Here is a 57,637-nt window from a genome sequence, read left to right on the forward strand (position 1 = left end):
GTAGATGTTAAGAAGATGTCTACAAGGGAAGCACAAGACTACAAAGGCTCTTGCTACTAAAACATAGACTCAAGGTTTACCATCTGTAATATTCTGCTGCCAAGTACATCTATGCCACTAGTACTGTCTAAAATGAGGATATATATTAAGAAATCACCAAAAAGGACTGCATAGCAGAAACTTTTCTGATATCAAGGGATCAACCTAACTACAATTATATACAGGTGCCAATTTCCTCTGGAGTAAACTAGCACACTGGGCCTCATGTACCAGTTAGATAATCCAAACCAGCCCTTATTGCATAACTTATCTAAAATATTGGACTCTACATTTTGGCTCTGCAGAACTGAGAGAAGAAATGTATAAATAGGATAGTGATATTGCCTTTGTCTATGGGAATTCTTGAGTCTAATAAAAAAAGTCTTGGAAAAATCTAACTCCATGATTACACTTGGGCACATAGGTGATTAATATGAATGAAGTAACAACCATAAATACAATCACAACCACAAGAACAACAGTAATTCAAATTTTTTCACTTCACAGATGTTCTTAGAATGCTTTATTGGTATCTTGCAAGTGCTGTCCCCAAGCCTCAGGTGTCATTGCATAATCTCAGTTGATGCAAAGGCAAACACCACACTCTCCTCTGTTCAATGTCTGCCATCCCTGTCTTTTTGGCCTCTGACTCTTCCCTATACTACTATCTGTGCACTTGAGATCTTCACTGACATAGCTGGGCTCTGTATTTATTGATAAGAATATCTCCTTTCTCTTAGACTAGGCATGACCAAAAGGTTAATCTGGGTTCAAAGATCAATGACAATGACCACTCAGTTTTCATTCAAGATCAATTTTATTTATTGTACAAACAAACATGGGTTACATTCCAGACAAACAGATATAAGTGAGTAGACTTATGCCCTGGTGCCTCCTTGGCTCTTCACAGGATGCAAAACAAATCCTGCCAGCAGGAAGTGGCAGTTTGCAGAGGTGGCAGGTGGCAGAGGTGGCTGGTTGTTCTTTGAGCTGGCTTGGACTTGTCTGGCATGCACAGGCCCTGGCACAGCAAAACATTCAGGGAATAAGAGTGTTGCACAAAAGATTTTACCAACTTTGTCACATTAAGCAGCATTCAAGGATTTGCTGACCACCACTTAAGCAAATTGTGTGTTATGCTATAGCAGTGAACTTACTTGTTCTATTTCTAAACAAAACATTGGGTTCACACACAGGCCTGGACAAAGCTTCCCACTTCTGGACTATTTACTGATCTTCTTATTCTCAAAGAAAGCAAGATGAATGATGCGTCATACCATGGCTATGGCGTGTGACTCTTCTAGACCTGGATAGTTAGTGTCCCAATATTTAACTGATTTTGAGGGGGACTGAAAATATGCCATCAGTTCTTCCTTCTATCATCCCCATCGCTACCATACATATAATGACATAATCATGTCACAGTATGTCCTCAGAATCACTATTTCTAGCTGAGTGTATACTAAGGCTTTATATCTAGGTCAGTCCATTGTACCTGTGTCTCCTCTACACCCTCCTTCACCATGCCTACCTTGAGGAATTCAGCAAGTGATCATTCACACAAGTTAAGGATTTTAGCTTTCTCTGCCATAAAGATTATTGCTAAAATACATACCATACAACAAACCAACCCATTTCCCACAAATCTTATTGTCTGACTTCTCGCAGAATACATAATGACTTTTATTGTGTCTCTTCCTTCCGTGTTTCTCTTTCCTAACTGAACTTTGTTCTTTATCCAGGCCTTCTTCCAATCCTGACACATTTTAAAACCTTTAGCATGTCTGCCTATAATATTCGGGTGTTCTTCTTTTCCTATCTTTACTTAATAAGTCCCACACAAATATTTTCCCCATAATCACAATGTTTTCTTTTCCCTTTGCTCAAGAACTGAGTTATGAGCTCCAAATGAGGTCTGAAAAAATTTGGATAAACTCTACATTGGCTAAGTTTTAGTCATTTGCACTGCTAATAAAGATGACAATTCAACATGCTGAAGACAACTTCCTCCCTCATAAAGGGGCTAACACAGAGGGCAATACTGTTCATGCTTCTGATTCTTGATCACAAGAATTGCTTTAGGCAATTACAATAATGTCTCCTCTGACACATATTATTATTCAAGTGAGACAGAGAAAGAATATGTCCTATGTCACAAAGCCAGGTGGTGACAGCTGACGTAGCATCAGCACACTGTGTTCCCTCTAATTTCTTCATTCATCTCTAGGTGGCAGTAAATCTGGTCCTGAATACTGACTTTGACACTCTGCTTTCTCCACATCCTTCCTGTCACTTCCTTTGAGACTACTTCAGATTCTTCCCTTAGCTTCTATTTCTCCATTTGTAAAATTGGGTTGATGAGGATATCTTCCTTCAGTAGCTTTGACAATAAAAATGGGATCATCACGCATCCTCCTTAGCCCCATGAGTAAGCTCCCAGTAAGTGAGGTTGCCATCATTATTGTATATTTAAGGTGATCTACCCATTTGAAAAACCCTAGTCACAGAGCCTCAGTTGCTTTTCTTTTTGGGTGAATGATCACTTGCTGAATTCATCAAGCAAGCTCTTTAACATTTACCTTCCTTTATTATGCTGGAGCATTTCTAATGTAGGAGGCTTTTGTAGCTTCTCACTATGACTGCTTTGTTTGTTCAAAACTTATACAGGCTGAGTATCCTTTATCTGAAATGCTTGGGTCAGAAGTGTTTTGAGTTTCAACTGTTTTCAGATTTTGAAATATTTGCTTATATGTAATGAGATATCTTGGGAATGGGACCCACGTCTAAACACAAAATTCATTTACGTTTCATACACACTTAGCCATATACATATAACCTGAAGGTAATCTTTAAACAATATTTTAAATACTTTTATGCATGAAACTAAGTTTTGAATGTGTTTTGACTGTGACCCATCACATGAGGTAAGATGTGTGGAATTTTCCACTTGTGGCATCATGTCAGCACTCAGAACATTTTGGATTTTGGAGAATTTCAGATTTTGGATTCTCAGAGTAGGTGTGTTCAATTTGTATATATGGGTCAGATTCAGTTGTCTCCTTTAATCCTTGGCTGAAGGAAGCACTAAAGACTTTGGGGACTCAATCTCCCATATGCAGTGACACTCTCAAAGCCATTGACTCAGCTTCTCACCTGAGTTTCCTTCCAGTAAGCCACAGATAGAAGTCATAGATGATGGCAGGGGCCTGGTGGCTGATGGCATTGCAGTACTGGGTTGTGAAGTTGCTGGTGGTGAAATCAGCATATGGCCTCCTAAAAGCTCCCTCAAATGGAATTGGAATTTCAAAGGTTGGCAAGACCTGGAATCCTGGGGAAAAAAAGAGAGAGAGTGCTAGAGGAGAATAGGAGGATATAAACCATCATAGTGGAAGGTATTTGTAATGGATCACAGCAATAAAGACAAAGGATTTGCTGTGTAGAGTCAAGAATCAATTTCTGAGAACAATATAAACATTTTTATGCTAAGCAAGTGGTTATCTGCAAAATGAAACAATGTGAATGGGTTAAGAATTGGATCCTCTATTTGAAACATCTACTCTAAAACAAATTCCTGGGGAAATGCACGTAGTCAATATAAGGGGGTACTGTTCAGAAAAAACATAAATCTGCATTTAATTCTAAGGTTATCTAGTCTATTCTGAAAGCCCCAAGGCAGAGGCTAGAAACTTTATTTCCCTGGCTGGACCATTACTTTCAGAACCATTTAGAAAGTTTCTTAACATTTTATTTCAATCTTTATTAAAAGTTTAACTAAAAAATTCTAAAGGCAATATTTTCTTGTGTTAGTTTACTTTCAATATTTCTCTGGGAATATGGCAGACTCAGTTGTCCACTCTGCTATCCAGGGTTTTATTCATAATAGTGTCTTTTTATAGAGTAAGCTTAATTAAGAACTTTTTACATACATTTGTGAATTCAGTAGTTCTTTCAAAAAGATACTCATTTGAATTCAATTTTATTTAAGGTATGTAGGTTTTTGCAAAGCATATGCCTAAGCTCATTATTCAATTATGATGTCAGTTATTACAGTAATATGATTATTGCCCTACTTTAAAAATGCCAGCTAAAAATCTATCTGAAAAATATAGCTCCTCTTCAGAGAAGATTCTCAAGAATCATCTGGTCCATAGGGATTTATACTTTAAAAAGATGGTGGTAAATTAAAAAGTTATGTACAGGTTGATAGCATAAGAGATTCTGATCTCCACACTGACATTCTGATCTATATATCCATATACTTGTTCAACGTTTCCAACTGGAGGTGTAATAGACATTCACATTTAACAGCTCTAAAGTGGGCCTCCTGATACACCCACTACTAATGACCCCCTTCCCAATGCGTACACAAACTTGCTGTTTCACCAATCTTCTACCTCTGACCAAATGGTAATTCAATTTGTTTAGTAGTTCAGCCAAAAACTTTGGGGTTATCCTTGATTCTTCTCTTTAACAACCCACACACAATTGAACAAAATCTATCAGCTCTCTGTTTGAAAAATACCCAGAATCATAATTTCCACCTGCTATCTCTCTGATCAAAACCACTACTGTAGCCTGGAATGTTGCAATACTGTCCGAAGTGGTCTCTGCCACTACCCCTGTATCCCCAGTCGGACCTCCATGTAGCCGCCAGAGTGATTCTTCTAAAATGTAACTCAGAGTATATTACAGGAACTTCTCCATTCAGAGCCCTTCAATGGAATCTCTTCTCATTTAGAGGCAAAGCCATGGTCTGCAAGGCCTTGCACTCTCTGCATCCTCTCTCTCTGCCCACCACTCTGACTTCATCTCTTACCGCTCTCCCTCTCAGTGCTTCTGCTGCGGCCATACTGGCCTCCTTGCTGTCCTTGAATATGATTAAAGAACTTTAGCACTTACTGTTTCTTCAACTTGGAATATTTCATCCACATGTCCTTCTGATTTGCCCTCTCATTTATTTCAGGTCTCTACTAAGAAGACACCTTATCGGAGAGACTTTCTTTGGCCATCACATATCAAATAGCAGCCTTCCCACAACACTATTTACTTCTTTAATCTCCTTTATTTTTCTGCACTCAACCATATCTGATGTATATTTCTCCTAAGATTTAAATACCAGAACGAAATTTTGTGTGCATTGTTTGAACTTATATGGTACCTTAAAGAGTGGCTGACTCAGTGACTAATAAACAGTTTTTGACTAAATGAACGAATAAATATCTCAGCAACATACAATTACTTTCCTTTTCCTAAATCTATGTCAATCCTTCCTTTAGTCATTTCAAATATATTTATTTAGCATTTAACACTTGCCAGGCACTGTGGTAGATGCTGAGGTAAAAAAAATTACATATGACATATTCCTTGTCTTTAAAGAATTGGCAATCTGGTGGGAGATGTGGACAATTCATGATTACAATACTTTGCCTGAGTATTCTGCTAGAGGCCAGGACAGTAAGCTCTGGAGGAATACAAAAGAAGCATCTAGCTCTGTCTGGGTGCCAGGAAGGGGAGGGGTGGGGCTGGGTTAGGAAGGCTTTCTGAGAAAGCTGTCCATATGGTGATCGCAGGCGTTTACTAAAATGTTCACTGTTCTAACCACTGTACGAAGCACTTTATCTCCCTACATTCTCCGAAGAGCTCCCTAGAATAGAATAATTATTATTCTCATTCACAGATAAAAAAATTGATATACAGGGAGAAACTGAGAGACTTTTTCAAACTGATACAACTAATAAGCAGTGGAGTCTACTGAATGGTGGGACGCATCCCAGCATATAACAGCTATGTGAGCACGGATTTCTGTTTAGTGATACATCCTCAGCACCAAGAATAATGCCTATTCAATGAATACAGGAGTGAGTGAATGAGCTAGGATTTGAATCCAAGTCTATCAGATCCCAAAGCCCAAGACTTTTAACCATGAAGCTACCGTCTTTCTGATGTGACGGACAAGTAGAAACTCATGCACATGTAGAAAATGTAATTTGGCAATTGAAAACTGCACTCTACATCCTCATAGGTCAAAGAAGAAATTCAAATGAAAACTGTTTAAGGATTAGAGAATAATGATAACATAAACATTATACAACAAAATGTGTGGGATACAGCCAAAGTGGCATTTGAGGGAAATACAAGCCATGAATGCATGTATTAGACAAGCCGAATATTTGTGGGCTATATTTCTAAGTTAAAGAGAAGAAAAACATAATCAAAGAAAACAGGAGGAAGGGGAAAAAAGAGATAAGGCAATACATCTATGCAACAGAAAACACAGCAGCGTAATAAAGAGTCAATAGGCTGGGCTCAGTGGCTCATGCCTGTAATCCCAGCACTTTTGGAGACCGAGGTGGGTGGATCACCTGAGGTCGGGAGTTCGAGACCAGCCTGACTAACATGGAGAAACCCCATCTCTACTAAAAACACAAAATTAGCCAGGCGTGGTGGCGCATGTCTGTAATCCCAGCTACTCTACTCAGGAGGTTGAGGCAGGCGAACTGCTTGAACCCAGGAGGCAAGGTTGCGGTGAGCCAAGATCATGCCATTGTACTCCAACCTGGGCAACAAGAGCGAGACTCCATCAAAAAAGAAAAGAAAGAGAAGAAAAGAGAAGAGAAGAGAAGAGAAGAGAAGAGAAGAGAAGAGAAGAGAAGAGAAGAGAAGAGAAGTCAATAAAGCCAGAAGAAGTTGGTCCTTTGAAAAAAAGAAATAAAGTAGACCCTTTAGAGACTAGCTAAGAAAAGATAAGATACACAAATATTATGAATTAAAACAGAAGCATAATTACAGATACAGTTTAGGACAAAAATATTAATATAATATGAAAACAATGTAAATACATTTTAAAACAGATAAAATCTTAGAAAAAGAGACAAATATAACTAAAACTGATTCCAGCAGAAAAGGAAGCCTGCAAAATTCTTTAACTATTAAAGACACTGAAGCAATAAAAAATGTTCTTACCAAAAATTATAAATCCAGATAATTTAAAGGTGCTTTTCCCAAGTTTTGGAGAAACAGATTACTCCACTATTACACTTTCACTCCACTAAGCATTTTCAGAGAATAGAAAAAACAAGGGAACTATATGATTAGCAAATTGAATTAAACAAAATATAAAAAAAGATAACACGGCATGACCAAGTTGGGTTTATCCTAAAAATGGCAGGAGAGTTTAATATTTGAAGTCTTCTGCTTAAAATTAGCAACAAGACAACAATATGCACTATTGCCATTTGTATTCACCATTATAGTAGAAGTTCAACAAGAAGGCTGGGCGTGGTGGCTCATGCCTGTAATCCCAGCACTTTGAGAGGCCAAGGCAGGCAGATCATGAGATCAGGAGATCAAGACCATCCTGGCTAACACGGTGAAACCCTGTCTCTACTAAAAATACAAAAAATTAGCCAGGTGTGGTGGCAGACGCCTGTAGTCCCAGCTACTCAGGAGGCTGAGGCAGGAGAATGGCGTGAATGAACCCAGGAGGCAGAGCTTGCATTGAGCTGAGATGGTGCCATCAACAAGAAAAATGAAGACCTAAGGCTTGAAAAAATTGGGATAATACTGGTATTTTTGCAGATTAAGTAACTGTCTACATAGGAAATCAAGAGGAAATTTTATACAATTTCTAGCAATAAGTTTAGCAAGATAGCTGAATATAAGGTCAATATACAAAAATCAATTGCATTTGACATCATCCACAAACAATTAAAAAATATATTTTTACAAAAGACATTTAAATTAGTAAAAAAAAAAAAAAAAAAAGCATCAATTACCTAGGCCCTAGGTATAAATCTGATAAAAGATGCTTAAGACCTATATGCAGGAGATTAAAAACTCTTCTTAAGGGACACTAAAGGAGACAATTCTATGGAGAGATAGCCCATGTTCACCCACACAGCTATCACTCCTTGTAATATCACCTGAGACTATATATGCTCAACCTCCTGTTAACATGGCTACTGCTCCTAGTAGGAAGCATTTTTATCCCTCCTAAGAGTCCCCGATAGGAAACACAAATGAGTTTAATTTGAATGCAACATCAAATTAATTAGTAATAGCTTCCAGAAATGCTGTGTTAGAAGGGAATCCAGAACAGAGCCTTGGCACAGGGATAACCAATGTCATATCAGCCTACAATGTTTGCTATAGGTGTGAGAAACTGTAGAGCCACAGTGTCCAGCTGTCCTGCAATAGAACTCTCAGTGTGGTACCATGGCTTCCCATTGGAATATGAAGAGCCAGTGTCATCTATGTAACAGGGACAGAAGGGATGTGTTTGCAGGTACTAAGAAATCCTACAGAATAGCAAAATTCCCTATTTTTATCTTCTACCATCATTAGATGTTTAAGTTGTACTCAAATTGATTTCCATGGTTTTTGTACATTGAACAGATTAAATCCCTTACCTTCAGACAAATTAATCATTTGTATAGTACAGGGTTTCTCAAAGAGCATTTCCCCAAGTATCAAGAATCATCTAGATGCTTATTAAAAATATAGTTTCCTCAGCATCACCCAAGACCTTGGTCCCAGGGTCTAAGGAATCTGGATGTTGTTTGATTCTCCCATAGTGATTCCTATTCACTTTTACAAATCACTAGTAGAGTAGTTAATGCACACCCAAGAGAGGCAAGTTGCATAAATTAATGGTCAGTATTACAGACGCAATCAGGAAGGAATAAGATCACTCGACTTTTCTAAATCCCATTGGTCACTGATCATGTCACATTCTCAGTGATGTATCAAGAAGGGAAGGGGTGTGTACAGGACCCACTGCCCCAGCAGGGAGGAGTATTTCAGCATTTTATCACTGAGATTCTTTATAACTGCCAACTTTTGCTTTATTTCATCACTGTTTTTTTAAAATCTTTATGACCAATGGACCCCCTACTGCTTACAATCATGTATGTGTTCCCAATGACTCCTTTCCTTGGTAACCACAGTACCTTCTAGTTAATTACCACAGATTCACAATTTCTCATTATTTTGTCTCTTTATTTACTTTCTGTCTTTCTCCCCATGTAGGCTCTAAGCTCCATGACACACTTTGTCTATTTTTTCTCTGTGTCAGACACTAGTAATTATGCAGATACATGGCTAAAGTACTTACCCATTTTGCCCCAATTGCAGGGATTGAGGTTACCAGATGTACAGTGGTAGACTAACATTGACTTAGGTCTGGAAAATGAAATAAAAATTAAATAAATACAACAGAATGGAAAACTAATGAAAGAAAAATAAGGGAGACAGAGTTGTTTCCATAATTCATCTGATTAAGGCAACCTATGCAAGAAGGCTTCTGTATTTTTTTCTTTCTTTGGGTTAATAAGCAAACTGGAAGAAGACTAGCAAAAGGCTGTGTGTGGGGGGGTGCGTGTGTGTGTGAAAGACGTGTTAAATAGGAGTGACATATTATGAAGCACATATGTGTGAGTTCACATAAGAAAAATTTAATTCTGTTTACCACTTACTAATGCAGCCAAATGTATGAACAACCTGTTTTTCTTTTTTTCCTTTGTACCAGGAAACTTCCCCACACATAGCGATTGAACACTTTTGGCATTAACCAGAGTTCAACTAAAAAAAAATATTCTCTCATTTCATCCAGTTCTATCTCCTTTGCCCTAAAAAAGAAAGCTGAATGTTAAACTACCAATAGAAAGAAAAGCCTTTTGGTTATCAAGAATTTTATGGTTAAGTGATTTAAATGTTTTATTACTTTGTGAGTAGCCAAGTACTAAACTGTATTTTGAAAACAACTCAACATATATATGATGGCATATTAGGAACTCTATAAAATATTGAAATGAACACCCTCTCACATTTGGGGTCTTATACAATGAAATGCCTATATTTGGAAAATGTGCCTAATAGATGAACCCTCCCTCTCATGAAATCTTTGAAAGCCCACTTGAGCATCCACACCTGTGAGCTGCAGCACACCATCCTCCAGCTAGCGGGAGATTGATGGCTGTATCAACCGGAATTGGAATTTAGTCTGCCACAGCCATTGGAGTAGTTTTTATGGCCAGAAGAAACCCTTTCCCAGCCTGCACAGGAAAAAGAACATAAAATTTGAAACCAGGTCTTAAGTAACAGCTGGGGCTAAAGTATGTATCATCAAACTGATTATACTAGTGCAATAAGTGAAGACAGCTAACATCGATCCATCGCTTACCAGGTTCCTACACTAAGTCTGACTTCGTCAGCCTATCCTAGCTTCTCAGCCAAGGTCACCTTCAGCATTTTCTTGAACTACTAGTGTTCCTCACGTTCCTTTAGGGAATAAAATTCCTCATATTTTGTGAGAGGTTAATAAACTTAGTTAATTACCAAACACCAAGAATACACCTTCACATTTTAAAAATTAATTAATAAGACACGTTAAGAATTAAGGTTACACAAATTTCCCATTAATGTTTACCATTTCCTTGATGATTTTGTTTTCTGCTAGGGTTTATTAACCCACAAGCAATAGTAGGCACTAAAAGTTTAAGAAATTTTATTTGAAAAAAAATTAATTGGTGAAATTCCACAATTAATAAGACAAAAACTTTTTTGGCTTAGAAAAATGGTCTTATCATTTACTTTTTATTCAGAATCTCAGTTCACCTCACAGATCACTAATGTTATATAGATACAGGAGTTGGGAATTATTTACATTAATAATTTGTTGAGTTTATGAAGTTGATTCTTTCTGCTTTGCATGTTTCCCACTTTGATTTGAAATGATTAACACTTTCTTACCTTACTCAATTCTCTTTTCTTATAACTAGCTCCCCTTCTTTTGGACGTAAGAAACCAATTTAGAACATTTTAAAAAACGTAAATAAATATGCATCTTTGCATATAATGAAAACCGCTTTGGGATCGTGTTAAAATAATGATGTTCTAAGTCACCAAACATTCACCCCAACTGAACTTTTTTAGGAGAAAGAGTTGAAGGCAGGTGGGAAACAGAAAGAAAGGGGCTGCTGGAAAAATCTGAAGTTCGAAGGAAGGTCTTTGTCACTATCATAATTCATTGTTTTATATTTGTATTTTAATTCATGTTGAATCTAGCTCTGGGAGGAAGAGAGACAGAGTCTGAAGCGCAGTTCGAATCCCTAATAAGATTTAAACTCATTTAGATCACTGATTTCCTACTCACTGTACAAAAAAGTAAAGTGGTGCTTAGGCCCTAAATGCCTCAGTGTGAGCTGTGAACCCCACAGCTCTACCGGATCCATCTGGACTTCAGGGAGATGCGCACTGAGGGCTGTTTACCTAGAGGAGCCACGTTTCTCCTTGTAAGACATTATTGAAAAGGCGTTGCTGGCACATGTGTACCCATGTAACAAACCTGCACGTTGTACACATGTACCCTAGAACTTATAGTAATAATAATAAAAGAAAAGGCCTTGCCTATATTCACTGGTGTTTGTATTTGAAAAATTTGCTCCAATATTGGTAGTTCTCTTTCTTGTATTCATTAAGAATTTTTGATGTATACCTGCTTTCCATACACACACGTAAACTCGTATGTGTTAATAACGAATTTAATAATCTTTGAAGATATTATTTTTACTGCATCCTCAATTCACTGCACTAATTCACGCAATTATAAACTGCAGAAAGGAGGAAATACCCCCATCTTGCGATAAACAAAGCAAAATCCTTGGCAGAACCATGCCCCCCTGCCCGCGCCCCGACCAGCCCACCCGGGCAGCCACTCACCGGTGTGCGTTGTCCTAGCTCCCGGCCATGTGGCCAAGTGAATCCATCCTGCCGTCCGTCTCCACTTTCGCCAGCCGTACCGTGAGCACCGCCTGCAGGAGGGCTGACCCCGCACAAGGGGCACCCACTACTACCTCAACACGTGGCGTGCGGGACTTCATTCGGTCCACAGGGCTGGACGGCCTGGGGCCGAGGACACCCCGAAACCCCCGCGACCCCGCCGTCTGCGTCCTGCTACCCAAATACTGCACGCAGCTGCCCTATGGCACCCCCGTGAATGGCCTGGTGTGGGTCCCAGCCGCTGCGACCGGAGCTGGACCGGCCGCGGATGGCCCCCGGTTTTTTTCTTTTCTTTTTTGATGGAACCTTGCTCTGTCGCCCAGGCTGGAGTGCAGTGGCGTGATCTCCGCTCACTGCAAGCTCCGCCTCCTGGGTTCACGCCTTTCGCCTGCCTCAGCCTCCCAAGTAGCTGGGACTACAGGCGCCCGCCACCTCGCCCGGCTAGTGTGTGTGTGTGTGTGTGTGTGTGTGTGTGTGTGTGTGTGTGTGTTTACGGTGTGTGTGTGTGTTTTTACGGTGTGTGTGCGTGTTTTTTTTTTTTTTTTTTTTAACGGTTTCACCGCGTTAGCCAGGATGGTCTCGATCTCCCGACCCCGTGATCCGCCCGCCTCGGCCTCCCAAAGTGCTAGGATTACAGGCCTGAGCCACCGCGCCCGGCCTGCTAAACCGCTTTCTACTGGCGCTGCCGAGCCGCGTGGTTAAGGCCCGGCCCCCTGAAGCGGACAGCGGCGGCCAGGGCGGCGCACCCGGGTTCACCCATGGACCTCGCGGCCTCAAACACGAGGGCGCCCAGGGCCGGCGGCTTCATGCATGCGAAGTCCCGGGTCCCCCCTGCCGCCCCCGACACCCGCCCCTCAGCCCCTACTGGCCCGCGCCCCTCCTGCCCGCTGCCCTTCCGTGGCGCTGGCTTAGGACACCCAACCCGGCCTTTATGAGGCGCCCCCCAGCTCCCAGCTCCCCAACCCCCACCCCTGTCCGTTTTCGGTAGCTTTGGCGCCGCCGCCACAGCCCTGGGCCTAGGCCTGGCACCCCCAGTCGCCCGCGGTCTCCTCGTGGTGGCGCCGGCGTCCCGGCTGGAGCTGCTGGAGGCCAAGCCCAGGAGTGGCGGCCGCTCCTGGCCTGGGAAAGGCACCACCATGTATGCCTGTGCGGCTAGGGCAAGCCCCACAGCAAGAGATCTCACCCCAAGGCACATCCGCGCAGCACACAAGTGACAAGCCGAACCACTGCCACTGGGATGGATGCAGCGGGAAGCTGCTCACTCAGACAAGCTATGGCTCTGCCACCCCAAGCACAGGGGCCACTGGCCATTTCAGGGCCACTGGTGCCACCGCGCCTTCTCGCGCTCAGCCCACCTTGCCCTGTACAGGAAGCGGCACATGCAGCCCAGACGCCCCCGCCCACCTGCGCAAGGCCCCCTCCCAAACTGTGACCGGTATTTATTGCACCCAGAGAAGCGGGCAGGGCACAGTGTGGCTACAGAGGGTCTGAAGACGACGCCACCGCCCCAGCCCCCATCTGTGACTGAAGGCCAGGTGGGAAAAGACCACTATTCGCCTTGACGAGTTCTGTTTCTCAAAATGGTGCAATAATTAAGTGGCATCTTCCCTCCCACCCCACCAGGTCATAAGGCTTGATGTCCTATGAGAAATAAGGGCCTTAATTGGTACTGTCTGCGACATTTTTTATAATATTGTACAAAACTGTGATAAATATTGCATTACTGTATATAGAGCGGCAGGTGGGCATTTTTTGGGCTACTTGCTTCATTTTTATAAGACTTTTGCTGGTTTTATTTTTAAGTTTAAAATAGTTTTTTTTTTTTTTTAAAAAAAAAAAAGAAAAAAGAAAAATCCTTAATTCTCAAAGACTTTTCAAAATAGAACTCTTAAATAGTAATTGATAGTGCTTTACCTGTTTTCCTGATAAAAAAATTCTAAAAGAATAAAAATAATTTCATCCTGCCTTCATATTATAACCAGAATAGTTGAAATAATATGCTTCAATTGATAGTAAAGTAGCATTTACGTTTTTGGATCAATGAAGCTAAGCCAGCACTAAGAATTCTGTTACTATTCCTCCACTACATTTCAGAGTTATTTCTTCATCCCTATACATACCGCAATAATGAGTCGGCTAGGTCCATTTAGATTATCAACCCAACCCTAAAAGAAAGAAAATTTCCATTGGTTACACATTTTAGAAAATTGTTGTTATCTTGGAACATCTGCAGTCTAATCTCAATAAATTTCAAACAAGGGCACTGAGACCCCAGCTAATAGAACTATCTAATTCAGTATTATTAAGATCCCAAAGATCAATGGCAAAGCATTGGCTATTTTGTGAACTTTGTCCAATAATTAAAATTTGGCCAGGATTGTTGTTCATAGCAGGAGCCATGAATGGTTTTGCAGCGTTTTGTGACATCTTAAGGGCTACGGTGGACCTTGTCCTTATATCATGATCTGCTAAGCAATTCACCAACCATACTTCTCCACCTCAGTCCTGATTTTAGCCTCCTTAGGAGAACATTGAAAACATGATTGGTAATAATGTGTGTTGACTTGCTTAAAGATGTTACAGGAAAGATTATGCTTAAGAGTAGTTAGAGGGAAATGTCTTTTTGAGTTTGTTTCCTAAGCTCCAAGCCATTCAGCTGACCTTATTATGTCTCTTTACCTTACAGTATAAAAGTTGAAATGTGTATAATGGGAGACAAGAGATATGGGAGGAGAAGATGAAGGGACTAATATTAATTGAGCCTTTTCAGTAGGGACCCGCCTTTTACTAGAGTCTGAGCACTCCTCTCCTCATACATTGTCTCATTAAACCAACTCTCCAAAGTAGTATCTGTCCTGTTTTATGGAAAGAACAACTCAAAAATGTCGCATTGCCAGTAAGTGGTGGAGCTGGAATTTATCTGCCCCCAAAGCTTCACAGACCTGCTTTGAAGAAGACAGTATAATTCAAAGTACTTTCAGAAGGACACAGCAGTATACTGAGGTTAAAAAAAAATTACTATTCCCAAACTGAGATCCTTCTGCGAGCTTTGTAACTCTTGTTTACCCTGGCAGTTAGTTGCAATACTATCAAGTTGGCCATCAAGAACATTCTGGTCTGTTTAAGCTATAGTGGGAAAGCCAAGATATAAAAACATCACCCATGGGAATTTTGAGACTAGAGTAGTTAGAAGCTAATTTAAGATCTCCATCCAACTCTAAGATAGTCAGGGTAACTGCCAGAAAGAGCCTCATGATCCCAAAGTGGGATTTTGCCCTAGTATAATGGGTTCATATTTGATTGGCTGCATTTAGCTATAAATCCTGAGGAGAAGAAGAAAGACATCAGAAAATAATTGGGCTAGAAAAACCTTAGTTTGAAAGCAAAACACAGAATCCAGGTAAGTGGGCTTACTGGGAAAGGCTTATGCCACGTTGCTCCCACAATGGAGGGCCGTATGATGGCGATGGTTAGGCTCCTGCTCTCCTGCTGCACCACCATTTCTCCCAAGGCCTTGGTGTAGGTGTAAGTATTGGGCCAATCTCCGATCCGCTTGGGTGTGATCTCGTCAATAACAGCGTTGTCTGTACATAAAAGGTAGTCAGAGTAAAATGAATTCTAGCAACATGTGTTAGACAATAGACCAAAAGGAAAATGTGAGACACAGTCAAACAAAACTTCCACCCTTTAGCCATGGTTCTGGAATTCAGAACAGTCACATGATACCAAGTTTGAGTGCATACCTGCTTAAAGCATACATGAGCTCTTTTCACTGCTAAGCCCAATCTTATCAGTCAAATCCTGTGCCCTCCCATCCAGACAGGTAGGTAGATAGATGGATAGAATCAATAGCAATGCCACTTTATTACTACTACTAGTGTAGGGCTATTAGTACTACTTTATTAGTACTACTTTAGTGCTACTTTTACTTTACCAGTAGTGATTATTCTGTAGTAGTACTAATTTGAGGTAATTACATACAACCTCTTTACTTCCTCTCCAACAAGCTCATAAGTACATTCATTGCACACATTTTTGAGTCCCAGTCATTCTCCCAGTAGTGTGCTGGATGCTGTGTTCAGGGAGTTTGAGGCTCTCATCCAAGGTGTTTCAGTGGCAGCCCTGTTCAGTATTGTCCCATAGAAACCCAGTGCAGTGATCCTGAAGACTTTAGCTTTACATTTTAAAAATTTCATTCAAGGCAAATCAAATCAAAGTGACTACTTTCGGCAGACTGACGATCTGTTTTACCAATACTATGTAATGCATTTTGAAGGTCTGTTTAGAGCCTGTGATAATAACTTGCTAATTATTTCCAGAGATTTTCAACGAATTCTGAAGTCTGTCAAGTGGGGTGATTATAGCACTCTGAAACAGCTTGAAAATCATGAATATTGAATACTCCTACTTACAAGATGACATGTATCATGAATAACTGAGTTACCATAGCATCAGCCTAATCTTTCTTAAAAATGTGTCAGAACCAGCCGGGCACAGTGGCTCACACCTGTAATCCCAGCACTTTGGGAGGCCACGGCGGGCAGATCATGAGGTCGGGAGATTGAGACCATTCTAGCCAACGTGGTGAAACCCCGTCTCTACTAAAAATACAAAAATTAGCTGGGCATGGTGGTGTGTGCCCATAATCCCAGCTATTCAGGAGGCTGAGGCAGGAGAATCACTTGAACCAGGGAGCAGAGGTTGCAGTGAGCTGAGATTGTGCCACTGCACTCCAGCCTGGTGACAGAGCAAGACTCCATCTCAAAAAAAAAAGTCAGAACCATTTGATTGATAACCCCAAAATCTATCTACAGCTCTCTAAGAGAGCAAAAAAATTATTGTCAATTAAATATGTAACATTTATTCTAGCTCAGGTCTATGTGGTTAAATTATTAATATAACATAGCTTTTTAAAAATTAAGCTGTTGGAATATGCTAGTGTGATTTTGCTGATCAATGTGGTACATTTATTTCTATTTTATACAACAGAACATAACTATACTATTTTGATTGTAGAAAATCTTCAGTGTTACCACCTTGCTGACATGACAAATTTTTGAACAACTAACATGTTCATGAGGTTAAGACTTATTCAGAATCACAACTCTCAGTATTAATCCTCATTTGATCCTGGGGGAGAACTTGGGCATTGACCATTATGTTTCCATTTTTCTTGCTTTGCTTCTGAGTGTTGAGTGTGTTCTGGATACTCAAATGCCTTTTCATTTAAATTGAATAGAGAAAGATTGAGAGGTTCTAGAATTAAAAACTACTTAAACTACACAGAAATATCAAGGATATTTTAATTATATGGTCACCTAGCGGCTGGAAAGAGTGTAGGATGCTGCAGACACCTCTCCATCTTCACAATAATCCTACCTCATTCCATTTCTGGGTCAACAGTGGATTGACTGACCTAAGACTATTTTCCCTCAACTGCAAAAATAGAGAGTTTATAAAAACCAGGTCTTGAGGGAATACAGCTTCATTTCAATACAGCTGTAAAGAAAAAATTCCTAGAAAACATCAGAGCCCAACAATGTGCTGGGATTGTATGTCACATGGCTAGTATCGGTTGCTGTCATTAATGTTGGGGTACATGGAAAGGATAATACTTGCAGGAATGGGAGCCTCATAAAGCTTAGTGAGTTTGCTTGTATTAGAAAATGTTGGGGTTTTTTTGTTGTTGTTCTTGTTGTTTGTTGTTTGTTGTTGTTGTTGTTGCTGTTTTGAAAAGAGGCCTCACTCTTGTCACCCAGGCTGGAGTGCAGTGGTGAAATCTCATCTCACTGCAATCTCCACTTCCCAGGTTCAAGCAATTCTCCTGCCTCAGCCTCCTGAGTAGCTGGGATTACAGGTGACCACCAGCACACCGGGCTAATTTTTGTACTTTTAGTAGAGACGGGGTTTCACCATGTTGGCCAGGCTAGTCTCGAACTCCTGACCTTAGGTAAGCTGCCCGCCTTGGCCTCCCAAAGTGCTGGGATTACAGGCATGAAAAAATTTTGGTTTTATAGATTTCTAACAATGCACATGGAAGAAATTTTAATATTCTATAGATGGCTTACCTCTGCTACTCTTAGCTACACCTGTATTCCACTGTTTTATCTTATTCTAATTCTACTTGTGAAAATGGCAATAATTATATTCATTGTAAATTTTCAGGCTATTATGAGGGTAAACAGAAATATTCACAACTGCATTTAAGCTCTTTGATAAAACAAAATGAGCCAATAAACCTAAGGCATTCCCATTTTTAAATAAAACAACCGGAAAGCATCATATGTCTGCATAGGTAATAGTTGGTTTTAAAATGTCATTTCTGGCCACATGTAGTAGCTCAAACCTGTAATCCCAGCAGTTTGAGAGGCCAAGGAAGGAGGATCGCTTGAGTCCAAGAGTTTGAGACCAGCCTGGGCAACATAATAAGACCCAGTCTCTACAAAAAAAGTTTTAAAGATTAGTTGGGCATGGTGGTGTGCACCTGTAGTCCCAGTTACTCAGGAGGCTGAGGCAGGAGGATTGCTTGAGCCTGGGAGTTGAAGGCTGCAGGGAGCTATAATTGCATCACCATACTCCAGCCTGGGTGACAGAGTGAGACCCTGTCTCAAAATGAATGAGTGAATGAATGAATGAATGAATGAATGAAACAAATAAAAATAAAGTATCATTTGTAATACAGCCAAAGAGATCATCTGCTAGCTCATTGAGCCACTTCCAAGGTTCAGACAGGAGATTAGTGTAAACATGCACATGCACTGGTTGGGCAATGCCCTTCTCAGGACTTTCACTCAACTCAGGGTTGCTGCTGTTATTCTCAATTTATTTTAAACACAGTAAATAAGTTAGTATGGATAAAAAACACTATGTAAACCAAAAAACATGTCTGAAATTAATCTAAATGTTCTTCAGTACACTCAGGAAGATATTTTGACCCATGGATCTCAAATTCTAAACCTGAATTGCTTCAGAAGAAGCACAAAGTCATTGAAAATTTCAGAAAGCAATATGTGTTTATCTACATGTGTACACACATAGACACATACACAGTTTCTTCTAAAGATGACTCTCAATTTTGGTTTCAAACTTATTGAATCAACATGATGATATCATTAATAGTTACATTATTTATGCATTTATGGATTGAAATACCAAGAAGCATACGTACTTCCCCTCCCCCATGTTCCAATTTTCTTATGCAACAAGTTGGCAAGCCTAGACGTTCATCAGGAAATCTGTTAGAGAGTAAGTACTGGACACACTGTCTTATGATAACATTTGCTCTTTCTCCAGTCGGGATTATATAATTCACTTGACTGTTGTAGTTATCAAGTTGCATTTGCTTATGTGTCTGTCTCCCCATTGGACAGTGAATCCAGGAGAGTAGGGATTATGATTTTTATCTCTGTGTCTAATCATTTTTCTGCCCCCAGAAGCCAGCTGCCTTATTCAGTAAACGGATGCTCTTCGACACTGTAATCTTGATTGGTCAATTTCTGTACTATATAAGGTTTTGGGAAGCAGAGATGGACAATGATGAGACAGAGTGGATGAACTCAAAAGAAGATGAGGTTGTAGGGAGAATGCAGGAAAGGAAGGAAGGGGATATCTTTGTAGAGCAGGTAGCAAAATTGGAAGTCAAAGTGTCCAGTGGCAGTGGTGATAAGTGTTGACCAACCTCAGTTTGATGAAGGTGGCGGGAAAGTCAATTTAAACTTTTCACTGGGAAGCAAGGTATTTCTGAGTCTAATGCTTATGGAGAATTGGCCTCTGTATTTCCCTCCAGACTTTTATGAAGCACCCAGCCTGGCCCAAACATAAGCCAGATGCTGAATGGCCTGCCAATGGCCTGCCTATGTGAAAATTATTCAGTTTGATTAAGAAAAATTTCATCATATTCTGGTTTGTATATTAAGCCTGCTAACATCAAAGTACACAGAATTTTCATTTTTATGTCAGCTACTTAGCTGTCATTTTGAAGCTGTGCAATTATTAAATTAAATTAAATCACAGGCTGGGCACAATGGCTCACGCCTGTAATCCCAACACTTTGGCCGAGGTCAGGAGTTGGAGACCAGCCTCGCCAACATGGCGAAATCCTATCTCTACTAAAAATAAAAAATTAGTCAGGCATGGTGGCGGGCACCTGTAATCCCAGCTACTCAGGAGGCTGATGCAGGAGAATCGCTTGAACCCAGGAGGCAGAGGTTGCAGTGAGCTGAGATCATGCATTGCACTCCAGCCTGGGCAACAAGAGCAAGACTCAATCTCAAACAAACAAACAAAAAGCACAAGTGCTAGCATCAGCTTTCACCATTCCCCTAGAAGAGATCAGCTTTTTTGGTGTTAACAACGTGTTCTATAGCACGAAGGCAAGACTACTGTCCACCGTCTGACCTCCTTTCATATCTCCCAGAGGGCTGTGATGAGGGCCACTGCTGCTGGCTGTGGGGGTCTCCATTCCCCTGCCTCTCACCCCTGTACCCTCAGGGCACATGAACCTTTCCTTTTTTACATGGCAGACTAGCTGTGGCTTCTGGTGGCCATGTCGCTTCAGAAGTGTGGTTTTTAGTAGGTACAGATATACTAGGATCTGTCATTCAATTAAAGCTTCTAGGAACTGAAAGACAGCAGGAGATAAAGAGAGCAGGAGAAAGAGGAAGCATGGGTATTAGAAGATAAATGATCTTCATTTCAAATGAAGACTGCTCAGTGAAAAATCTCCTTAAGGCACTATTTCCCAAACTTGCCTGTTCATGAGTGTGAATTACACAGGGACCCTGGGAAAAATCCAGGTCCCTTGGTGCCATTTTAGAACCACTAAATACATCTGCAGAGGTAAGAGTCTGGATAATCTGTGTTTTCAACATGCCCTGGAAATTCCAACAGTCAGGGAAATTGGGGAATCACTAATTTAAAAGAAGTTCGCTCCATCAACTTAAGTCATTAAGATTTGAATATATCAGGATTAGCTCTCAAAAACACATGGCTTCTTGGAGTAAAAATTTCAATAGAATTGAATTTTAAAATTATTAAACCCCCTAATGCTATCCCTCCCTTAGCGCCCCACCCACTGACAGGTTCCAGTGTGTGATGTTCCCCTCCCTGTGTCCATTTGTTCTCGTTGTTCAACTCCCACTTACCAGTGAGAACATGTGGTGTTTGGTTTTCTGTTCTTGTGTTAGTTTGCTGAGAATGATGGCTTCCAGCTTCATCCATGTCCCTGCAAAGGACATGAACTCATGCTTTTGTATGGCTGCAGACTATTCCATGGTATATATGTGCCACATTTTCTTTACCCAGTCTATCACTGATGGGGATTTGGGTTGGTTCCAAGTCTTTGCTATTGGGAACAGTGCTGCAATAAATATACGTGCACATGTGTCTTTTAGTAGAATGATTTATAATCCTTTGGGTATATACCCAGTAATGGGATTGCTGGGTCAAATTGTATTTCTGGTTCTAGATCCTGGAGGAATCGCCACACTGTCTTGCACAACGGTTGAACTCATTCACACTCCCACCAACAGCGTGAAAGCGTTCCTATTTCTCCACATCCTAATGTAGCACCGAATGTCGATGACAGGTTGATGGGTGCAGCAAACTACCCTGTCCTGTGTATACCTATGTAACAAACCTGCACATTCTCCACATATGTCCCAGAACTTAAAAGTATAATAATAATAAAAAAGATTGAAAATTTAAAATGCTAATACAAAATTAGGCTTTAATTATTTGCAGAATACATTGTATTTTCAATGTGAAAAACAAAGGGTTATTGCATGTATTATCAATAAAGTTACATAGTTTCTCATAAAAATAACATTAAAAATGGAAAATTCTAAAAGAAAAATAATTAAATTCCTTTAGGACTATTTAAATATGTATCTGTCAATTTTAACATGAAAATTATCTTACATTTATACATCCCACATTCTAATAAGGACTAATTGACATGAATTATGATCAGTAAAGAAATACGTGTATGCGTGTCTGTATACTTATAGGTATGTATCTGTTCCTGTAAAAATATCTCTTTTAGAGTCAGAAAATCTGTTTGGTCCCAGTTCTCACTAAAGATACTTAATAAACTCAATAAACTTTACTCTTAATGAGGTAAGAATGAGAACACAGGCGCCAGCAATGAGCTGGGGTTCCTCTGGCACAGGCTTCAGAGATCCTACCTTTAACATCCTCCTTTCATTCATTTGAGCCTGATAAGAGAGGAGTCTCTTGGGAGAGGAACAAGTATACACCTTGGGATCAGACAGCCCATAGTCAAAGTTGAACTCCATCACTGTTCAGCTGTGTGACTTTAGGCAAGTGACTTTCCCTCTCTGATCCTCATGATCATTTTTGGTAAAAACAGCACAGTGACAGGTCTATGAAGATTGGAGGAGCTGAAATAAAAATGTGTGTCTTAGTTTAAGTTTCCTGGAAGTAGATCCTGAGGCAAAGATTCAAGTATAAAAATTTTATCTGGAGATGACTCTAGGACAGCAATTATGCTGCCAGTTCTTCCTTAGGGTACTAATTGCAGGAAACACTAGTACAGGAGTGGAGAACTGAAACAGGAATGGAATGCAGCAGTTAAAGGGACCTTCATCAAGAAAGTTTCCACTGTGGTCAGTCAGGACTCAGCCCTGCCGGGTACCTCTGAGACACAGCATAGAACATGTGTCTCAGAGTCATCCTACCCAGAGCAAGGGAGTTTGGGTATTTATCCACTCTTACCTACCAGTCACTTCTCAGGGCTTCTTCCAAGGGCATGATTCCTCCAGAATGCCCTGCCTGCACTGCAAGAATGAGACCTGGAGGGTCAACGGCAAGGGCCCTGACAGCACTTCCAGCAATGAGCACAGCCTGGGGTGGAGAATTTCAGTCCCTCAGTGACCCCAACACACACACACACACACACACATACACACACACACACACACACACACACACACACATATTCCGTCTCTCTCTCTCTATTGCTCTCTCCCCCCCTCTCTCTCATGCACACACACATTCTTTCTCTCCCTCTTCTCTCTCACACACATTCTTTCTCTCTCTCTCTCTCTCTCTCTCTCTCACACACACACACACACACACACACCACACTCCAACACCAACACAGGGTATATGTACATACACACACATGAATACGTGACTGTTACCCACTCAGATCCTGGTGAATCCATGGGATAGAAGATAAGGTGGGAATCAGAGGGAAGAGCAAAATTAAGGGGAGTGAAGGTCTTGGGAACAAAATGCAAATGCAGTCAGAAAATCAAGAGGGAAGAGGAGCGGTCTGGACACCAAATGCCTGCTGGTGGTACCTGCTCTACACACACTGTCAGTCATTCCCCAAGCAGCCTCATAGGGTAGAAGCAATTCCCCTCAACTTACAGATGGCAGAAATGTAGTTCAGAAAAGAAAACTGACTTTACTAACTGATTTTACTGCTCCTGGGCTCTGCTCCTTTTCTTGCTAGGCAATCATAGCAGAACTGACAAAAACATTTTCCCCCTTCACCACCTGTACCAGAGCCAATGAGAGGGGCTGGGGAACAGGCCATGAGGCCCTGCACCCACCATTCAATGTCTTCAGGACTGTGGTCCCTCAGGACTGTTGCACCACGTGCTGGCAGCACTCCTGGTGTCTGGGTGTCTTGTGAAGTTGTACAGGATCCAGTAGAGGCCACTGGCTCTGCTGTCATACCCAGAGGCAGCCAGGCAGGCTTGTGACTCTTGGCTGCTTCAGCACCAGAGGATGAACAGCACTCATGCACTGAGGCTTTTGGGAGAATGAGAGGAGGGAAAAGAAGGGCAGAATGGAGTGATGTAGGGTCCATCCACCACATCCCTGAATGGAAGGACCCCTGTTCCCACAGTAGTCCCACACCGAGACCACCACCGGCATTCATGAATATGCCAGCCTCCATTTCTATGTCCTCGTCTGACAACTCCTTCCCATTTTCATCCTGGAGGCAAGACTCTGAATGTACTAGCTCTGAGGGCACCTGAGTGTAACCTGAGACAGTGCCTGAAGACCTTTCATCCAAGCAGGATCCCTCCCTTGCCATCTCCAGACCTGCCCCACAAGCTCCCTCCCTGGTCTCCTGGCTCTTGTTCACTCCTAGGCAGCCTTCTACAGTCATCTCTAAGATGAATCTGACTGTCACTCCTTTATCCAGCATCTTCCATGGCTCCCCAGAGGGTGCAGTACTGCTCCAGGATGATGGTGTCTGAAGTTGTGCACCAAGTCAGAGGCCCTGCAGAAGCATTGCTCCTCAGGAATGAGGTAGTACAGGAAGTCCATGCACAGGCAGATCTGCTGCTGCCCTTACACTATGAGGGCACTGAGCTCCAAGATGGCGGCAACATATTCACTGACATTTCTGCAGGGTGAGGCTGGGGAGAGGAAGCAGCTCCACAACACATATGAAACCCTGGAAGCCCTTCCCAGCCAAAATCTCTGGACCACACTACTTCCAGAAACGGCTGCCCTCTGAGCACACTTGTCTCTCTGCCTTCCACTCCGAGTTCCCTCCTGGCCCCACATGCCCCAGTCTGGACCAGGACTTTGAGCCCAGCACGTGTTCAGTCCATGGTGTTGACTGCTCCCTGGGCCAGAAGAGCCCTAGGTGGCTCTGTGACTCCTCCTGTGGGACCACTGCCTCTGCCTCAGGACCTCCCGATTCCCATGGGAAGAACCCAAGGCTGTGGATTGCCCCACCTGCCCAGGGATCCTCCAACCCCATAGGCCTTACTTGATGCCTTAGTCCTCCCAGAACATGACATGCTTCTCAGAAGGTGACTTATTTCCAATGCCATCTGTGGATGTTTCCTGGGGACCTCTTGCTGTTCTCCTTTATAATCTGTAGGTCAGGGCCAAGAGGAGAAACCAGCCCAACCTCAGAATAAACAAAAGGCCCACTGCCACAAATGGCAACCGCCAAACAGTCAGCAGGGCTTCTGGAAGGAAGGAGGCTTCATTCTGCACAAAACTCCTCATTTGGCTTCTTTCTGAATCTGGGGAGGGGTAGGTACCAAGCCCAGCTTACCTGTGGTGTCTGTGCCTAGGATGTACAATGGGCCCCTGTTCCCACTGCAAGGTTGATGTTCCCTCCAGCTGGAGATCTGGGCTCCTGACACCTCCTGGCCTGTTTGTCCTGCGCTGGATGAGCGTGGAAAGGCTGTACCTGGTATTTCCCTAGGCCCTTGGTTTCCACCATCTAGACATCCAGCAGGAGTAGCCATGCCCTGCCCCACACCTGAAAGGGAACTCCCTCACAGAGCAGCCGAGACATCTACGGAGGGAAGAGAGCTCGGTGAGACAGGCCACAGGGGTCCCTGGGAAGAGAGCTCGGTGAGACAGGCCACAGGGGTCCCCGGGGAGAGAGCTCAGTGAGACAGGCCAGAAGGGTCCCCGGGGAGAGAGCTCGGTGAGACAGGACACAGGGGTCCCAGGGACCCCTGGGGGTGGAGGATTCTGGAGGTTTCCAGCCTTGGGCTCTGTGGTTCCTCAAAGAGGTTAGGTCCACCTAGTACCAGGCCTCCCCTCCCATGATTCAAAGAACGGATGAGTGTTCAATGTCAGGAACTCTGATCTGGACCTGTTTTTTCATTTAAGTCACCAAGAGACAAGCCCTAGCCCCTCAGCTAAGGATGGTCCAAGCTCTGGGATGAAATTCTCCTCCAGCAATGTGATGCTTACAGGGACAGGTAGAAAAGCTGGTGACCAGGCCTGCTGTCCTCTGGGTAAGGACAGTGTGTCACCCACCCTCTGAGAGGCAGCTGGTGCCAGGCCACAGCACTGGGTGCCTGTACCCCTGGCTCAGCAGACACTAGTCATGGAGGTCCCTCCCTTTCCCCATTACCTTCTTGCTTCTCCTAGATTTCTTCTAGTCAGTAAGCACTTTGAGTCATTTTTCTGTGCATCTGATTTTACATGTTTGCTCTCAGATGACACGCGATAAAGTATGCTGAGCTGCCTGGATTCCTGGAGGAGACCTTGGATGCTGAGTCTTGGGCTCCAGGGCCCTGATGGCCCTGAATCAGAAGGAGCCAGGGAAGGACAAATATTGGGGCTGAACCCCTATGACCCAATGGCCATTGGTTGCCTGGCCTTATAGTCCCAAGACACCCTGTCCTCAGGTCAGAGACACCATGGGCTTTGGTCAGGTCCCAGCCTCCCAGTAGTGTCCTGGCACTAGCAGGTGCTGACCCCTGAGCCACAACCGCAGTTCTGGGTTTGGGGTTTGGTAAAACCACCTCAAGGACAGAGTCCTGGGGTCAGATTTGGCAGGAACCATGGTGCCTCCCAGAGATGGTGTGCCACTCCCACTTGCCACGAAATGTGCACACAGGCTGTCCCCCTGTCCATCCCATCCTGCTGGACAGGATGGAGGAACTCAGGGAACAGGCAAGGTGGGCAGCTGGGGTGCAGGAAGAGGCAAGAACATGCTGGGAGGTCAGACCCTGTGAGGGCTGTGGAGGCATCAGGTGGAGTGGGCTTCAGGTGCACCTTCAGTGCACTGGGCATGTCTCAGGCCAGGCTCCCCGGACCCTGCATGTGTGATGTGGTCACTCCCTGGGGGACTGCTGTCAGGACAGAAATAAGGAGATTATGTTTAATCATTTGTGAAGGATCCACCTGCCACCATCATTTTTCACCCCTCACCCCCAACATAATCGCCCCATTCTCCCTATCTCCCACCTTCCAACCCCCACTCTCCACCATGATTAAATCATCTTCCACCAGGCCCCACCTTTAACATTCCCCATTACAATTCCACATGAGTTTTGGTAGGGACACAGAGCTAAATTTTATTATTCTGTCCTTGGCCTAAATCTCATGTCCTTCTCACATTGCCAACGACAATGATACCTTCCCTACAATCCCCCAAAGTCTTACATCATTTCATCATTTATACAAATGTTCAAAGCTTAAAGTCTCATCCAACACAAGGCTGCAGACCCTTAGACTCATGAACCTCTGAAATATAAAGCAAGTTAACTACTTCCAAGGTACAATGCTTATACAGGCAATAGGTAAGCATTCCCAGCCAAAAGGAGTAATTTTGCCAGTAAGAACAAAACACAGAAAGGACTTACAGGCCCCATGAAACTCCAAACCCGGAAGACCAGTCATTCAATCCTACAACTCCAAAATTATCCTTTTTGAAACCTTGTCCCACATCCAGGGCACACGGATGTAAGGGCTGGGCTCCCAAGGCCTTGGGCAGCTCTGCACCTGTGGCTTTGCAGGGTTTATGCCCCAGGGCTGCCTTCATGGGCTGGGCTGGTGTTGAGTGCGTGTAGCTTTTCCCCACTGACAGTACAAGTTGTTGTGGGGTCTATGAATCTGGGGTCTGCATGATGGTGGCCTCCAGTGTGGGGGCTCCAACTCCGTATTTTCCTTCTGCACTGCCCTGGTAGAGGTTTCTTATGAGGTGCTGCCTTTTTGGAAGGCTTTTGCCTGGACACCCACACATTTCCATGCATCCTCCAAAATCTATACAGAGGCTCCCAAGCCTCTAGTCTCATGCTCCATCCAACCAGTGGCTTAACACTATGAGGAAGTTCATGACAACTCACTATCACGAGGTCAGCGTCAAGAAGATGGTGCTTAATCACTGGTGAAGGATCCACCCCCCAACCCACCTCCACCCCCTACTGTTTCCAGGCAGAAGCCTGAGGCAGAGGCAGAGCCTCTTGGAAAACCTGTACCATGCCAGTGCAGAAGAAAATCATGGGCTTGGAACCCCTATGCAGGAGGCCACCATCCTCCAAACCCCAGGTTCATAGCCCCACCAACAGCTCGCTCCTTCAGTATGGAAAAGCTACTGGCACTCAACATCAGCCCAGCCCATGAGAGCAGCCGTGGGGCTACACCCTGCAAAGCCACAGGTGCACTGTCCTAGTAGAGGTTTTCCACTAGCCTCTGCCTCTGCAGCAGGCTACTCCTCCTTCCTACTACCCCCACCCTCCCACCACCCTACAGCCAGCTTACTCCTCACCACCCTACCCACCCCTTTTCCCTCCAACCCCACCCCCCTCCCATCCATGATAAAATCACCTCCCACCAGGCTCCACCTCCAACATTCGGGATTGCAATTCCACATGAGATTTTCTAGGGAAATATAGCCAAACCATATTATTCTGCCCTTGACCCCCTTCCCCTGAATCTCATGTCACTCTCACAGAGTAAAATACAGTCATGCCTCTTCAAATGTTTCCAAAAGCCTTAACTCATTCCAGCATTAACTCAAATGTAAAAAGTTCAAAGTCTTATCTGATACAAGGTTACAGTCTCTTCTGCCTATGAGTCCCTGAATTTCAAATGGAGTTCTTTTAAGGTACAATGATGGTACAGACATTGTGTAAGCTTTCTCAATCCAAAGGGAAGAAATTTCCCAGAAAAATAATACAAATGGGACCACAGGCCCAATGCACATCCAAAACCCAGCAGGCCAGTATTCATTGAATCTCAAAGCCCCTAAATCATGAAGCAAACTATCAGAAGGACAGCATTAAAAAGATGGTGTTTAACCATTTGTGAAGGATCTGCCTCCCACCCCTGCCTTTCCCCCGAACCCCACCACAATCCCTGCAATGCTCCTCACTACCCCCACCTTCCAACCTCCACTGTCCACCGTGATTGAATCACCATCCACCAGTCCCCACATTTAACTTTTCCCGTTACAATTGCACAGGAGTTTTGGTAGGGACACAGAGCCAAATCATATTATTCTGTCCCTGGTCTCCCAAATCTCCTATCTTTCTCACACTGCAAAATACAATGATGCCTTCCCTACAGTCCCCCAAATCTTAAATAATTCCAGCATTTACTCAAATGTCCAAACCCCAAAGTCTCATCTGAGACAAGGCTACAGTCCTTTCTTCCCCTGAGTTTCTGAATTATAAAGCAAGTTAACTACTTCCAAGGTACAATGATTGTACAGCCAACGGGTAAACATTCCAGGCAACAGAAAAAAGAAATTGCCAGAAAGAAAAACAAAACACAGATGGGACTCACAGGATACAGGAACATCCATTACCCAGGAGGCCAGTCACTCAATCCGACAGCTCCAAAATCATCCTTTTTGAATCTTTGTTCCACATCTGGGGCACAGGGGCGTGGGGGCGGGGCTCCCAAGGCCTTGGGCAGATCTGCGCCTGTGGCTTTGCAGCGTTCAGCACCCAAGGCTGCCTCTCATGGACAGGGCTGATGTTGAGTGCCTGTGGCTTTTCCACACTCAGGGTGCAAGCTGTTGGTGGGTCTATGAATCTGGGGTTTGGAGAATGCAGCCTCCCTGTGTGGGGGCTTCAACCCTCTATGTCCCTTCTTTGCTGCCCTAGTAGAGGTTTTCCATGAGGCTCTGGCTCTTGGAAAGGCTCCTGCCTGCACACCCAGGTTTTTCTGTACATCCTCTGGAGTCTAGATGGAGGCTCCGAGCCTCTTGCTCTGTGCACCGAATGGCTTAACACTATGTGGAAGCCATCAAGGCTTGGAGCCACCTCTGAAGCAGTGACCCAAGCTCTATCTGTGCATCCTTCAGTCATGGCTGGAGCTCGAGCTGCAGGGATGAAGGCAGCAGTGTCCTGAGGATGCACACAGAAGCGGGGCCATGCAGCTGGCCCAGGAAACCAATCATCTCTGCTAGGCCCCAGGACCTGTGACAGCAAGGGCCACTGCAAAGGTCTCTGAAATGCCTTCAAGGCCTTTTACCCTTTGTCTTGGCTGCTTGCACTAAGCTCCTTTTTATGCAAATACCCTGAGCCTTCTTGAATTTTCCCCATTAGCTATTTTCTATTTTATTAGCTATTAGCTGTTAGCTATCCTATTTTCAAAAAGAAAATAGGATTTCTTTTTGACCACTTGGCCAGGATGCAAATGTTCCAAACTTTTGAGCTCTGCTTCTCGTTTAAATAGAAGTTCCAACTTAAGGTCATTCCTTAGGCTCACACATAACACAGGCTGCTCATCGCAGACAGGACACCTCTTGAGCTATGCTGCCTAGATGTTCATTCCACAAGATAAATCCTAAATCATCACCCCCAAGTTCATAGTTTCACAGATCTCCAGGGCAGGGTCACTGTGCAGCCACGTTCTCTGTTAGGCCAATCAAATGGAATCTTGGCTCTTGTTCACAGGAAATTCCTCATTTTCATCTGAGACCTTTTAAGTCTGGCCTTCACTGTCCATCCTTCTGTCAGCCTTCTCATCACAAGCATTTCACAATTCTCTACAGTGCTCCAAACTTTTCCTCACCTTGATGTCTTCTAAGCTCTCCCAACTCTCCCGACCTTTGTCTTTTATCCACTTCTGAACCTGCTTCTACACTGTCAGCTATCTTTGTCACAGCCTGGCAATGTGGTAAAAGAAAAGTCCAATTTCAGGGAAAAAATTCACGCAGGCTTCAGATATTTGCATGAAAAGAAGCTGAGCACTGATTGCCAAGACAATGGGGAAAAGGCCTTGAAGGCATTTCATGGCTTGAGTTCACAGTACTGTCTGTATGATCATAAAGAAAGTTTAATGGGTTCACGGTTCTGCAGGCTGCAAAGGAAACACAGTGGCTTCTGCTTCCGGGAGGACTCAGGTGCCTCCTGATCACACCAGAAGGCCAAGGGGCAAGGAGATGTTTCACGTGGCAGGAGAAGGAGCAGACTGAGAGGAAGAAGGTGCCACAACCTGCTATAAAACCTGATCTCATGAGAACTCACTATCACGAGGTCAGCATCAAGAAGACAGTGCTTAACCACTGGTGAGGCTTCCACCCTGGAAAACCACCTCCCACTGTTTCCAGGAAGAAGCATGCTGCAGAGGCAGAGCCTCTCGGGAAACCTCTGCTCAGGCACTGCAGAAGGAAAATACAGGCTTGCAGGCCCCACAGAGGTCCACCACCCTCCGGACCCCAGGCCCACCCTAGCAGAAGTGGCTGATTGCTCCTTGAGCCACCTCGGCTTTGCCTGCAATGCACAGGCCCCAGCCACCGACACACTGCTCCGAGTGAGCTTGTCCTGCCTTGTACCAAATTCTAAGTCAGTCCAGGGCCACAGAAGGCCGAGGCCCATGGGTGGTAATCCTGTCTGCTTTCTGCACTTGAACATAAAGTCCTCCTCAAGACGGCCTGTGGTCTGCCTTTTGGCAACCAGCAAGACCGCAGTGCCATAGAAGCCTTGAGGCATGGACTGGAGCACGAAAGGCAGCACACACCCTGCTCCTGAGCCTGCTGCTCATTTTCTGGGTGGCTCCATTTGTAGCACGGTTGTTGCACTGAGGCTTCTGCATGCCGGGCAAGGCCAAGCAAGCTCAAAGAGCAACCAGTCACCTCTGCAAGGGTGTGCCAGGAGCAGGTGGACCAGGCACCAAACTCACTCGCTGATGGACATGGTACATCAGTTCTTCTTCCCTAAAGGTAGGGCCGAGAGGCAGACCACAGGCCATCTTGAGGAGGACTTTATGTTCAAGTGCAGAAAGCAGGCAGGATCACCACCCAGGGGACTCGGCCTTCTGTGGCTACAGTGCCACACGAGCCCTGAGGCATGGACTGGTGCCATCTCCTTTATACAAAAATTAACTTAAGATGGATTAAACAGTTCAACGTGCCATCTGCGTTTCCTCTGGCCTCTTCTCCATCAGTCATTAGGAGAAGCCACTCAGCCTGTGGGACCCTGCTTCCTTGAGTAGCTGAGGTTGCTGGATGGTGCACCTGCTCCAGGTGCACCCTTGCAGAGGTGGCTGGTTGCTCTTTGAGCCGGCTTGGCCTTGCCTGGCATGCACAGGCCCCAGCTACTTACACCCTACTCCGAATTAGCTTGTCCCAAAGTCTGAGTCTGGCCAGGACCACAGAAGGCCGAGTCCCATGGGTGGTAATCCTGCCTGCTTTCTGCACTTGAACATGAAGTCCTCCTCAAGATGGCCTGTGCTCTGCCTCTTGGCAACCAAGAAGCCTGTGCTTCCATAGGAGCCCTGAGACGTGGACTGGAACCCCAAAGGCAGCACATACCCTGCTCCTCAGCCTGTTACTCCTTTCCTCTATATGGTTCTATTTGTAGCACGGTTGTTGCACTGAGGCTTGTGCATGTCAGGCAAGGCCAAGGAAGCTCAAAGAGCAACCAGCCACCTCTGCAAGGGTGTGCCAGGAGCAGGTGGAGCAGCCACCAACCTCAGTCACTGATGGACATGGTACATCAGTTCTTCTACCCTAAAACCACGGACCGTCTTGAGGAGGACTTTATGTTCAAGTGCAGAAAGCAGGCAGGATTACCACCCAGGGGACTCGGCCTTCTGTGGCCCACAGTGCCACACGAGCCCCTGGTGCCATCTGCTTTATACAAAAATTAAGATGAATTAAACAGTTCAACGTGCCATCTGCATTTCCTCAGGCCTCTGCTGCATCAGCCATTAGGTGGCAGCCACTCAGACTGTGGGAATCTCAACATTCCTGCTTCCTTGAGTGGGTGAGGTTGGTGGCTGGCCCACCTGCTCCAGGCACACCCTTGCAGAGGTGTCTGGTTGCTATTTGAGCCAGCTTGGCCTTGCCTGGTATGCACAGGCCCCAGTAACTTACAGGCTGCTCTGAGTCAGCTTGTCCCAAATTCTACGTCTGGCCAGGGCCACAGAAGGCGGAGTCCCCTGGGTGGTAATCCTGCCTGCTTTCTGCACTTGAACACAAAGTCCTACTCAAGACGGCCTGTGGTCTGCCTCTTGGCAACCAACAAGCACGCATTGCAATACAAGCCCTGAGGCACTGACTGGAGCCACAAAGGCAGCGCATACCCTGTTCCTGAGCCTGCTGTTCGTTTCCTCTACATGGCTCCATTTGTAGCACAGTTGCTGCACTGAGGCTTCTGCATGCCGGGCAGGGCCAAGTTGCCTCAAAGAGCAACCAGCCACTTCTGCAAGGGTGTGCCAGGAGTCGGTGGAAGAGTCAACAACCTCACGCGCTCCCAGGCGGGGTACATCAGTTCTTCTGCCCTACAGGCAGGGCCCCAGTGCTATCTGCTTTTCCTGAGGCCTCTGCTAAATCAGCCATCAGGAGGCAGCCTCCAGGCTGTAGGAACCTGGCAATCCCTGCTTCCTTGACTGCGTGAGGTTGGTGGCTGACCACTTGCTCCAGGCGCACCCTTGCAGAGGTGGCTTGTTGCTCTTTGAGACAGTGGGGCCTTGCCTGCCATGCACAGGCCCCGGCTACCTACACGCTGCAGAGTCAGCTTGACCTGTTTTGGCCAAAATTCCAACTCTGGCCAAGGCCACAGAAGGCCAAGTCCCCGGGGTGGTAATCCTGGCTGCTTTCTGCACTTGAACGTAAAGTCCTCTTCAAGATGGTCCATGGTCTGCCTCTTGGCAACCAAGAGGCCTGAAGTGTCATAGGAGACCTAAGGAATAAACCAGAACATAAAAGGCAGCACACACCCTGCTCCTCAACCTGTTGCTCACTTCCTGTACATGGTTCCATTTAAGCACAGTTGTTGCACTGAGGCTTGTGCATGCCAGGCAAGGCCAAGCTGGCTCAAAGAGCAACCAGCCACCTCTGCAAGGGTGTGCCAGGAACCAGTGGAATAGTGACCAACATCACTCGCTACTAGTCAGGGTACGTTAGTTTTCTACCCTAGAGGTAGGGTCAAAATATCATCCGCTTTTCCTCAGGCCTCTGCTCCATCAGTCTTTAGGTGACAGCCACTCAGGTTGTGGGAACCTGGCCATTCCTGCATCCTTGAGTAGCTGAGGTTGCTGGATAGTGCACCTGCTGCAGGTGCACCCTTGCAGAGGTGGCTGGTTGCTCTTTGAGCCAGCTTGGCCTTACCTGGCATGCACAGGCTCCAGCTACTTACATGCTGCTCCAAATCAGCTTGTCCCAAAGTCTATGTCTGGCCAGGGCCACAGAAGGCCGAGTACCCTGGTGGTAATCCTGACCGCTTTCTGCACTTGAACATAAAGTCCTCCTCAAGACGGCCTGTGCTCTGCCTCTCGGCAACCAACAAGGCTGCAGTTCCATAGGAGCCCTGAGACATGGACTGAAACCCCAAAGGCAACGCATACCTTGCTTCTGAGCCTGATGTTCGTTTCCTATATATAGTTCCATTTGTAGCACGGTAGTTGCACTGAGGCTTGTGCATGCCAGGCAAGGCCAAGCTGGCTCAAAGAGCAACCAGCCACCTCTGCAAGGGTGTGTCAGGAGCAGGTGGAACAGATGCCAACCTCATTTGCTGCCGTTCAGGGTACCTCAGTTTTTCTACCGTAGAGGTAGGGTCCTAGTGCCATCTGCTTTTCCTTAGGTCTCACCTCCATCAGCCGTCAGGTGGCAGCCACTCAGGCTGTGGGAACCTGGCCATCCCGGCTTCCTTGAGTCTCTGAGGTTGCTGGCTGCTCCACCTGCTCCAGGTACACTCTTCCAGAGGTCGCTGGTTGCTCTTTGAGCCAGCTTGGCCTTGCCTGGCATGCACAGGCTCCAGCTACCTACACGCTGCTCAGTCAGCTCGCCCTGCCTTCGCCCAAATTCTACGTCTGGCCAGGGCCACAGAAGGCCGAGTCCCCTGGGTGGTAATACTGCCTGCTTCCTACGCTTGAATATGAAGTGCTCCTCAAGATGGCCTGTGGTCCGCCTCTTGGCAACCAACAAGCACGCATTGCCATATGAGGCCTGAGGCACTGACTGGAGCCCCAAAGGCAGCACACAGTCTGCTCCTGAGCCTGCTGCTCATTTCCTTTACGTGGCTCCATGTGTAGCACGTTTGTTGAACTGAGGCTTCCTCATGCCGGGCAAGGCCAAGTTGGCTCAAAGAGCAACCAGCCACCTCTACAAGGGTGTGCCAGGAGCAGGTGGACCAGCCACCAACCTCACTCGCTGATGGACATGGTACATCAGTTCTTCTACCCTAAAGGTAGGGCCGAGAGGCAGACCACGGGCCGTCTTGAGGAGGACTTTATGTTCAAGTGCAGAAAGCAGGCAGGATTACCACCCAGGGGACTTGGCCTTCTGTGGCCTACAGTGCCATATGAGCCCTGAGGCATGGACTGGTGCCATCTCTTTTATACAAAAATTAAAGATGGATTAAACAGTTCAACATGCCGTCTGTGTTTCCTCAGCCCTCTGTTCCATCAGTCATTAGGTGGAGGCCACTTAGCCTGTGGGAACCTGGCCATTACTGCTTCCTTGAGTAGCTGAGGCTGCTGGCTGGCCCACCTGCTCCAGGTGCACCCTTGCAGAGGTGGCTGGTTGCTCTTTGAGCCGGCTTGGCCTTGCCTAGCATGCACAGTCCCCAGCTACTTACACCCTACTCCGAATTAGCTTGTCCCAAAGTCTGAGTCAGGCCAGGACCACAGAAGGCCGAGTCCCATGGGTGGTAATCCTGCCTGCTTTCTGCACTTCAACATAAAGTCCTCCTCAAGACGGCCTGTGCTCTGCCTCTTGGCAACCAACAAGCCTGCACTTCGATAGGAGCCCTGAGACGTGGACTGGAACCCCAAAGGCAGCACTCACCCTGCTCCTGAGCCTGCTGCTCGTTTCCTCTATATGGTTCCATTTGTAGCACGGTTGTTGCACTGAGGCTTGTGCGTGTCAGGCAAGGCCAAGCAGACTCAAAGAGCAACCAGCCACCTCTGCAAGGGTGTGCCACGAACAGGTGGAGCAGCCACCAACGTCACTCGCTGATGGACATGGTACATCAGTTCTTCTACCCTAAAGGTAGGGCCAAGAGGTAGACTATGGGCCGTCTTCAGGAGAACTTTATGTTCAAGTGCAGAAAGAAGGCAGCATTACCACCCAGGGGACTCGGCCTTCTGTGGCTACAGGGCCACACGAGCCCTGAGGAATGAACTGGTGCCATCTCCTTTATACAAAAATTAACTTAAGATGGATTAAACAGTTCAACATGCCATCTGATTTTCCTCAGGCCTCTGCTCCATCTGGTGGCTTCCACTCAGGTTGTGGGAATCAGGCCATTCCTGCGTCCTTGAGTAGCTGAGGCTGCTGGATGGTGCACCTGCTGCAGGTGCACCCTTGCAGAGGTGGCTGGTTGCTCTTTGAGCCAGCTTGGCCTCGCCTGGCATGCACAGGCCACAGCTACTTACACACTGCTCCAAATCAGCTTTTCCAGAGTCTAAGTCTGGCAAGGGCCACAGAAGGCCGAGTCCCATGGGTGGTAATCCTGCCCGCTTTCTGCACTTGAACATAAAGTCCTCCTCAAGATGGCCTGTGCTCTGCCTCTTGGCAACCAACAAGCCTGCAGTTCCATAGGAGCCCTGAGACATGGACTGGAACCCCAAAGGCAGCACACACCCTGCTCCTCAGCCTGCTGCTCGTTTCCTCTATATGGTTCCATTTGAAGCAAGGTTGTTGCACTGAGGCTTGTGCATGCCAGGCAAGGCCAAGCTGGCTCAAAGAGCAACCAGCCACCTCTGCAAGGGTGTGCCAGGAGCAGGTGGACCAGCCACCAACCTCACTCGCTGATGGACATGGTACATCAGTTCTTCCACCCTAAAGGTAGGGCCGAGAGGCAGACCACAGGCCATCTTGAGGAGGACTTTATGTTCAAGTGCGGAAAGCAGGCAGGATTACCTCCCAGTGGACTCGGCCTTCTGTAGCCTACAGTGCCACACGAGCCCTGAGGCATGGACTGGTGCCATCTCCTTTATACAAAAATTAACTTAAGATGGATTAAACAGTTCAACGTACCGTCTGCATTTCCTCAGGCCTCTGTTCCATCAGTCATTAGGTGGAAGCCACTCAGCCTCTGGGAACCTGGCCATCACTGCTTCCTTGAGTAGCTGAGGTTGCTGGCTGGCCCACCTGCTCCAGGTGCACCCTTGCAGAGGTGGCTGGTTGCTCTTTGAGCCGGCTTGGCCTTGCCTGGCATGCACAGGCCCCAGCTACTTACACCCTACTCCGAATTAGCTTGTCCCAAAGTCTGAGTCTGGTCAGGACCACAGAAGGTCGAGTCCCATGGGTGGTAATCCCACCTGCTTTCTGCACTTGAACATAAAGCCCTCCTCAAGACGGTCTGTGGTCCACCTCTTGGCAACCAACAAGCACGCATTGCCATACAAGGCCTGATGCACTGACTGGAGCCCCAAAGGCAGCGCATACCCTGCTCCTCAGCCTGCTGCTTGTTTCCTCTATATGGTTCCATTTGTAGCAAGGTAGTTGCACTGAGGCTTGTGCGTGTCGGGCAAGGCCAAGCAGGCTCAAAGAGCAACCAGCCACCTCTGCAAGGGTGTGCCAGGAGCAGGTGGAAGAGCCACCAACCTCACTCGCTGATGGACATGGTACATCAGTTCTTCTACCCTAAAGGTAGGGCCGAAAGGCAGACCACAGGCCATTTTGAGGAGGACTTTATGTTCACGTGCAGAAACCAGGCAGGATTACCACCCAGTGGACTCGGCCTTCTGTGGCCTACAGTGCCACATGAGCCCTGAGGCATGGACTGGTGCCATCTCCTTTACACAAAATGAACTTAAGATGGATTAAACGGTTCAACATGCAATCTACTTTTCCTCAGGCCTCTGCTCCATCAACCATTAGGTGGCAGACACTCAGGTTGTGGGAACCTGGCCATCCCTGCTTCCTTGTGTAGCTGAGGTTGCTGGATGGTGCACCTGCTCCAGGTGCACCCTTGCAGAGGTGGCTGGTTGCTCTTTGAGCCAGCTTGGCCTTCCCTGGCATACAGAGGCCCCAGCTACTTACATGCTACTACGAATTAGTTTGTCCCAAAGTACGAGTCTGGCCAGGATCACAGAAGGCCGAGTCCCATGGGTGGTAATCCTGCCTGCTTTCTGCACTTGAACATGAAGTCCTCCTCAGGACGGCCTGTGCTCTGCCTCTTGGCAACCAACAAGCCTGCAGTTCCATAGGAGCCCTGAGACATGGACTGGAACACACAAAGGCAGCACACACCCTGCTCCTGAGCCTGCTGCTCGTTCCCTCTATATGGTTCCATTTGTAGCACGGTTGTTGCACTGAGGCTTGTGCATGCCAGGCAAGGCCAAGCAGGCTCAAAGAGCACCAGCCACCTCTGCAAGGGTGTGCCAGGAGCAGGTGGACCAGCCACCAACCTCACTCGCTGATGGACATGGTACATCAGTTCTTCTACCCTAAAGGTAGGGCCAAGAGGTAGACTATGGGCCGTCTTCAGGAGAACTTTATGTTCAAGTGCAGAAAGCAGGCAGCATTACCACCCAGGGGACTCGGCCTTCTGTGGCTACAGTGCCACACGAGCCCTGAGGCATGAACTGTGCCATCTCCTTTATACAAAAATTAACTTAAGATGGATTAAACAGTTCAACATGCCATCTGATTTTCCTCAGGCCTCTGCTCCATCAGGTGGCGTCCACTCAGGTCATGGGAATCAGGCCATTCCTGCGTCCTCGAGTAGCTGAGGCTGCTGGATGGTGCACCTGCTGCAGGTGCATCCTTGCAGAGGTGGCTGGTTGCTCTTTGAGCCAGCTTGGCCTTGCCTAGCATGCACAGGCCACAGCTACTTACACACTGCTCCAAATCAGCTTTTCCAGAGTCTAAGTCTGGCAAGGGCCACAGAAGGCCGAGTCCCCTGGGTGGTAATCCCGCCCGCTTTCTGCACTTGAACATAAAGTCCTCCTCAAGATGGCCTGTGCTCTGCCTCTTGGCAACCACGAAGTCTGCGCTTCCATAGGAGCCCTGAGATATGGACTGGAACCCCAAAGGCAGCACACACCCTGCTCCTCAGCCTGCTGCTCGTTTCCTCTATATGGTTCCATTTGAAGCACGGTTGTTGCACTGAGGCTTGTGCATGCCAGGCAAGGCCAAGCTGGCTCAAAGAGCAACCAGCCACCTCTGCAAGGGTGTGCCAGGAACCAGTGGAAGAGTGACCAACATCACTCGCTACTAGTCAGGGTACCTTAGTTTTTCTACCCTAGAGGTAGGGTCAAAATATCATCTGCTTTTCCTCAGGCCTCTGCTCCATCAGTCTTTAGGTGACAGCCACTCAGGTTGTGGGAACCTGGCCATTCCTGCATCCTTGAGTAGCTGAGGTTGCTGGATGGTGCACCTGCTGCTGGTGCACCCTTGCAGAGGTGGCTGGTTGCTCTTTGAGCCAGCTTGGCCTTGCCTGGCATGCACAGGCTCCAGCTACTTACATGCTGCTCCAAATCAGCTAGTCCCAAAGTCTATGTCTGGCCAGGGCCACAGAAGGCCGAGTACCCTGGTGGTAATCCTGACCACTTTCTGCACTTGAACATAAAGTCCTCCTCAAGACGGCCTGTGCTCTGCCTCTTGGCAACCAACAAGGCTGCAGTTCCATAGGAGCCCTGAGACATGGACTGAAACCCCAAAGGCAACGCATACCTTGCTTCTGAGCCTGATGCTCGTTTCCTATATATAGTTCCATTTGTAGCACGGTAGTTGCACTGAGGCTTGTGCATGCCAGGCAAGGCCAAGCTGGCTCAAAGAGCAACCAGCCACCTCTGCAAGGGTGTGTCAGGAGCAGGGGGAACAGATGCCAACCTCATTTGCTGCCGTTCAGGGTACCTCAGTTTTTCTACCGTAGAGGTAGGGTCCTAGTGCCATCTGCTTATCCTTAGGTCTCACCTCCATCAGCCGTCAGGTGGCAGCCACTCAGGCTGTGGGAACCTGGCCATCCCGGCTTCCTTGAGTCGCTGAGGTTGCTGGCTGCTCCACCTGCTCCAGGTACACTCTTCCAGAGGTCGCTGGTTGCTCTTTGAGCCAGCTTGGCCTTGCCTGGCATGCACAGGCTCCAGCTACCTACACGCTGCTCAGTCAGCTCGCCCTGCCTTCGCCCAAATTCTACGTCTGGCCAGGGCCACAGAAGGCCGAGTCCCCTGGGTGGTAATACTGCCTGCTTCCTACGCTTGAATATGAAGTGCTCCTCAAGATGGCCTGTGGTCCGCCTCTTGGCAACCAACAAGCACGCATTGCCATATGAGGCCTGAGGCACTGACTGGAGCCCCAAAGGCAGCACACAGTCTGCTCCTGAGCCTGCTGCTCATTTCCTTTACGTGGCTCCATGTGTAGCACGTTTGTTGAACTGAGGCTTCCGCATGCCGGGCAAGGCCAAGTTGGCTCAAAGAGCAACCAGCCACCTCTACAAGGGTGTGCCAGGAGCAGGTGGACCAGCCACCAACCTCACTCGCTGATGGACATGGTACATCAGTTCTTCTACCCTAAAGGTAGGGCCGAGAGGCAGACCACGGGCCGTCTTGAGGAGGACTTTATGTTCAAGTGCAGAAAGCAGGCAGGATTACCACCCAGGGGACTTGGCCTTCTGTGGCCTACAGTGCCATATGAGCCCTGAGGCATGGACTGGTGCCATCTCTTTTATACAAAAATTAAAGATGGATTAAACAGTTCAACATGCCGTCTGTGTTTCCTCAGCCCTCTGTTCCATCAGTCATTAGGTGGAGGCCATTTAGCCTGTGGGAACCTGGCCATTACTGCTTCCTTGAGTAGCTGAGGCTGCTGGCTGGCCCACCTGCTCCAGGTGCACCCTTGCAGAGGTGGCTGGTTGCTCTTTGAGCCGGCTTGGCCTTGCCTAGCATGCACAGGCCCCAGCTACTTACACCCTACTCCGAATTAGCTTGTCCCAAAGTCTGAGTCAGGCCAGGACCAGAGAAGGCCGAGTCCCATGGGTGGTAATCCTGCCTGCTTTCTGCACTTCAACATAAAGTCCTCCTCAAGACGGCCTGTGCTCTGCCTCTTGGCAACCAACAAGCCTGCACTTCGATAGGAGCCCTGAGACGTGGACTGGAACCCCAAAGGCAGCACTCACCCTGCTCCTGAGCCTGCTGCTCGTTTCCTCTATATGGTTCCATTTGTAGCACGGTTGTTGCACTGAGGCTTGTGCGTGTCAGGCAAGGCCAAGCAGACTCAAAGAGCAACCAGCCACCTCTGCAAGGGTGTGCCACGAACAGGTGGAGCAGCCACCAACGTCACTCGCTGATGGACATGGTACATCAGTTCTTCTACCCTAAAGGTAGGGCCAAGAGGTAGACTATGGGCCGTCTTCAGGAGAACTTTATGTTCAAGTGCAGAAAGAAGGCAGCATTACCACCCAGGGGACTCGGCCTTCTGTGGCTACAGGGCCACACGAGCCCTGAGGAATGAACTGGTGCCATCTCCTTTATACAAAAATTAACTTAAGATGGATTAAACAGTTCAACATGCCATCTGATTTTCCTCAGGCCTCTGCTCCATCTGGTGGCTTCCACTCAGGTTGTGGGAATCAGGCCATTCCTGCGTCCTTGAGTAGCTGAGGCTGCTGGATGGTGCACCTGCTGCAGGTGCACCCTTGCAGAGGTGGCTGGTTGCTCTTTGAGCCAGCTTGGCCTCGCCTGGCATGCACAGGCCACAGCTACTTACACACTGCTCCAAATCAGCTTTTCCAGAGTCTAAGTCTGGCAAGGGCCACAGAAGGCCGAGTCCCATGGGTGGTAATCCTGCCCGCTTTCTGCACTTGAACATAAAGTCCTCCTCAAGATGGCCTGTGCTCTGCCTCTTGGCAACCAACAAGCCTGCAGTTCCATAGGAGCCCTGAGACATGGACTGGAACCCCAAAGGCAGCACACACCCTGCTCCTCAGCCTGCTGCTCGTTTCCTCTATATGGTTCCATTTGAAGCAAGGTTGTTGCACTGAGGCTTGTGCATGCCAGGCAAGGCCAAGCTGGCTCAAAGAGCAACCAGCCACCTCTGCAAGGGTGTGCCAGGAGCAGGTGGACCAGCCACCAACCTCACTCGCTGATGGACATGGTACATCAGTTCTTCCACCCTAAAGGTAGGGCCGAGAGGCAGACCACAGGCCATCTTGAGGAGGACTTTATGTTCAAGTGCGGAAAGCAGGCAGGATTACCTCCCAGTGGACTCGGCCTTCTGTAGCCTACAGTGCCACACGAGCCCTGAGGCATGGACTGGTGCCATCTCCTTTATACAAAAATTAACTTAAGATGGATTAAACAGTTCAACGTACCGTCTGCATTTCCTCAGGCCTCTGTTCCATCAGGCATTAGGTGGAAGCCACTCAGCCTCTGGGAACCTGGCCATCACTGCTTCCTTGAGTAGCTGAGGTTGCTGGCTGGCCCACCTGCTCCAGGTGCACCCTTGCAGAGGTGGCTGGTTGCTCTTTGAGCCGGCTTGGCCTTGCCTGGCATGCACAGGCCCCAGCTACTTACACCCTACTCCGAATTAGCTTGTCCCAAAGTCTGAGTCTGGTCAGGACCACAGAAGGTCGAGTCCCATGGGTGGTAATCCCACCTGCTTTCTGCACTTGAACATAAAGCCCTCCTCAAGACGGTCTGTGGTCCACCTCTTGGCAACCAACAAGCACGCATTGCCATACAAGGCCTGATGCACTGACTGGAGCCCCAAAGGCAGCGCATACCCTGCTCCTCAGCCTGCTGCTTGTTTCCTCTATATGGTTCCATTTGTAGCAAGGTAGTTGCACTGAGGCTTGTGCGTGTCGGGCAAGGCCAAGCAGGCTCAAAGAGCAACCAGCCACCTCTGCAAGGGTGTGCCAGGAGCAGGTGGAAGAGCCACCAACCTCACTCGCTGATGGACATGGTACATCAGTTCTTCTACCCTAAAGGTAGGGCCGAAAGGCAGACCACAGGCCATTTTGAGGAGGACTTTATGTTCACGTGCAGAAACCAGGCAGGATTACCACCCAGTGGACTCGGCCTTCTGTGGCCTACAGTGCCACATGAGCCCTGAGGCATGGACTGGTGCCATCTCCTTTACACAAAATGAACTTAAGATGGATTAAACGGTTCAACATGCAATCTACTTTTCCTCAGGCCTCTGCTCCATCAACCATTAGGTGGCAGACACTCAGGTTGTGGGAACCTGGCCATCCCTGCTTCCTTGTGTAGCTGAGGTTGCTGGATGGTGCACCTGCTCCAGGTGCACCCTTGCAGAGGTGGCTGGTTGCTCTTTGAGCCAGCTTGGCCTTCCCTGGCATACAGAGGCCCCAGCTACTTACATGCTACTACGAATTAGTTTGTCCCAAAGTACGAGTCTGGCCAGGATCACAGAAGGCCGAGTCCCATGGGTGGTAATCCTGCCTGCTTTCTGCACTTGAACATGAAGTCCTCCTCAGGACGGCCTGTGCTCTGCCTCTTGGCAACCAACAAGCCTGCAGTTCCATAGGAGCCCTGAGACATGGACTGGAACACACAAAGGCAGCACACACCCTGCTCCTGAGCCTGCTGCTCGTTCCCTCTATATGGTTCCATTTGTAGCACGGTTGTTGCACTGAGGCTTGTGCATGCCAGGCAAGGCCAAGCAGGCTCAAAGAGCACCAGCCACCTCTGCAAGGGTGTGCCAGGAGCAGGTGGACCAGCCACCAACCTCACTCGCTGATGGACATGGTACATCAGTTCTTCTACCCTAAAGGTAGGGCCAAGAGGTAGAATATGGGCCGTCTTCAGGAGAACTTTATGTTCAAGTGCAGAAAGCAGGCAGCATTACCACCCAGGGGACTCGGCCTTCTGTGGCTACAGTGCCACACGAGCCCTGAGGCATGAACTGTGCCATCTCCTTTATACAAAAATTAACTTAAGATGGATTAAACAGTTCAACATGCCATCTGATTTTCCTCAGGCCTCTGCTCCATCAGGTGGCGTCCACTCAGGTCATGGGAATCAGGCCATTCCTGCGTCCTCGAGTAGCTGAGGCTGCTGGATGGTGCACCTGCTGCAGGTGCATCCTTGCAGAGGTGGCTGGTTGCTCTTTGAGCCAGCTTGGCCTTGCCTAGCATGCACAGGCCACAGCTACTTACACACTGCTCCAAATCAGCTTTTCCAGAGTCTAAGTCTGGCAAGGGCCACAGAAGGCCGAGTCCCCTGGGTGGTAATCCCGCCCGCTTTCTGCACTTGAACATAAAGTCCTCCTCAAGAGGGCCTGTGCTCTGCCTCTTGGCAACCACGAAGTCTGCGCTTCCATAGGAGCCCTGAGATATGGACTGGAACCCCAAAGGCAGCACACACCCTGCTCCTCAGCCTGCTGCTCGTTTCCTCTATATGGTTCCATTTGAAGCACGGTAGTTGCACTGAGGCTTGTGCATGCCAGGCAAGGCCAAGCTGGCTCAAAGAGCAACCAGCCACCTCTGCAAGGGTGTGTCAGGAGCAGGGGGAACAGATGCCAACCTCATTTGCTGCCGTTCAGGGTACCTCAGTTTTTCTACCGTAGAGGTAGGGTCCTAGTGCCATCTGCTTTTCCTTAGGTCTCACCTCCATCAGCCGTCAGGTGGCAGCCACTCAGGCTGTGGGAACCTGGCCATCCCGGCTTCCTTGAGTCGCTGAGGTTGCTGGCTGCTCCACCTGCTCCAGGTACACTCTTCCAGAGGTCGCTGGTTGCTCTTTGAGCCAGCTTGGCCTTGCCTGGCATGCACAGGCTCCAGCTACCTACACGCTGCTCAGTCAGCTCGCCCTGCCTTCGCCCAAATTCTACGTCTGGCCAGGGCCACAGAAGGCCGAGTCCCCTGGGTGGTAATACTGCCTGCTTCCTACGCTTGAATATGAAGTGCTCCTCAAGATGGCCTGTGGTCCGCCTCTTGGCAACCAACAAGCACGCATTGCCATATGAGGCCTGAGGCACTGACTGGAGCCCCAAAGGCAGCACACAGTCTGCTCCTGAGCCTGCTGCTCATTTCCTTTACGTGGCTCCATGTGTAGCACGTTTGTTGAACTGAGGCTTCCGCATGCCGGGCAAGGCCAAGTTGGCTCAAAGAGCAACCAGCCACCTCTACAAGGGTGTGCCAGGAGCAGGTGGACCAGCCACCAACCTCACTCGCTGATGGACATGGTACATCAGTTCTTCTACCCTAAAGGTAGGGCCGAGAGGCAGACCACGGGCCGTCTTGAGGAGGACTTTATGTTCAAGTGCAGAAAGCAGGCAGGATTACCACCCAGGGGACTTGGCCTTCTGTGGCCTACAGTGCCATATGAGCCCTGAGGCATGGACTGGTGCCATCTCTTTTATACAAAAATTAAAGATGGATTAAACAGTTCAACATGCCGTCTGTGTTTCCTCAGCCCTCTGTTCCATCAGTCATTAGGTGGAGGCCACTTAGCCTGTGGGAACCTGGCCATTACTGCTTCCTTGAGTAGCTGAGGCTGCTGGCTGGCCCACCTGCTCCAGGTGCACCCTTGCAGAGGTGGCTGGTTGCTCTTTGAGCCGGCTTGGCCTTGCCTAGCATGCACAGGCCCCAGCTACTTACACCCTACTCCGAATTAGCTTGTCCCAAAGTCTGAGTCAGGCCAGGACCAGAGAAGGCCGAGTCCCATGGGTGGTAATCCTGCCTGCTTTCTGCACTTCAACATAAAGTCCTCCTCAAGACGGCCTGTGCTCTGCCTCTTGGCAACCAACAAGCCTGCACTTCGATAGGAGCCCTGAGACGTGGACTGGAACCCCAAAGGCAGCACTCACCCTGCTCCTGAGCCTGCTGCTCGTTTCCTCTATATGGTTCCATTTGTAGCACGGTTGTTGCACTGAGGCTTGTGCGTGTCAGGCAAGGCCAAGCAGACTCAAAGAGCAACCAGCCACCTCTGCAAGGGTGTGCCACGAACAGGTGGAGCAGCCACCAACGTCACTCGCTGATGGACATGGTACATCAGTTCTTCTACCCTAAAGGTAGGGCCAAGAGGTAGACTATGGGCCGTCTTCAGGAGAACTTTATGTTCAAGTGCAGAAAGAAGGCAGCATTACCACCCAGGGGACTCGGCCTTCTGTGGCTACAGGGCCACACGAGCCCTGAGGAATGAACTGGTGCCATCTCCTTTATACAAAAATTAACTTAAGATGGATTAAACAGTTCAACATGCCATCTGATTTTCCTCAGGCCTCTGCTCCATCTGGTGGCTTCCACTCAGGTTGTGGGAATCAGGCCATTCCTGCGTCCTTGAGTAGCTGAGGCTGCTGGATGGTGCACCTGCTGCAGGTGCACCCTTGCAGAGGTGGCTGGTTGCTCTTTGAGCCAGCTTGGCCTCGCCTGGCATGCACAGGCCACAGCTACTTACACACTGCTCCAAATCAGCTTTTCCAGAGTCTAAGTCTGGCAAGGGCCACAGAAGGCCGAGTCCCATGGGTGGTAATCCTGCCCGCTTTCTGCACTTGAACATAAAGTCCTCCTCAAGATGGCCTGTGCTCTGCCTCTTGGCAACCAACAAGCCTGCAGTTCCATAGGAGCCCTGAGACATGGACTGGAACCCCAAAGGCAGCACACACCCTGCTCCTCAGCCTGCTGCTCGTTTCCTCTATATGGTTCCATTTGAAGCAAGGTTGTTGCACTGAGGCTTGTGCATGCCAGGCAAGGCCAAGCTGGCTCAAAGAGCAACCAGCCACCTCTGCAAGGGTGTGCCAGGAGCAGGTGGACCAGCCACCAACCTCACTCGCTGATGGACATGGTACATCAGTTCTTCCACCCTAAAGGTAGGGCCGAGAGGCAGACCACAGGCCATCTTGAGGAGGACTTTATGTTCAAGTGCGGAAAGCAGGCAGGATTACCTCCCAGTGGACTCGGCCTTCTGTAGCCTACAGTGCCACACGAGCCCTGAGGCATGGACTGGTGCCATCTCCTTTATACAAAAATTAACTTAAGATGGATTAAACAGTTCAACGTACCGTCTGCATTTCCTCAGGCCTCTGTTCCATCAGGCATTAGGTGGAAGCCACTCAGCCTCTGGGAACCTGGCCATCACTGCTTCCTTGAGTAGCTGAGGTTGCTGGCTGGCCCACCTGCTCCAGGTGCACCCTTGCAGAGGTGGCTGGTTGCTCTTTGAGCCGGCTTGGCCTTGCCTGGCATGCACAGGCCCCAGCTACTTACACCCTACTCCGAATTAGCTTGTCCCAAAGTCTGAGTCTGGTCAGGACCACAGAAGGTCGAGTCCCATGGGTGGTAATCCCACCTGCTTTCTGCACTTGAACATAAAGCCCTCCTCAAGACGGTCTGTGGTCCACCTCTTGGCAACCAACAAGCACGCATTGCCATACAAGGCCTGATGCACTGACTGGAGCCCCAAAGGCAGCGCATACCCTGCTCCTCAGCCTGCTGCTTGTTTCCTCTATATGGTTCCATTTGTAGCAAGGTAGTTGCACTGAGGCTTGTGCGTGTCGGGCAAGGCCAAGCAGGCTCAAAGAGCAACCAGCCACCTCTGCAAGGGTGTGCCAGGAGCAGGTGGAAGAGCCACCAACCTCACTCGCTGATGGACATGGTACATCAGTTCTTCTACCCTAAAGGTAGGGCCGAAAGGCAGACCACAGGCCATTTTGAGGAGGACTTTATGTTCACGTGCAGAAACCAGGCAGGATTACCACCCAGTGGACTCGGCCTTCTGTGGCCTACAGTGCCACATGAGCCCTGAGGCATGGACTGGTGCCATCTCCTTTACACAAAATGAACTTAAGATGGATTAAACGGTTCAACATGCAATCTACTTTTCCTCAGGCCTCTGCTCCATCAACCATTAGGTGGCAGACACTCAGGTTGTGGGAACCTGGCCATCCCTGCTTCCTTGTGTAGCTGAGGTTGCTGGATGGTGCACCTGCTCCAGGTGCACCCTTGCAGAGGTGGCTGGTTGCTCTTTGAGCCAGCTTGGCCTTCCCTGGCATACAGAGGCCCCAGCTACTTACATGCTACTACGAATTAGTTTGTCCCAAAGTACGAGTCTGGCCAGGATCACAGAAGGCCGAGTCCCATGGGTGGTAATCCTGCCTGCTTTCTGCACTTGAACATGAAGTCCTCCTCAGGACGGCCTGTGCTCTGCCTCTTGGCAACCAACAAGCCTGCAGTTCCATAGGAGCCCTGAGACATGGACTGGAACACACAAAGGCAGCACACACCCTGCTCCTGAGCCTGCTGCTCGTTCCCTCTATATGGTTCCATTTGTAGCACGGTTGTTGCACTGAGGCTTGTGCATGCCAGGCAAGGCCAAGCAGGCTCAAAGAGCACCAGCCACCTCTGCAAGGGTGTGCCAGGAGCAGGTGGACCAGCCACCAACCTCACTCGCTGATGGACATGGTACATCAGTTCTTCTACCCTAAAGGTAGGGCCAAGAGGTAGAATATGGGCCGTCTTCAGGAGAACTTTATGTTCAAGTGCAGAAAGCAGGCAGCATTACCACCCAGGGGACTCGGCCTTCTGTGGCTACAGTGCCACACGAGCCCTGAGGCATGAACTGTGCCATCTCCTTTATACAAAAATTAACTTAAGATGGATTAAACAGTTCAACATGCCATCTGATTTTCCTCAGGCCTCTGCTCCATCAGGTGGCGTCCACTCAGGTCATGGGAATCAGGCCATTCCTGCGTCCTCGAGTAGCTGAGGCTGCTGGATGGTGCACCTGCTGCAGGTGCATCCTTGCAGAGGTGGCTGGTTGCTCTTTGAGCCAGCTTGGCCTTGCCTAGCATGCACAGGCCACAGCTACTTACACACTGCTCCAAATCAGCTTTTCCAGAGTCTAAGTCTGGCAAGGGCCACAGAAGGCCGAGTCCCCTGGGTGGTAATCCCGCCCGCTTTCTGCACTTGAACATAAAGTCCTCCTCAAGAGGGCCTGTGCTCTGCCTCTTGGCAACCACGAAGTCTGCGCTTCCATAGGAGCCCTGAGATATGGACTGGAACCCCAAAGGCAGCACACACCCTGCTCCTCAGCCTGCTGCTCGTTTCCTCTATATGGTTCCATTTGAAGCACGGTTGTTGCACTGAGGCTTGTGCATGCCAGGCAAGGCCAAGCTGGCTCAAAGAGCAACCAGCCACCTCTGCAAGGGTGTGCCAGGAACCAGTGGAAGAGTGACCAACATCACTCGCTACTAGTCAGGGTACCTTAGTTTTTCTACCCTAGAGGTAGGGTCAAAATATCATCTGCTTTTCCTCAGGCCTCTGCTCCATCAGTCTTTAGGTGACAGCCACTCAGGTTGTGGGAACCTGGCCATTCCTGCATCCTTGAGTAGCTGAGGTTGCTGGATGGTGCACCTGCTGCTGGTGCACCCTTGCAGAGGTGGCTGGTTGCTCTTTGAGCCAGCTTGGCCTTGCCTGGCATGCACAGGCTCCAGCTACTTACATGCTGCTCCAAATCAGCTAGTCCCAAAGTCTATGTCTGGCCAGGGCCACAGAAGGCCGAGTACCCTGGTGGTAATCCTGACCACTTTCTGCACTTGAACATAAAGTCCTCCTCAAGACGGCCTGTGCTCTGCCTCTTGGCAACCAACAAGGCTGCAGTTCCATAGGAGCCCTGAGACATGGACTGAAACCCCAAAGGCAACGCATACCTTGCTTCTGAGCCTGATGCTCGTTTCCTATATATAGTTCCATTTGTAGCACGGTAGTTGCACTGAGGCTTGTGCATGCCAGGCAAGGCCAAGCTGGCTCAAAGAGCAACCAGCCACCTCTGCAAGGGTGTGTCAGGAGCAGGGGGAACAGATGCCAACCTCATTTGCTGCCGTTCAGGGTACCTCAGTTTTTCTACCGTAGAGGTAGGGTCCTAGTGCCATCTGCTTATCCTTAGGTCTCACCTCCATCAGCCGTCAGGTGGCAGCCACTCAGGCTGTGGGAACCTGGCCATCCCGGCTTCCTTGAGTCGCTGAGGTTGCTGGCTGCTCCACCTGCTCCAGGTACACTCTTCCAGAGGTCGCTGGTTGCTCTTTGAGCCAGCTTGGCCTTGCCTGGCATGCACAGGCTCCAGCTACCTACACGCTGCTCAGTCAGCTCGCCCTGCCTTCGCCCAAATTCTACGTCTGGCCAGGGCCACAGAAGGCCGAGTCCCCTGGGTGGTAATACTGCCTGCTTCCTACGCTTGAATATGAAGTGCTCCTCAAGATGGCCTGTGGTCCGCCTCTTGGCAACCAACAAGCACGCATTGCCATATGAGGCCTGAGGCACTGACTGGAGCCCCAAAGGCAGCACACAGTCTGCTCCTGAGCCTGCTGCTCATTTCCTTTACGTGGCTCCATGTGTAGCACGTTTGTTGAACTGAGGCTTCCGCATGCCGGGCAAGGCCAAGTTGGCTCAAAGAGCAACCAGCCACCTCTACAAGGGTGTGCCAGGAGCAGGTGGACCAGCCACCAACCTCACTCGCTGATGGACATGGTACATCAGTTCTTCTACCCTAAAGGTAGGGCCGAGAGGCAGACCACGGGCCGTCTTCAGGAGGACTTTATGTTCAAGTGCAGAAAGCAGGCAGGATTACCACCCAGGGGACTTGGCCTTCTGTGGCCTACAGTGCCATATGAGCCCTGAGGCATGGACTGGTGCCATCTCTTTTATACAAAAATTAAAGATGGATTAAACAGTTCAACATGCCGTCTGTGTTTCCTCAGCCCTCTGTTCCATCAGTCATTAGGTGGAGGCCACTTAGCCTGTGGGAACCTGGCCATTACTGCTTCCTTGAGTAGCTGAGGCTGCTGGCTGGCCCACCTGCTCCAGGTGCACCCTTGCAGAGGTGGCTGGTTGCTCTTTGAGCCGGCTTGGCCTTGCCTAGCATGCACAGTCCCCAGCTACTTACACCCTACTCCGAATTAGCTTGTCCCAAAGTCTGAGTCAGGCCAGGACCAGAGAAGGCCGAGTCCCATGGGTGGTAATCCTGCCTGCTTTCTGCACTTCAACATAAAGTCCTCCTCAAGACGGCCTGTGCTCTGCCTCTTGGCAACCAACAAGCCTGCACTTCGATAGGAGCCCTGAGACGTGGACTGGAACCCCAAAGGCAGCACTCACCCTGCTCCTGAGCCTGCTGCTCGTTTCCTCTATATGGTTCCATTTGTAGCACGGTTGTTGCACTGAGGCTTGTGCGTGTCAGGCAAGGCCAAGCAGACTCAAAGAGCAACCAGCCACCTCTGCAAGGGTGTGCCACGAACAGGTGGAGCAGCCACCAACGTCACTCGCTGATGGACATGGTACATCAGTTCTTCTACCCTAAAGGTAGGGCCAAGAGGTAGACTATGGGCCGTCTTCAGGAGAACTTTATGTTCAAGTGCAGAAAGAAGGCAGCATTACCACCCAGGGGACTCGGCCTTCTGTGGCTACAGGGCCACACGAGCCCTGAGGAATGAACTGGTGCCATCTCCTTTATACAAAAATTAACTTAAGATGGATTAAACAGTTCAACATGCCATCTGATTTTCCTCAGGCCTCTGCTCCATCTGGTGGCTTCCACTCAGGTTGTGGGAATCAGGCCATTCCTGCGTCCTTGAGTAGCTGAGGCTGCTGGATGGTGCACCTGCTGCAGGTGCACCCTTGCAGAGGTGGCTGGTTGCTCTTTGAGCCAGCTTGGCCTCGCCTGGCATGCACAGGCCACAGCTACTTACACACTGCTCCAAATCAGCTTTTCCAGAGTCTAAGTCTGGCAAGGGCCACAGAAGGCCGAGTCCCATGGGTGGTAATCCTGCCCGCTTTCTGCACTTGAACATAAAGTCCTCCTCAAGATGGCCTGTGCTCTGCCTCTTGGCAACCAACAAGCCTGCAGTTCCATAGGAGCCCTGAGACATGGACTGGAACCCCAAAGGCAGCACACACCCTGCTTCTCAGCCTGCTGCTCGTTTCCTCTATATGGTTCCATTTGAAGCAAGGTTGTTGCACTGAGGCTTGTGCATGCCAGGCAAGGCCAAGCTGGCTCAAAGAGCAACCAGCCACCTCTGCAAGGGTGTGCCAGGAGCAGGTGGACCAGCCACCAACCTCACTCGCTGATGGACATGGTACATCAGTTCTTCCACCCTAAAGGTAGGGCCGAGAGGCAGACCACAGGCCATCTTGAGGAGGACTTTATGTTCAAGTGCGGAAAGCAGGCAGGATTACCTCCCAGTGGACTCGGCCTTCTGTAGCCTACAGTGCCACACGAGCCCTGAGGCATGGACTGGTGCCATCTCCTTTATACAAAAATTAACTTAAGATGGATTAAACAGGTCAACGTACCGTCTGCATTTCCTCAGGCCTCTGTTCCATCAGTCATTAGGTGGAAGCCACTCAGCCTCTGGGAACCTGGCCATCACTGCTTCCTTGAGTAGCTGAGGTTGCTGGCTGGCCCACCTGCTCCAGGTGCACCCTTGCAGAGGTGGCTGGTTGCTCTTTGAGCCGGCTTGGCCTTGCCTGGCATGCACAGGCCCCAGCTACTTACACCCTACTCCGAATTAGCTTGTCCCAAAGTCTGAGTCTGGTCAGGACCACAGAAGGTCGAGTCCCATGGGTGGTAATCCCACCTGCTTTCTGCACTTGAACATAAAGCCCTCCTCAAGACGGTCTGTGGTCCACCTCTTGGCAACCAACAAGCACGCATTGCCATACAAGGCCTGATGCACTGACTGGAGCCCCAAAGGCAGCGCATACCCTGCTCCTCAGCCTGCTGCTTGTTTCCTCTATATGGTTCCATTTGTAGCAAGGTAGTTGCACTGAGGCTTGTGCGTGTCGGGCAAGGCCAAGCAGGCTCAAAGAGCAACCAGCCACCTCTGCAAGGGTGTGCCAGGAGCAGGTGGAAGAGCCACCAACCTCACTCGCTGATGGACATGGTACATCAGTTCTTCTACCCTAAAGGTAGGGCCGAAAGGCAGACCACAGGCCATTTTGAGGAGGACTTTATGTTCACGTGCAGAAACCAGGCAGGATTACCACCCAGTGGACTCGGCCTTCTGTGGCCTACAGTGCCACATGAGCCCTGAGGCATGGACTGGTGCCATCTCCTTTACACAAAATGAACTTAAGATGGATTAAACGGTTCAACATGCAATCTACTTTTCCTCAGGCCTCTGCTCCATCAACCATTAGGTGGCAGACACTCAGGTTGTGGGAACCTGGCCATCCCTGCTTCCTTGTGTAGCTGAGGTTGCTGGATGGTGCACCTGCTCCAGGTGCACCCTTGCAGAGGTGGCTGGTTGCTCTTTGAGCCAGCTTGGCCTTCCCTGGCATACAGAGGCCCCAGCTACTTACATGCTACTACGAATTAGTTTGTCCCAAAGTACGAGTCTGGCCAGGATCACAGAAGGCCGAGTCCCATGGGTGGTAATCCTGCCTGCTTTCTGCACTTGAACATGAAGTCCTCCTCAGGACGGCCTGTGCTCTGCCTCTTGGCAACCAACAAGCCTGCAGTTCCATAGGAGCCCTGAGACATGGACTGGAACACACAAAGGCAGCACACACCCTGCTCCTGAGCCTGCTGCTCGTTCCCTCTATATGGTTCCATTTGTAGCACGGTTGTTGCACTGAGGCTTGTGCATGCCAGGCAAGGCCAAGCAGGCTCAAAGAGCACCAGCCACCTCTGCAAGGGTGTGCCAGGAGCAGGTGGACCAGCCACCAACCTCACTCGCTGATGGACATGGTACATCAGTTCTTCTACCCTAAAGGTAGGGCCAAGAGGTAGAATATGGGCCGTCTTCAGGAGAACTTTATGTTCAAGTGCAGAAAGCAGGCAGCATTACCACCCAGGGGACTCGGCCTTCTGTGGCTACAGTGCCACACGAGCCCTGAGGCATGAACTGTGCCATCTCCTTTATACAAAAATTAACTTAAGATGGATTAAACAGTTCAACATGCCATCTGATTTTCCTCAGGCCTCTGCTCCATCAGGTGGCGTCCACTCAGGTCATGGGAATCAGGCCATTCCTGCGTCCTCGAGTAGCTGAGGCTGCTGGATGGTGCACCTGCTGCAGGTGCATCCTTGCAGAGGTGGCTGGTTGCTCTTTGAGCCAGCTTGGCCTCGCCTAGCATGCACAGGCCACAGCTACTTACACACTGCTCCAAATCAGCTTTTCCAGAGTCTAAGTCTGGCAAGGGCCACAGAAGGCCGAGTCCCCTGGGTGGTAATCCCGCCCGCTTTCTGCACTTGAACATAAAGTCCTCCTCAAGAGGGCCTGTGCTCTGCCTCTTGGCAACCACGAAGTCTGCGCTTCCATAGGAGCCCTGAGATATGGACTGGAACCCCAAAGGCAGCACACACCCTGCTCCTCAGCCTGCTGCTCGTTTCCTCTATATGGTTCCATTTGAAGCACGGTTGTTGCACTGAGGCTTGTGCATGCCAGGCAAGGCCAAGCTGGCTCAAAGAGCAACCAGCCACCTCTGCAAGGGTGTGCCAGGAACCAGTGGAAGAGTGACCAACATCACTCGCTACTAGTCAGGGTACCTTAGTTTTTCTACCCTAGAGGTAGGGTCAAAATATCATCTGCTTTTCCTCAGGCCTCTGCTCCATCAGTCTTTAGGTGACAGCCACTCAGGTTGTGGGAACCTGGCCATTCCTGCATCCTTGAGTAGCTGAGGTTGCTGGATGGTGCACCTGCTGCTGGTGCACCCTTGCAGAGGTGGCTGGTTGCTCTTTGAGCCAGCTTGGCCTTGCCTGGCATGCACAGGCTCCAGCTACTTACATGCTGCTCCAAATCAGCTAGTCCCAAAGTCTATGTCTGGCCAGGGCCACAGAAGGCCGAGTACCCTGGTGGTAATCCTGACCACTTTCTGCACTTGAACATAAAGTCCTCCTCAAGACGGCCTGTGCTCTGCCTCTTGGCAACCAACAAGGCTGCAGTTCCATAGGAGCCCTGAGACATGGACTGAAACCCCAAAGGCAACGCATACCTTGCTTCTGAGCCTGATGCTCGTTTCCTATATATAGTTCCATTTGTAGCACGGTAGTTGCACTGAGGCTTGTGCATGCCAGGCAAGGCCAAGCTGGCTCAAAGAGCAACCAGCCACCTCTGCAAGGGTGTGTCAGGAGCAGGGGGAACAGATGCCAACCTCATTTGCTGCCGTTCAGGGTACCTCAGTTTTTCTACCGTAGAGGTAGGGTCCTAGTGCCATCTGCTTATCCTTAGGTCTCACCTCCATCAGCCGTCAGGTGGCAGCCACTCAGGCTGTGGGAACCTGGCCATCCCGGCTTCCTTGAGTCGCTGAGGTTGCTGGCTGCTCCACCTGCTCCAGGTACACTCTTCCAGAGGTCGCTGGTTGCTCTTTGAGCCAGCTTGGCCTTGCCTGGCATGCACAGGCTCCAGCTACCTACACGCTGCTCAGTCAGCTCGCCCTGCCTTCGCCCAAATTCTACGTCTGGCCAGGGCCACAGAAGGCCGAGTCCCCTGGGTGGTAATACTGCCTGCTTCCTACGCTTGAATATGAAGTGCTCCTCAAGATGGCCTGTGGTCCGCCTCTTGGCAACCAACAAGCACGCATTGCCATATGAGGCCTGAGGCACTGACTGGAGCCCCAAAGGCAGCACACAGTCTGCTCCTGAGCCTGCTGCTCATTTCCTTTACGTGGCTCCATGTGTAGCACGTTTGTTGAACTGAGGCTTCCGCATGCCGGGCAAGGCCAAGTTGGCTCAAAGAGCAACCAGCCACCTCTACAAGGGTGTGCCAGGAGCAGGTGGACCAGCCACCAACCTCACTCGCTGATGGACATGGTACATCAGTTCTTCTACCCTAAAGGTAGGGCCGAGAGGCAGACCACGGGCCGTCTTCAGGAGGACTTTATGTTCAAGTGCAGAAAGCAGGCAGGATTACCACCCAGGGGACTTGGCCTTCTGTGGCCTACAGTGCCATATGAGCCCTGAGGCATGGACTGGTGCCATCTCTTTTATACAAAAATTAAAGATGGATTAAACAGTTCAACATGCCGTCTGTGTTTCCTCAGCCCTCTGTTCCATCAGTCATTAGGTGGAGGCCACTTAGCCTGTGGGAACCTGGCCATTACTGCTTCCTTGAGTAGCTGAGGCTGCTGGCTGGCCCACCTGCTCCAGGTGCACCCTTGCAGAGGTGGCTGGTTGCTCTTTGAGCCGGCTTGGCCTTGCCTAGCATGCACAGTCCCCAGCTACTTACACCCTACTCCGAATTAGCTTGTCCCAAAGTCTGAGTCAGGCCAGGACCACAGAAGGCCGAGTCCCATGGGTGGTAATCCTGCCTGCTTTCTGCACTTCAACATAAAGTCCTCCTCAAGACGGCCTGTGCTCTGCCTCTTGGCAACCAACAAGCCTGCACTTCGATAGGAGCCCTGAGACGTGGACTGGAACCCCAAAGGCAGCACTCACCCTGCTCCTGAGCCTGCTGCTCGTTTCCTCTATATGGTTCCATTTGTAGCACGGTTGTTGCACTGAGGCTTGTGCGTGTCAGGCAAGGCCAAGCAGACTCAAAGAGCAACCAGCCACCTCTGCAAGGGTGTGCCACGAACAGGTGGAGCAGCCACCAACGTCACTCGCTGATGGACATGGTACATCAGTTCTTCTACCCTAAAGGTAGGGCCAAGAGGTAGACTATGGGCCGTCTTCAGGAGAACTTTATGTTCAAGTGCAGAAAGAAGGCAGCATTACCACCCAGGGGACTCGGCCTTCTGTGGCTACAGGGCCACACGAGCCCTGAGGAATGAACTGGTGCCATCTCCTTTATACAAAAATTAACTTAAGATGGATTAAACAGTTCAACATGCCATCTGATTTTCCTCAGGCCTCTGCTCCATCTGGTGGCTTCCACTCAGGTTGTGGGAATCAGGCCATTCCTGCGTCCTTGAGTAGCTGAGGCTGCTGGATGGTGCACCTGCTGCAGGTGCACCCTTGCAGAGGTGGCTGGTTGCTCTTTGAGCCAGCTTGGCCTCGCCTGGCATGCACAGGCCACAGCTACTTACACACTGCACCAAATCAGCTTTTCCAGAGTCTAAGTCTGGCAAGGGCCACAGAAGGCCGAGTCCCATGGGTGGTAATCCTGCCCGCTTTCTGCACTTGAACATAAAGTCCTCCTCAAGATGGCCTGTGCTCTGCCTCTTGGCAACCAACAAGCCTGCAGTTCCATGGGAGCCCTGAGACATGGACTGGAACCCCAAAGGCGGCACTCACCCTGCTCCTGAGCCTGCTGCTCGTTTCCTCTATATGGTTCCATTTGAAGCACGGTTGTTGCACTGAGGCTTGTGCATGCCAGGCAAGGCCAAGCTGGCTCAAAGAGCAACCAGCCACCTCTGCAAGGGTGTGCCAGGAACCAGTGGAAGAGTGACCAACATCACTCGCTACTAGTCAGGGTACGTTAGTTTTCCTACCCTAGAGGTAGGGTCAAAATATCATCTGCTTTTCCTCAGGCCTCTGCTCCATCAGTCTTTAGGTGGCAGCCACTCAGGTTGTGGGAACCTGGCCATTCCTGCATCCTTGAGTAGCTGAGGTTGCTGGATGGTGCACCTGCTGCAGGTGCACCCTTGCAGAGGTGGCTGGTTGCTCTTTGAGCCAGCTTGGCCTTGCCTGGCATGCACAGGCTCCAGCTACTTACATGCTGCTCCAAATCAGCTAGTCCCAAAGTCTATGTCTGGCCAGGGCCACAGAAGGCCGAGTCCCCTGGTGGTAATCCTGCCCGCTTTCTGCACTTGAACATAAAGTCCTCCTCAAGACGGCCTGTGCTCTGCCTCTTGGCAACCAACAAGGCTGCAGTTCCATAGGAGCCCTGAGACATGGACTGAAACCCCAAAGGCAATGCATACCTTGCTTCTGAGCCTGATGCTTGTTTCCTATATATAGTTCCATTTTTAGCACGGTAGTTGCACTGAGGCTTGTGCATGCCAGGCAAGGCCAAGCTGGCTCAAAGAGCAACCAGCCACCTCTGCAAGGGTGTGTCAGGAGCAGGGGGAACAGATGCCAACCTCATTTGCTGCCGTTCAGGGTACCTCAGTTTTTCTACCGTAGAGGTAGGGTCCTAGTGCCATCTGCATTTCCTTAGGTCTCACCTCCATCAGCCGTCAGGTGGCAGCCACTCAGGCTGTGGGAACCTGGCCATCCCGGCTTCCTTGAGTCGCTGAGGTTGCTGGCTGCTCCACCTGCTCCAGGTACACTCTTCCAGAGGTCGCTGGTTGCTCTTTGAGCCAGCTTGGCCTTGCCTGACATGCACAGGCTCCAGCTACCTACACGCTGC

At 48.7% G+C, this 57,637-nt stretch overlaps 2 long non-coding RNA genes across 15 annotated transcripts; both read right to left on the bottom strand.

The window, feature by feature from the left end:
* Positions 1 to 810: 810 nt before the first annotated feature.
* LOC139356309 (uncharacterized) lies at positions 811 to 11,831 on the bottom strand. Of its 7 annotated transcripts, XR_011607956.1 has the most exons (8): positions 11,758 to 11,831; positions 10,220 to 10,317; positions 9,967 to 10,091; positions 9,513 to 9,665; positions 9,152 to 9,219; positions 4,939 to 5,140; positions 3,193 to 3,367; positions 811 to 1,060 (listed from the first exon to the last, which is right to left on the bottom strand). It is a non-coding gene; the product is annotated as an uncharacterized lncRNA (long non-coding RNA). The 7 variants fall into 7 exon arrangements; XR_011607950.1 differs by lacking the exon at positions 11,758 to 11,831 and having other exon boundaries at positions 10,220 to 11,751; XR_011607952.1 differs by lacking the exon at positions 11,758 to 11,831 and having other exon boundaries at positions 9,506 to 9,665; positions 10,220 to 11,751.
* Positions 11,832 to 15,273: 3,442 nt separating this feature from the next.
* Positions 15,274 to 27,787, bottom strand: LOC112423938 (uncharacterized). 8 transcript variants are annotated; one of them, XR_011607960.1, is made up of 7 exons: positions 24,869 to 27,787; positions 24,152 to 24,682; positions 23,397 to 23,598; positions 22,556 to 22,680; positions 22,002 to 22,217; positions 20,961 to 21,040; positions 15,274 to 15,401 (listed from the first exon to the last, which is right to left on the bottom strand). It is a non-coding gene; the product is annotated as an uncharacterized lncRNA (long non-coding RNA). The 8 variants fall into 8 exon arrangements; XR_011607958.1 differs by having other exon boundaries at positions 24,152 to 24,215; positions 24,575 to 27,787; XR_011607959.1 differs by having other exon boundaries at positions 24,575 to 27,787.
* Between the last annotated feature and the right edge of the window lie 29,850 nt (positions 27,788 to 57,637).

The sequence above is a fragment of the Macaca nemestrina genome, chromosome 9, assembly GCF_043159975.1.
Source record: "Macaca nemestrina isolate mMacNem1 chromosome 9, mMacNem.hap1, whole genome shotgun sequence".
Taxonomy (NCBI): Eukaryota; Metazoa; Chordata; class Mammalia; order Primates; family Cercopithecidae; genus Macaca; species Macaca nemestrina.